Genomic DNA, 70,705 nt, shown 5'->3' on the forward strand with positions numbered 1-70,705 from the left:
GAAAAATATAATCCAGAATCAAGTTTGCATACTAAAATTTCCAAGACACGCATTATATTATTTGCATGGGATGTATATGAATAAAGTCATGCAAGCTAATCAACTCAAATTAAAAAATTACCTTCCTAATTTTGTACAAAATGCTCTAATACCATTTATCTTGTCCAAATGTGTAGTCATATAAAAAATCGTACGTATGTTATTCTCTTAGAGCAATACATTATTCAGACAACACAATAATTAAGTGTCATAGCGCATAGGTAAGAAGCAAAATAGTAGATTCTACCTAAAGAAGTTTAGGTAGATAAGTTTCCCATCTTTTGGATTTGAGGCAACATTGTATTATGGTGTGCTGGTTCTATTCTTTTGGTGTATGGTTCCTACTGGCAATTCAGAGAGTAGTGGATGTGAATGTGGTACATCTATGCAAAACCTAGTTGCTTTTAGAGTCATATTTGTATAAATAACTATTTAAGATTTCTTCACAAAAAAACAATTGGAGAGTCTAGACGCAACGCAATTCAGATCACAAATTGCTCATTTAACTTGTCCAATAGCAATTAGATATGTAGCAGGATTACTTGACCTTAAAAATCCTTCACCAGTTTTACTTTTTGCCTCGAGTCATTGACAACAATTAATTAACCCTCGTGTAACAGTAACAGTTAAAGTACAATTTAAAATTGGTTTATCTCATGCCAAGGAAAAGTAGTTTGAGGAATGGAATTGAAAACACGGTGTGGAGACCAGAGTGTTTTATTGCTCTACAACCTACACAGGACAATGTCTACACTTATTTTATGTGTCAAATTTTTGAGTACTCCTCTAGAAAGAATAAAACGCTTAAACAAACACAAAGTTTCTTGAATAATACCTTATCGCGAGGTCGAGACTTCATCCAGCTGGCAATATATAGGTCTGTTCTTCCTTGAGTCTCTTTCTTCATAAGAATTGGATACTTAAAAAAAGAAACTATATAAGCATGTGAATAAAGTAGAATAGTAGTACAGGATGGCAACTGACTAAATTTAAGGAAAAACTGACAGCCTCTGCAGTAAACAAAGCATTGATGCCATTCTCAAATGCATAACCAAGCATATTATGAGCCTCTTTTTATGTATTTTGTTCTCCAAATGACATCCAAAATAATAAAAAGTCAGTTTTAATTAATAGGAATAGACATATTAACCCTTGCAAATGATAGGAAGAAAAGGTACCCCTCCTATAGTTATTTCACTAATGGTAAGGTCCGAGTCACCGAGTTTTCGAAACTGCATTGAATTCTCTCCAACTTTTGCTCTAATGGGTGTAACTGAAATGCTCCTTTTCTTTGAACTGAATGTAACTGAAATTATATCTGTATAATTGGGATCAGTACTTCACAGAGCTTGGACCTTAGGCTTCATTGTTAATATCACAACTTGATGCTAGAAGTGAATTATGTTGGTTGTTGGTCAAATGTCACCTCTCAAGGTCAAGCCAAACAGTTGAAAAACATTATTTTCATAACCACATCTTAAATAGCTTGAAATCATGGAATTATAGAGTGCCACATTCCCTAGGAAATCAGAGGCGCAATCGAAAGACTTAAAACCTATCACATTCAAAAGCCACAATCCATAACATACCTTTTTACGACAATCAAGTGGAGACAATATCGCGAAGAATCATTTAGTGTTGAAGTGTAAATCTAGGACCAAAAAAAAAAAAAAAAAAAAACTGATAGAAAGACACTGAGAGCCAAATTAATTAGTAAAAGTGAATATTACAACAAAAGATCACATATAATCACAATATATGATCAAACAAAGAAAAGGTGAATAGATGACCCCATATTTCCATTGTACTTTCAGCTATAAAGGTTATGCACACTCCAATATCTAGGTTTTGTCACTCCTTCCACATCCTCCCTATAGGACTCTGTTAGTCACAGCTACAGCTCCTCCTTTGTCACTACCAGAGAGTAAATGTGTTATCTACGCTGTCCTATCATGGCTGTCCCTGACTTTCCTACAACTATTTTGAACAGTAATATGAGTCGGTAAATTATTCACCCATGAATCTATAAGAGAAGGTACAAAATGATAAGATTCATCATCAATTATATGAACTGATAGGACACATGCATGATAACCAAAAAGAACCCTGCATATACAAAATTTCTAATTAAGACATGATTATTTGTTTATAGAGTGACAACTTAAATAATCTTATAAAATATGTCACATGGTTCTAGAGGTGGAACCATAAAAAGTTGGTAAAAAGAAAAGAAGAAAGTGAAGAAAAAAAAAACGCATCAACCCGATATCAACCTCAGTAACTTGATTCGACCTTTAGTAGTTGTTGCTAGCTTAACAACAAACGTACACATGAGTTTTAAACCATCTTCCAAACAAAAAAAAATGACTATATAATTAAACAAAGAAAGTATAATATAATAATGTTTGAGTTAAACTTGACAACAAATAACAATAGAAGCACTTCAACATGACACCAAGTATACGGATACGTTCATCATTTTAACTCAAACAATGATACAATCAACAATATTACGGTTTAACCTAAGCATTCGTCAGAGCATATCGTATACTTTATTAAGTGTTAAAAACCAACTTAAATACAGCAAGAAAACCAAGTGTTATTACCTTCTCTTTCTCTTTTTTCGGAGATTAACGCACTTTGTCGAAAGAATGTTTGTTCCTGAGCAGACTGCATACAAAAACACAAACAATCACAATTCACAACCAACAAAACACCAACCCCATTATTTAAATAAAACAGTTGGGGAGCTAATTTGGAAGGGTGCATTATGATAATTTGCTTAGTTAGATTCCTGCAAATGTCTCCGATTGGCTTGAGTTAAAGTGTTCAAATTCCGATATATGACTAATGTGCAATTAAGTGATGGCACAATTCCATAGTGATGGCACAATTCTGTAGTGATGCAAGTTCAAACCTGTCAACAAATGCAATCATGACAACGAAAAAAAATCTGTCAAAAAAGAGAAAACCCACAACCAAAAATGCAAAGTTGGGAAAAAACATAAAAAATATAAAACTTGGTTTTACCTCACGATTCATGGAAGCAGTGTGTTCAGTCCCTGCAAGTTATACGTGAATATTTAAGCCCGCCATTATCAAGTTAATTCTCAGTAGATTAATATTCATGGGATGGGAAAGGAAGAAAAATTATGGGTTTTGGAAAGAAGTACGGTGGGTTAGTTATTACTTATTAGTTAGTGTTTTGTTTACCGTGGATTCTTTGTAGGTTTTGTTTCCATTTTTCGTCCCCTGATTTCTCGTGTGCCCAAACTTCCTTTTTTGTTGTTGCTGACGAAAGCATGCAATGACACACTAAATTGCAAGGAACCCCCCAACACCTCCTTCCTACATGAGAAGTGATAAAACATAATTAAAAACCATTCAAATATGAGAATTAAAATCCGCAGGAAGGCAACCACTGATTGAAAACATTTATTTATAAGGATAAGTTGTTACCTAAGTTGCGAATGTCGAGTCAGTTGACTTCTTTGATAGATAGCTCTCATGTCTTTGATGGATGCAAATGGAATTTGCCCTCTCCACGGTAGGGTAGCTGGTTGGTTGATTGGCTAAGTAGCCGTTGATTGATGGACGCAGTAGACCGCCTAGACCGCCCACAACATATTCTCAAGGGGCTGGTGGACCTTTACGTACTCAAAATACAAGTCCACGCCGAAATGAACCCAAAGGCTACAAGAGTCATCCTTATAGTTCTGTAGTTCGTAATGAACCCGGAGGCTCCAGGAGTCATCCTTATACAGCTTCAGAGTTTGTAATCAACACGAGGCTCTAGGAGTGATCCTTACAGTTCTGTAGTTTGTACTATTGGCCACATCCTAGAAAGTGGTGGTTTCACTGCAGGTAAAGGAGGTCCGCTACTCTATGCTACTACTGTTGAAACGGGTAATGCAGGAGGATCTACCACGTTATCTCAAATTGGAACACATAATGCTCCACACAAAGGAGGGGTTAATCAAGAAGGATATACCAATTCATCACGTTCTGGTGGAACAGGCAATGCTTCAATCCAATATATGAGCTCAAATACTAAGATTCTGTTAAACGAAGATAAAGGACAAACCTTAGCACCCCGGTTCGGTGGTCTTAGAGATGGTCATGGAATTCCACCACTCAATGCTACTACTCTTGCAACTGACTACCAAATTGAGCTGCTAATAATGTTTGCCCTTGTGCAGATGCAAGTATCCTGCGTATTAAAGCTATTTTACCCATAAGAGAGTGAGAAAAATCTTTAGTTTCTTTAAAACAAAAAATCTATAATTTGTTAACCGGATAGATGAACGCAAAAGAAAATAGGCAAACTATCCGAATAATATTTGCATTGCATTAGAAAGCAAAGTAAAAACAATTACCAGCCATTCTCGGTGTCCTTGAAGATCTTCAATGTTTAGAAATTTTACAGCGACAGCCTAAGCCTAAGCCTTAAATCCTTGTCGTAAGTTCTCAAATAAGTTAGTAATATATACTAAAAGTAACTTCGCTTGCACAGGTTAAGAGGTTAAAATATCATCTCCGCCTTCATGGGAGAATAATACGAATCATCAGTTTGTGGGATTCATAAGCTGGATTAGAATCATTAAGAAATGAAATATGTAATAAGCAAGTATCGCCAAGACATCTCTTACCTCCTCAAACACCAGACGTGGAGAAAGACATCCCGATGCAAGCCGAAGAGAGAATTTTGTTGAATAATCAAGTCCTAACATTCCATTTCTTGTCTCTTTGTAAACCCTAATCAAATCCTACATGAAGAGTTTAATAGAATCTAATAATCATGTAATCTTTTTCATAAACATTTACCAAATTTTAAGACGATATAGATTATGGCGCCAAGACACATACTGGATATAAAAACGCTGGTGCTGAAATTTCTATGAACAAAAAAAAGATAGAAAATGAATATTGGATGTATAAGGGCACTCACAGTTAGAGGAACTTAAGTTACTCAACTCTTTGGTGCACTAATACATGCAGTGCAAGTAAAGGGGTGGGATCTACTGTTCATGCATGTATGCTTTCTGCAGGACATTACCACAAGTCCACAACATGTATACTTCTCCTAATAACACTACACTCATCACTAAAAACTATGTTTCATCACAAAAAGTATACAATAAATTATTTCATTTTTCCTACTTGCCAAAAATTAACGGTAGATTTCCATAATTTCTTAAAGGGAAAGGAAGACAACCTTTACAGACATTGAAGAGACATTGAAGGGAATACTGTAGAATTTCTCTTGTTCTTTTTTTCTTTTATTCATACTTAGTTTGGTCTTACTGAAAATAAATCCAACGGAGAGACTTGGTCGCCAGATAAGTTGAAAGGTATATCTCATTTTCTTAAAATGTAATGCAACGTTTACACTTTGTACATATATTTTCAATTTTTCAACAATGCATCTTTCATTTCAAAACAATATGCAATTCCATGCCAAGAAAGTTATAAGGAGCAATTTGTTACCTTACTCCAAAAGTACTCATTGACTCGCTCAATGCTGCACTTTCACCTCCAAGACAAAGACATACCTTTGCTCACCTACATCTCATATAAAAATAGCGAGAGAAACACGTTTCAAGAGGATTCTCTTTCAACCTCAACTCTGATGGATATAATACCAGGCCAGTTTTCTACATATTACAGTCAATTTATTTTGAGATTATTGGATATAGAAGAAAGTAAAATGTTGAGATTAGCTTCATGTGCTGTTAGTTGTGTAATTTCCTTCTAAACATACCTTAGTAACATCAGTTTGGGCAGTGCTGAGGAAGAAAAGTCACAACAAAGTCAAGGCTAGAAATTTCTGATGATGGTGATACTTCTCTTGGTAGGCTCAAGAAAGACTTAGTGAAATAGTGACCGTAGTCAAGATAATTGTTTCTTCTAATCAATTATCATAGTGGAGGAGAGTGGAAAGTGTATCATATGAATGGAGAGCATATATTTGATGTTCAGAGTTGTCTTCCTGAGGGTACATAGATCGAAAAAGATTCTAAAATTTTATAGAGAAGTACGGGTTAGTTTCGGAGAAAGGGGTTCTGATTCCTATAACGCCTTCCAGGCCATGGAGAACATAACTAATGAGTTAACCGTGTCAAATTGGTTTGTAATCGAGTCTGCTGTGATCCAGGCTGAATCTCTTCCCATGAGATCGCTTTTTTTTTCTTCAGAATTATCCGGGTGGCTAGTTCTAACGAAGACCTAACAATGATGAAGACCCTTTGATTGCTTGTCATCTAGTTTCTCAAGTTCTTCTTGGATGAAAGATTTTGGATTAGACAGAGAAGACAAAGGTGGAAAGCCGCCGAAAGTGCTCAATCTCTCTACCTACAAATTTTCAATGCATCCGAAAGAAGTGTTAGGGTTCCTGAACCAGTAGCACCATAGCCGTTGTCCTTACGCCATCCGTAACAGCCAACAATGGGGATATAGATGAAATACGAATGCTGAGATCAGCTTGAAATGTGTTGTTTGTTGTGTAATTTGTCAGGTAGTACCAGTGTAGAAGAAAAAGCAAAGAATAACAAACCAAAAAGTCAAGACCTGGAAATTTCTTATCAGTGATACTTATCTTGGTAGGGTCTGGGCGAAAATGGAAGTATGCTTGGTATTTTCATGAAGGATGGACATCTTCAAACTAAAGTACTGGACCTTCGAAGCTTACTTTTCCCGTAATGGTCTTGTTAGCAGGAATAATGTTTGGGGGATTTTTCCGAATTGGTGGTGGAATGTTAATAACTCCATTTTGTCTTCAGATAGGGTTACCACATGAGGTATATACCTAGTTCTACGCAAGTTTACCCACTAAACTGAAATCCGAGATAAAAGAGAGAGAAGTTGGGAGGCCGTAGCGTACGAAGGATTTTTCTGTATCAAAGTTTTTTTTTTTTTTTTGGTTTAAATCGCATAGCTTTTTTAGGTTTAGGTTTGATCCCTTTTCGGAGTTTCTGACTTTCGGGTTTCAATTTCTGCAGTAGTGTGGGGTTTAATGGTTTTTTTTTGGTTAGGGAGATAAATATTATTAATAGAAAAACGAGATTTAAACAAATACAAGGAGGTTGTATAAGGTTTATTTAATTTATTGTTTTTTTTTTTTTACTTTGAAGAATCCATAGAAAATTAAAAATAGATTAGGGAGATTTAAACAAATCTGAGGAGGTGTGACTAATTATTATTTTATCCAATTTTTTAGGAGCCAATCATATTCTTCTAGGTGCAAAATATAGCGATATGGTGAGGAGAGAAAATGTGCGCGAGCTTTTATATATATATATATATAGATGTTAGTGAATGCAGAGCGAGTGATTCAAATAACATAATTCTAATTCAGCACCAATGCCTCAACTTGCTATGCATGTATACGTGCGGCAAAATCAGGCACGTCTATAAAACACCAAAATCTGATTTAACGTTCATTTGTGGTTCATTGGAAATGAGAGGTGTCTCGCGCAATGGTGGACCAAGTTATGCGTATCCTAGGCTCCCAGCAAGTCCCAATTACCTTTTTTGAAAGCAATTACAGGTCATGATTGCTTTAACTTAGTGAGTTGTGATCGTTCTTTGAAATTGCATATATTTGCATTTAGACACATGGAGCCCTCTCAGTTAGTAACATGATTCGCGTGGACCAAAACTATACCTATACAATAGGTCACTAGTAGACATTTTGATGTAGGAGTAAGACTGTAGGAGTGTGATTGATCATAGGCTGAATATGCAAAGTGGACGGAAATGTCGAAGTCGTCTTAATTTTTTGTGCATCTTGAATCTTGATCTTGATGGCAAAGAACTGTGGAGAGGGTGGATATCTCCTTCGCATTACTGCCTCATTTATGCATTAAACTCATTAACTCAAGGTATCAAGAACCTCGTGGTGGTTATAAGTTGGTATATTATTAGTTGTGAATTAGTTGGGATTCAAAAACTTTTTCCTGATGTTATGGAGGAACTAATCACATGCAAGATCCGGCAGCTAGCTGCCTTTAATTTGTCTATCTACCAAAGTATAGCATTACTACTTACTAAATGGAAACAAGTTGCACATTTCCTTGATGTGGTTATGGCGAAACACATGAACTGAATGTGTCAATTAACTTGACTTGGAAAAATAATAAAACCCAATGTAATTCAGAAAATAATATATGGGTCTGTCCCCCACGGGCCTGGGTGGTGGCCTCCAGGTCGGGTCTAGTTCCAACCACCTAAGCACACACATACTTCCTCGGCGTCGTCGTGATCCCAAAAAAGAAAATAATACAAATTTCCAAACGGTCCATACAATTAAGGTTTATAAAACTAATTATAAATGTTGGATTTTATTCCTAGAGGTTAGATTCAACATTACGCCAATAATAATGAGGAGTAGTGGTGATTGAGAGGGAAATGTGTCTGGATATTGGTTGGGGTTGTTCTTTTCTCTGGGAAAATGCCTACATATCCGTCTAAGAGGAGAATATTGAATTAAGCCCAAATGTAGTTTTTAAAGGTGACTTATATTAGTTATATAGAATGAAGTCAATGATGTGGAGGTATGGTGGAGGATGGTGGTAGTTTGTGATAGGCGACAAGTTAGGTGGCTTGTGATGAAAGCAAATGTGATGTAGTGTGTGCATATGGAGCAAATGTTGATATTGTACTGATGCCACATGTTGCCTGAAAGAGTATGGTTAATGTAGCAATGATGATAATGACTTAAGTGTTGTAGTGAATAAAGATACATTGTCAATAGTAGCAACGATGAGTTTGGTAGGCGGTGACATCATGAGATAAGGTCATATAACGAGTGTCTAGAGTTGAGTCGATCTCTAGAACTATATGAGTTTGCAGCACCGAGTCGACTTCAAGTGTGATAAATATCTATAATCGAGTCGAGTTGTTGGATGTTGTAAAGTCGATGTCTAGACTGTAGAGTTCATTGCATACGAGCTGTGTAGGGTGTCCTGTGCATATTGCTTAAGTATTATGTAGGATGTCCCTTACCCGAATTACACGCCGACTTCTCAATAAATTCAACTATGTATTCTATCCTCTAACTAACCACTACTAACTCGTATTAAAACGTGTGACCGCCATGCATGTCTTTCAATATCAACAACCAATACATGGTGGATGTCATTACACTTTTAAGTCAAGCTTAAAAATCCTCTTTATGATTACCTACTTTTAACGAATGTGTACAAGACGTACTACAGCATACAGTACGTATATAACCTAACACTTGTGGTGGATATTAAGATGCAATTTGGTTAAAACTTTTTGTTGATGTTAATGTTAGAACTAAACTAATAATAATCCACAATAGGCCAACAGCCCAGCTAACAGTTGTCTCATCTTTCTAAATAAAGTTAAGATAAACCACAATTTGATTTGGTGGGAAGTAACGGCTATTTAATTTTTGAATTTTTTTTGCGTACATAGTTTGTTGATTAATTCACTTATTCACACACCTTAATCATTGGAATTAATAAGACCACTTCTTTCTTTACACGTGTGGTTTTATAGGACAAGTCTCAAAACTACATCACCCCCCATCACTTGAACACTTCCTCTTTTAATTTTCTTTCCTCTCCACTGATCAAAACCAGCTGCCCAGTTCAACTTGCTTCTTTGGGCAACGCCCCCTTCTCTATCTTTAAGGTACTTTCTTGATTTGTTACTATTAGCAATGATTTTTTATGCATTTACTGGTTGAAATTACTGAAAAGTTTCGATTTTTTTGGTTTGGTTATAAAGCAATGGGTTTAATATAGATTGTTGAGCAAAACAGTGAATTGGTTCTAAAGTTGTTCCGATTTCAATTCTTTTATTTGTCGAGTTAATATAATGATACCATTGAATTGGAAGATTTTATGGATTTAAACATAAAATGGAAGTATACAATATTTCAGGAGGCCGGTTTTGATTATTTGGTATTGTGTAATTAGCTTGCGAAGAATTTGTTCATTTATGTTTCTGGTTCTATGTGTTATGAATGTGGGAAAAGTATTGATTGGTTTCTATAAGAATTGAAAAGGCTTAATAGGTTTTGTGGTATGATCGTTAGCTGTTATAGTTCTTGTTTGTTACTCCAAACTCCAGAGGTATGCATGGATGCTAAATTTGGTCATATTTCTCTTAGCGTGAAAGTTGCATTAAGTATTTGTTGAATATGCGTTTATTCTGATAAAGATTTTCGTAGTGAGACCACCTACCAAGAAATATCAATCAAAGCCTCAAAAGATCTTATTTGCATATCTAGTTTTTGCTAGATTTGTTTTAATACCAAGCACAGCCATAATGCTGTTAATAATCGGATAGAGGCCTCGTACTCAATGCCTGGAAGGAGCTTGTAGCATGGCCTGGGTCTATAAGAAACCAGATGGAGTCTATTTATCAACCTATTTTAAGTTGATATCTATCACTATCTTCTGTTCTCGTTATTCTTATCAATCCCATAAAGTCTGTTCTTGGCCATTTTCTTTAGTTGTCGTTGTTATTAATATTTTTTTTTGGTATCTCTATGATAACTTCGTTAGTGTTATCCTTCACATTACCTCTCTCGAATTACATATCAATGTCATTTCAGGCCACCTTCCAAATGGATTCAAGTAATGGACCAGGAGTTCCCCCAGAAACATTAAATGACATCATATCATTTTTCAGTTCAGCTCCGCCATTGAGGGATGATCTTAATATTAGCAGGAAATTGCATGAGTTCATTGAAAGGAATTTTTCATCAGCAGGCATGTCTCCCCTTCTCTCTTATTTTTCCTTTTGCATACTTATCAAGTCCATTTGTTTCTAGCAGCATTGTAGATGCATGTGTGCAGTCTTTGATTTGGTGATCCTTTTGACTTTATGTACAGGTAATGGATATCCGAGAAGGATTGTTTGTGTGACTTCTGGAGGTACCACTGTTCCTTTGGAACAACGTTGTGTTTGTTACATTGATAACTTTAGTTCAGGACATCGAGGTGCAACATCTACCGAGTAATGTCATTTTCCTCTGATTCAATAAATGTTAAATTTGGGACAGTTCTTGTTTTGCGATATCAATTATTACAAGGACTCACAGGTGATGTTGCAGGTATTTTGTGAAGGCTGGTTATGCAGTTATCTTTCTACATCGACGGTGGATATTCTTTCTTACAAGCTTTTGAGTGGGTTAAAAAAATTCTGTGTTATTGTTTTCTTGAATCTAATCATACTTCATGATTTCTTTACACAGTGGAACCTGCCAGCCATACTGTAGATTGCTCCCAAATGATTCATTCCTCGAGTGTCTTGTGCTTACAAGGGATTCTAATGTTCAAGGTTTGCTGTTATCACTATAAACTTCTACTTCTCTGAAAGACGCATGTTTTCTGTAAAGGACTTGGTTGCCATTTACCATATTTGCTATTACAAGGCAATGCAAGCCTGTAACCTTTTATAAAGCTTGATATATGTTGCTTAGATACATATACTAGTCTTTAAATTGGTTTTTCTGCAATTCCCTAAAAATTTTCTTATCATATTTATACCTCAAAATCTCTTAATGATGCAATTTGTCCAACCTCGCTTGTCACTTTCTTTTCTTTCATTTCATTTTTTTTCACGATCTCTGTCATTAAATATAAAACGGCATCCATCTCTAGCCTGAGGTTGTTAAGCTTGTCGGAGTTGCTGATCGGTATATGCCCGCCAAGTTTCCTTAACTTCATTTCCAATGGGTACATATAGCAAGTGAATTTTGCTCATTGACATAGAATGTTTGGATAGGAGAGGGATTACTGTGCATCGATCTTTTAGGGGCTAGAGTGGCCTTCTCTTAAAAGTTGTTATGATGGCATGATTTTCATAGATGTTTGTGGGGAGACATCTCAAAATAGATGTCGCACTTAAAAAAAGGATGTCTACTTTACGTTGGACTCAGGTCTTCTATTATTCTTATTGGGAGAACTATTGGGTTAAGGAACGTTATTTGATAGATCCGATCCAACCCTACACCATTACACACGAGAAAAATGCATTTAGTAAGAATAGAGAGAGTGTTACCATCACATGGCTGATGCTGTGCCATGAGTAGATGGGACCTCCACTTCGCCTAAGGCATAAGTGCTCGGGTCTTGTGCTGTGTTGCAGAGATTCATGTGGAATTAGCATACAACGTGGTAAAGTAGAGTTGTTTAGCTACAGGCATTTAGGAGCTTGCTGAGTTGTAGATTGTGATGAGGTTGGTGCATCAGCTAACATTAAATTTCGTAATGGAGCAAATTATTGTTCACTATTTTATGCTACCCGATACGATTTAACTTGCTAATTTGCTATAATTCCTCAGTGCTCTTATCCGTCAGCAAATCCCCCCCCCCCCCACATATATCGTATCAGCCTGCAATATAGTGGATTATGTGTTTCTATATAAAAGCATCCCCCTAAATTATTTTGTGAATCTTTTGGCCTTCAATGGGTTTCTACTCGACTGGACTGAGTTTGTTGAAAATGGCTTTCTATGAATCGTGAGAAGAAGAATTTATGTTTAAATTTCTTTTGAATTGTTCATCTTTTCAAGGTGACCTTGGGGAAGATAGTCGCCTAATCACTTGTGCGATGTTTTAAGTTTTTCCTAATCTTCCTGATGTTAGTAGTTATCTTCAAATAAGTCATTATTAAAAAAAAAAGCAACAAAAAGGGGATGACTTGCCTTAGATGACTTGTACTGGGCCTCATTACTTGGTATCATGTTTCAGTATGCCAAACTCATTGTGAAGCAGTGAAAAATGCTATCAGAGGTTACTGTGATGTATGGATTATTTAAGTTCATAATTATGTTTGTAATGCAATATTTCTGTTCTTACAATGTTCCAGATCGGCAGATCCTATTATATTGTTGTGTCATACGTTGAGAAAAAATTTCTTTTCTTTATATGTAGGCAGTAGAAGGGGGCTTCTTGCTGAAACTTCCATTCACCACAATCTTTGAATACCTTCAGGTTAGCTTTGCTTTCCAGATGTCCACTTGATATGTGTAGCTAACAGGGTAGCAAAATGTACGACTATCAATTTATAGTGTGGCTATGGTGAATACAGCTTAATTTGTTAGAATAGATATGTTAAAGTCCTTGCTGTGATCCGCTCCATAGACAAACCTCATCTTGGGTCGTTCCGAGCAAATAACTAAACTTTTTAAAGAGATTTCACAGCCCAATGAAGAAAACTTACCGTCTTATAATATATTAACTAGCAGTTTAAGGGTTGCCTGATTTCTGCGTTACTTGGAATTTCTCTTCCTTGGGAGTAAGTTTCTCTTCCAACAATAATATATTTTATTAGCAGTCCAATGGTTTGACCTGTTTGACATTTTAGTTTTTCCTTTGTGCCCTCTTATTGTATGCCTTCGTTTTTCAATAACAACTTTTACCCATTTTATTCACAAAAGTTGTAACCCGTTGGACTGATTCATTTGGGATAAATGTGTATGCTTCACTGCAGATACACGTTAAAAACCTTGTTGTTCTTTGAATAAAGTTTAGGGAAATCTAGTTATTTTCTAAGAAATACTTGATTTACGTTCCCTTTCGTCTTCTCATGATTGTTTAAATGTTCTTATACCTATGTAACTGTTGGCTGTTTCTTTGGTCCTCCCATTGGCTCAACTTTTTATTGTCAATTTCAGTTTCGTTGTGTTTGTTTTTCGGCAGGTATATTTGAGATATGATATTTATTAATTAAGATGAAAGTTGTAGGATACATTACCTATGATGTTTGTACGTAATTAAAGGTGTAATCTTCATGAAGTTTTAAAACGTATGATCCTTTGACAATGAACAGATTTTACAGTTAGTTGCAAAATCAATGAAAAATCTTGGTTCACTCGGGATGTTTTATCTTGCCACAGCAGTATCTGACTTCTATGTTCCTTGGGAAAGCATGGTAAGAATGTCTCTATTCTGTCCATGATTGTCTATATGCTGTTGGATTACTCTTTCAATATGTCAACCTTTCTCTGGCGCATTTGCATGCACAGCTAACAACATATAAGTATAACATCACTTGCATCTTGAAAAGATGTTATACTTAACCTATGTAGTAAATTAATATCTATGCGATTTAAAATTTCTTATGAAACTTTCTGGATGACCAACATGGACTCACTAACCACATGCTCACCCCATGGTACACTAGAAGCATGCGTTCTCTGATACAAAACCTATCATAATCCGATTTCTTACTGAAGAGCATGCTCTTTCATGAGTGTTGTTTTATTTTCAATGCATTCACATCTATAGCTTTGTAGTTCCTATATAGAAACTAGGTTGGTTTACTAATTTCGTTGTTATGCAGGCTGAACACAAGATTCAATCTGCATCTGGCCCTATGGATATGAGACTCAGTCAGGTGCCAAAAATGCTCTCAGTTCTGAGGAACGAATGGTCTCCAATGGCTTTCTGCATATCTTTCAAGGTGAGACACTTTTATACATGTTTCAGTTTTTTAGGGAAAATTGCTATACTTGCGTATGAACACCGGTCCACATGTTTGCTGTTGTCAATAAATATCATTGCATATCCATTTGAGTCTATTTATGCTGTCTAACTTTCACAGTTGGAGACGGATTCAAACATTTTACTGAAGAAAGCTGATATGGCTTTAAGAAAGTACAAGATGAATGTGGTGGTTGCTAATGAGCCGTTGACACGCAAGGAGGAAGTTACTGTCATAACGAGTAATGAAAGGATTACTGTCCGCAAAGATAAGAATCCGGCTGATGATGATGTAGAGAAACCATTGATTGATCTCCTTGTAGAACGACACTCTGGCTATATCAAGGAGTCTGACACGGGGGTTACAAGTGAATCAACCTAAAAGATAATTATAATAACAAAAGTTGAGTTTTAGATCTTTAAAATTCCATTGCAGTTAAAAATAATAATGTATACCTTTGCCCCAATTGTAAGAAATGAAGGTGATGTCCAAAAAGAAAAAAGATAAACAAACAAACAAAGAAACAAGGGAGGAAAGATTCAAAATGAATAATGTACACTTCTTAAGTTTGTAACTTTATCTATAGGAATGGGAAGAATCAGTTTCTCTTATTTTCTTCTTCAGAACGGATGTGTTGGTTTCTTATGCTTGTATTTTATTAGTAGATTGTCTGATATATTTGCTCTCTAAATGATAGAAATATCAGAATTGTTTCCATATTTTTGCCAATAAGCTTGAGTCATTCTTTATGGAGGCAGATGAAGTTACACTTTGCTCGGCCTCCAAAAGCTATTTGAAGAAATGAACTCTTATAAGTGCGATCTCTCCCTCCACTCCTCCCTCTCCCTCTCCAGTCTCCAGTCTCCTTCTCCGCTCACTCCCCCACTGCATAGCAGTATACTAGTAGACAGAGTACTTCAAAGTTTAAACTGGTTAGTGAGCATGAGGTTACACATTAACACCCCCAATCGACATCAATGATAGTAGCAGTAAGTCATCAATTATTATCAAATAGAAGAAATGTTGACAAAACAACAAAAGCAGAAGCAAAGGTTGGGTGGTGGAAATTATCCCCTCCACCTATATCTGTCCTTTGGTCCAAAGGGTGCTGGCGGGAGATGCTTTATGCCTATGGCATGTGTGCATGCATTTAAATATTTAATATAGCAGGCCTTCTCTTAAACGGATTATCCGTTAATGGACATGATGTCTTAGACAGCTTATTTAGTGTCTTGAAGAGCTTATATAGTGTCTTGAACAGATTTTTCATTTACACTTAATACATGGTCGTGGGCAAGACACCAAATAAATTGTTCAAAACATTAAATAAGATGCGTCAAGACACTATATAACATGTCCGATGATCCGTGTAAGAGAATTCATGTTTAATATAGATATTAACATTCAAGTATTCAACTTGGTTAATCGTTTTCTTTGGGATAAAACCCTACAGGGGTGATCACTGGGGACCCTTTAATTCTTGACGAGGGGGACAGGCAACTGGGATTATTATTGGTTATGTAGATGATCAGTAGATGGCTGGTATTGACCAAGTTTCTCATTAAAGTATGACAACAGCCTGTGTAGACTGTAGAGTTTACTTTGGCTGACTTAAAGAATTTGTTCACACACAGCAGTAGCTCTCCCATCTCAATATGCGATCATCAACTTCACCCTCTATTCTCATTTCTCAGTGGGCACAATTCACAAGTAAAGAGTTGTATTACGAATAAAAGAATGTGTTACAGAGAGATAATAAGATTACATTGCATCTAACTTAACAGAATCTAAAATAGGATCGAAAGGGGCACTCCACTCTTGGAAAAAAACCTGGTTGAATGTCACTCCAAACAGCTTGTCTATTATCAAGAATTGAAGCATGCCTTGCTGCAGCGTCAGCTCCAAAGTTAGTTTCGCGAAAGGTATGGGTTATTCAGTTTTGCCAGGCTAATTTGTAGTGGAAAATTTTCAATTTGCCAGTGTTTATTTGCAAAAATTTCTAGTGGGAAAATATAGAATTTGCCAATTTTACCGGTGTTTGTTTACATGATTTTTTTCCGTGGCAAATGATATTTGAACTTTTTGGAAATATTTTTTTTGGGTTTTCAAATTCAATGATATATAAAAAAAATGCAAAAAATAAAATAAAAATACACAATTAAATTTTTTAAAGACAATACAATTATACAACTCAACATTAATAGTACCCAAAGTATATTTTCTCAAACAACCATAAAATAAAGTCGAAATACAATGGACCATAATAACCATTGTTAGCCAAATACATAAAATGTCATTGGGCGTTGGAAAAATTCTATTTATATACTTTCCCATCTCTCGATTTCGTGCTATTTCTCGATCCCAAGCCTCATTGCTAGTTATGATCATCTATTCTTAAGAACTCTATTCAAACCCCTACTACATAGTTACACCAGCACAGCACAACACAACACAGCATCAACATCACTTGCCAGCAGCAGCGCAGCACGTACATCAGCACAACAGTAGCACTTGCCAGCAACAGCACAGCAGCGCAACACATCAGCACTTGCCAGCAGCGGCAGCGCAACACATCAGCACTTGCCAGCAGCGGCAGCACAGCACATCGGCACAGCAGCAGCACTTGCCAGCAGCAACAGCACATCACACTGCACCACCACCTAAACCCAACTTTTAAGAATTAAACACAAACTGTTCGTTACTTCTAACAACAATATCAATACTTTTAAGAACGAAAATGTTAAAGTTTGAATACTCTATCTAGTTATTATCAACGAAATAGTCTCATATTCATTTGTCCATCAACAAAATGGTTCTTGGTTCTTTGTAACTTACAACGGCAATAGTATAGCCCTATTTGTAACTCAATAAATATAAGGATGGCGGCAAGCAGAACTTGAAGAGTTGTTACAAGACCCCTGGAAGACAAAATTGATAAGAAAACAAAGATCTCTCTGACAGCAGCACGCAGCACCCAACAGCAGCAACACTGAGCACCAGCAGCACACAACAGCAGCACCACCCAACACCTTGCAACAGCAGTAGCACCCATCACCAACAGCAGCAGCAGCACCCCAGCACGCAGCACCCAGCACACATCAACCAGCAGCAGCAGCACCCAGCAACACCCAGCACGCAGCAGCACCCCCAGCACCTTGCAGCAGCACCAGCGACACCCATCACCTTGCATCAGCACCCCAGCACGCAGCAACACCCAGCACCTTGCAGCTAATGCTCGTGAGCGAACAGCTAGGATTGTGTGAAAACGGAACGGAATACGAATAAGACATCGACATCAATGCTGCTCCAGTAAAATCATCAGAACTCCAAATGCCAGATTATTATTCAAGGCACCAAAGACTGGGTACTCCTACTAGGCCTCAAAGCAACAAGAACATCAGCAGCTCTCGGCATGCGGTTAGGCGAGGCATGGGATAGTGATACATCAGGCAAACCCAAAGACAAATTGAGGGTCTCAGTCTCAGTCTCTAGTTTTGGTTTCTTCTCATTCTCCTTCTCCGACTTCCCCTCTCGATTGATATCTCGTTTCGAACCACCTCCACTAACCCCATTCAATTGCAAGAAATATCTTTCAACCCATCTCTCATCTTCATTTCCAGAATCCAAAACAACTTCTTTCCTCCAGTTCACACTTGTTAAATTAAATGGGTGTCTAAAAATAAAATAAATATAGTGCCGCACCACATCTCATTATTGAACGCGCCAATATTGGCGAGAGTCTAATAAATTTAGAAACGAAAAACCAATATAATTAGGATCCTATAGCCGAGTTTTGTTATGTGCAAGTACGCCAGAGGACAGGAAAAGAGTATATCACACGGTTTGAGTAAGTAGAAAGTTTGTTACCTACATAACTCTATAGCACATTTGAAACCAACTTACCTGTCGATCATAACACACCAAGTAACAACATCTCTATGCAGCATTTTATCAAACACCAACCTAGCCTCAAAAACACTCCCACACGCAATATACACACCCATCAGCCCTGTCTATACATAAGGGTCTGAATCAAATCCCATCTTCTCAGTAACCCCTTGTCTTCTTCTCTTCTTTCCCTCACGACGACTCCATTTGAGAGAGGAAGAAACCGAGAGAAGAGAGAGATGCGACCGAGAGAGAGAGAAGTGTTGGAGAGAGGAAGAGAGGTGCGAGTGAATGAGAGAGGGAGAAGAAAGAGAGAGTCTAAGGGTGGCAAATTTTCTGATCTGTAGTGAGAAAATAAGGCTGGCAAAAGAGTTTAGGGGGGGAGGTGGATTCTATTTTCCCACTTCTAGTGGGAAAATTTTGTTTGGCGGCAAATAGTGAACAGTGTTTACCAGTGTCCTTAAATGCATCCAAACACTGGCAAATGGCGCATCTAGTGGGAAAATAAAATTTGTCACCCCCATTTGCCACTAAACAAACGCAGCCTAAGTTCAAAATGTATCTCTAGCGGGATTTTAACGGTATAAGTAAAATGTACCGCCCTACTCATGATCCTTGTAGTTCTCTCTGCTGAAAAGGCGGTGATGGCGCATTAAATAGAAATAAAAGTATTTTATACATCTTTTGCAAGCACGAAGTTTGTACTCTTTCAACTTTATTACCAGAGAGCTTCTAAAAAGAATTGACATCTCCTAATTCTTGTTACTTTTAAAACCTAATGCGTTAAAAAATACAATAGCTAAGCTCTTACATAATAGGTTTTGATTAATTGCTCATATTTAATTTCAAAAAGAGATTCTTTAATACACCTAGCTTTGCCTAATTTTTTTTTTCTGGGTAAGGAACAATACAAAGCTTGTAGGGTAGATAAAGCATAAATAACTAACAAGTAAACTAAATGTACAAAGTTACATACCTCTAAATGGCGGCGTACTCCCAATAGATAGGGCCCGAAAGATCGTGGGGCAAAATTTCACAGCCAAGAAAGGTCGCATAGTAATAGCATTTCCCTCCAAAATCAGTGTTTTGATCAATCCGAAATTTCAAGCAATAAATCATCCCTTCAGTATCATATCGTTTACTAGAATTGCCACTAGGACACCACACAAGGCAAAATTTTCTATCCCCTAAATGGAAAGGAAAAACGGGACGTTCCCCGCTAAAAGGGAAGCGCCTAGTAAACTTAGGGAAGCCACCGTGCACAGGGTCCAATTTATCTTTAGGGTTGTTCCAGTCATAAACAAATAAATTAAGACCCAAAAACATATACAATAGGTTGTCTACCGCCACCATGTAGGGGTAAACCGGAAACTCAACAGACTGATCTTGTGTGGGAACATGTGTGAGAAGTTCCCACTTCAATTGTTTAACATCAAAACAAGCCAATTCGCCACTACAGAGATAAGCAAGAAACTTTTTCTGATCTGGAAGAACAACAGACGAGTAAACTATTGTGTAAGGTTGAGTACCTCCTCCAATAAGAAAAATGGAGGGGAGAGGAGGTAGAGGAGACCAAAGTTTAAGCTTTTGGATTAAACACCTCCCCCACGGAACTAGTTCTCAAGTGTATGATCGTGAACATCCCAAAACGTAGATGTTTCCACCACAAGTAATCACTTCGGTTTAAGCCCTACGCAAGCATTGGTGGGAGACTCTTCCATTTGTTTTTCCCATTTAGCTTGCAAACGAGGACATCTCGGAGACCCAATCCAGGTCCCGTTTGGAAGGGGTTTTTAGAAAATCCTCCAAACACATATATTTTAGATCCTAGAACGCAACTAGCCGCAAGGTAATTATACTGGGAGTTTGGATTAAAGGAAGCAATTGGAGATATTTGAAGACTACTATCTTGGGTGCTAAAATTTGGTGTTATAGAGTAGAAGTTTTGAAATTGAGGGTAAAGGGCCGACAAATAAATACTACTAATTGTCTCTTGGGAATGTTTCTTTAATTTTTTTCTCCATTTGGCTGATTTTACAGACCCCTCCCCCTTCTCCCTTTTCATCGCTGATTCTTCCATAGACATCATCTCCAATAATAAATGAATATGTCCTCTCAAACACTTCCCTAAGGATAACAAAAAAAAAGAGATCAAAACTATAGATACATGATAAACAGGATGGTATATATGTACCTTTTTGTAGACGAAACTTACATATACATGCAGAACACACATATAAAACTATAAAAAAAAAAATATTTTAAGCGTATCATACGATATACGATACGATTCGATACTGGTATGACACAATATACGATTTGATAAGTATGAATAAATATTAAAGAACACACCGAATGTTATTTTCAAGCTCTATTAAAAGTTCACATCAAAACAGGAAATGCTCCCCTAATCAAAACGGAAATCCTAGCACTTCTGAATTAAGTCATCTATATAACAGGAATTCATCACAATTCTAAATTAAAACATGAATTCATCACAATTCTAAAGTAAGTCAACTTCTATATTATGGCAACTATTATTGAAGGCACAATTAAAACGATTTGTTAAGAAATTCCTATATGTTCTTAGCAAGTTTTCAAAAGAGAGAGTTACCTGATGACGCTGGAGATTTCGACGGCTGTTTGGTTGGTCTTGCGATTTGTGGAGAGAGGTTTTCAAAAGAGAGAGTTACCTGATGACGCTGGAGATTTCGACGGCTGTTTGGTTGGTCTTGCGATTTGTGGAGAGAGAGAGATTTGAGGATGGTCCAAAGTCGGCCCTGGGCCAATGTTGTCTAAGGCTTGCATAGGGCCCAATATAAACCAAAACAAAAGGCCCCAATGGCTCCACATCTCGTAGGCAACCATGTTCATAAGCCAAGACTTGCTTGTGATTTCGATGTTTATTCTAGGAAGGGACAATTCTCCAAAATTCTTGCCCTGTACATAGAAAGTTAATCTATAGAATGTAGAACTGTTCTTGAAGTTGATCCCCAGTGCTTTGAGTTTCTTGACTGTGTTGGAGATTATACCAATACCAATCGGTTCCCCCACTACACAGATAACTCGTATATGGAAACAATTCAACTCCGGACAAAATCTAAATATCAACTACAACTTATACTAACATGCTCAACTCGCTAAACAACTATTAACACTAGATAATAATGTAAAGCAGTAAAAGCAAACCACAACATAAAGATTTACCGTGGTTCGGCCAATGATGCCTACTTCCACAAGAGCCAGTTCTTTATAAAGTGGGAAGGAAGATTACAATCTCTTCTTTCAGTCTCTCACCTTACTAGATCACTCTTATCACTTTACAGGGTTGTATATCTGTAAATGTTATCTCTCAATCTTGATAGCTTTCAAGATTGGGTTTCTCTCTATTTTGTTTTAGTCTGGATTCCAATCCTTCTGACTTGGTTAGTTTTTTTTCCAAAACTTTGATTTTGGTTTTTATCTCCAAAAACCAAATTTCAATTCTTGTAATAAAACCCACGAAAATTAGACTGGCTGGCGCTTTTTGAGCGGGTCGCTTCAAAACATCGAGGCCGAAATACGGGCCAGCCTCGACATTTTCGATGTCGAATTAAGCCCGTTTCTCTCGGCTCTGTTTCTCCCCATGTGGGGATAACTCAACAATCTCCCCTCCCGAACAAAGGAGGGGGATACCTCCATGCAATTTCCAAATCAACAGGAGGAGTCTCGCTACCATTCCGTAGACAACAAATATCAAACTTACCTTTCGGTAAGACTTTGGTCATCATATCCGACCCGTTCTTGTCGGTATGGATCTTTTCGATACACAAATGCTTGTCTTCGAGTACTTCTCTAATCCAATGATAACGCACGTGTATGTGCTTGGATCTAGAATGAAAACTTCGGATTCTTGCTCAAGTGGATGGCGCCTCGATCACATAGAACTACAAACTGTTTTACGCTTTAGCCCTAGTTCGTCGAAGAACCTCTTCATCCATAAGAACTCTTTGCAACACTTTCGGTGGCTGCAATATACTTTCAAACTACGTAATAGAGAGGGCAACACACTTTTGCAACTTAGATTGCCAAGAAACCGCCCCCCCGCAAAAGTAACCAAATAACCGGAGGTGGACTTCATCGAGTCAACATCACCTGCCATGTCTGCATCAGTGCAGCCTTCAAGTAAGGGCTTACTTCCACCAAAACACAAACACGATTTGGAGGTGGACTTCATCGAGTCAACATCACCTGCCATGTCTGCATCAGTGTAGCCTTCAAGTAAGGGCTTACTTCCACCAAAACACAAACACGATTTGGAAGTGCCCTTGAGATATCTCAATATCCACTTAACACCTTCCCAATGTTCTTTACCCGGATTTGACAGAAATCTGCTTACAACCCCAATGGCGAAAGCAATATCCGGTCTAGTACACACCATGGCATACATCGGGATCGCATAATCGCGAATGCATAAGGAATCTTTTCCATCTAACTCTCGCTCATGCTCACCCTTAGGACACATCTCTTTGGTCATGCGAATCGGCCACCAAGCGGATTAACCGACCGGTTTCTTGATCCATGTTGAATCTCTTCAACACCTTTCTCAATGTAGCTTTCTTGAGAAAGCCACAACTTCCCACTCTTTTCTCATCACGAGTGATCCGCGATCCCAAGTATCTGCTTTGCTTGACCCAAAATCTTCATCTTAAAGGACTTACTCAAGTCTTTCTTCAAATTGGATATCTTGTTGATGTTTGGGCCAACTATCAACATATCATCCACATACGCAATAGCAAATGAAATGAAATCCCCATCCGAAATCTCTCGAACAAACGCGACAATGATCGGAAGCGGACTTCTTGTATCCTTGCTTCGCCATAAAGGAGTCAAACTTTATGTACCATTGTCTCGGTGCTTGCTTCAACCCATACAAGCTCTTTTCATCGGCTTTGCATACTAGGTGCTCCTTTGCCTTTGACCTCAAACCCTCTCGGGTTGGTCCATGTAGACATCTTCTTCAAGGTCTCCATGAAGAAAAGTCGCCTTAACATCTAGCTACTCAACCTCTATGTTCATACTTGCGCCATACCCAATACCACCCTGGATAGAAGTCATCTTCACTACAGAGAGAAAAATCTCATCAAAGTCAATCCCTTTCCTTTGACCAATCCCTTCACAACAAGGCGAGCTTTGTGCCTTGGGTGAGGATTGTTCTCCCCATGCTTGACTTTGTATATCCACTTATTCTTGAGAACTTTTCTCCCTGTGGGTTTCTAAACTAACTCATAAGTGTGATTCTTATGCAAAGAATCCATCTCGTCATGCATGACCTTCAACCACTTTTCTTTGTCTGTACCTTCAAGTGATTCTTGATAGTACATGTTCTCCACCATCCGATAGTAGCACGCGTGACGTATGTGGTGGATACCGGTTGAAGCTAGTCTCCCTCTGTCGGACCTCCTTGCCCCATCTGGCCGGTGCCTCGTGAGGTTGCACTTCGCTGCTTGCTCACGGTGGTGGTTCATGCATCTCATCCGCATCTTCTATACCAATAGGTTCTATCCCATCATGAGCAATAGGATTCTCATCATGAGCTTCAAACTCATGGTTCTCTGCATTCTCAATGCCTTCTCGCGACGCTCCACAAAGAGGAACTTCCGTTTCAATCAACAAGATCATTGGTGAAAGCCTCAGAAACTTCTCACCCTCCTCAAAGTCCGCTATGGTTTGGTCTTCTAAGAACACCACATCTCGACTTCGGATTACCTTCTTGTTAATCGGATCATAGAGTTTGTAACCAAACTTTTCATCTCCATAACCCAGAAAAATGCACCGCTTGGCTTTGTCATCAAGCTTGGATCTCTCATCCTTCTAATATGCACAAATGCCCCGCACCCCAAATACCCTAAAGTATCCATAATCAACATCTCGCCGACCATACTCTCTGATAATCACTATTCGGAGGCTTTTGCGGCGACGGGTTGATCACATGCACGGGCCAGACGACGCGTTGCTTCTACCCAAAGAGCTTCTAGGTAGCTTAGAGTGAGATAGCATGCATCTCATCCTCTCTACAATAGTATGGTTCACTCTCTGCGCTATTCCATTCTGTTGCGCGTGTCTTGGGGGCGGTGCGCTCATGACCAATCCCATGACTCGGCAATACTCTTCAAATGGCCCAATGTACTCACCCCCATTATCCGGCGAATACACTTCAACAACTTCCTGTACTCTCTTTCCACCATCTTTGTGGAATTTCTCAAACACGCCAAGTACTTCATCCTTGGTCTTCGGACTATAGGCCCATATCTTTCTTGACGATCATCAATGAATGTCAAGAAGTATGAAACTCCCCGTGGGACTTTACTCTCATAGGACCACATAAGTCCGTATTGCACTAGTTCAAGGACAGTGTCCTTTCTGTGAGACGGGAATCTTTGGAAAGACACCCTGTGTTGCTTTCCTACCAAACAGTGAGTACATTTATTTAAATGTGTACCTTTAATGTCTGGCACGACCTTTTGCTTAGCAAGAACTTCCATCCCTTTTATGCCCGTGTGACCGCCTCTCTTGTGCCCGCAGGTCAGATGAAGCTTCTTCTTCGCGCGTTAAACGCTTCGCTTTACACAAACTAGCCTGTTTTTGTAAAGAGAGCAAGTTTTCTTTCCTCCGTTGCTACAATGGAACCTCTCTTTCGGTTTCCATACCCCCTTACCAAAACGAGTTTATAAAGCCATCGTCATCTAATTTCCCAGCCGAAATTAGGCTTAACCGTATGTCAGGGACATGTCTTACATCCTTGAGTGTCAAGGTGTAACCGACATTGGTTTCTACATGAACATCTCCAATGCCTATAATCTTCGAGACTCCACTGTTACCCATCCTTACTTCACCATATTCACCACGGTACCGTAGTAGTGAAGAATCCCCGTCTTGATTGTGACGTGATAGGATGCTCCCCCAGATCTATCACCCACTCTGTATCTTGACATGAGGTACTAAGACAGCACACACCACAATCTGACACAATTCCCACTAGGTCGTCGATCGACTATTGCGGTAGTATCTCTGCCTGTGTTTCCGTTCCTCTGCACCATGTCTTCATGTACCGCGGTTCTTCTCATCCCTCTTCGTGTTCTCGCGACTCATATCCTGAAGTGGCCTTTGGTGACACAATAGTAACATTGCCTCTCTGCCCTTAGGAGTTCTAGCTTCACCCCTAGATTTACTTGGCCATCACCTCTAGAACGAGATGGTTTTCTGTTTCGACCTCTCCCCGTTTCTCGTGAAAAGGATCTCTCGAGTGAGAAGAGTCTGCTTCTTGCACTCCTTCTAGTCTCCTCATTCAACAAAGACGTGGTAGCCATCTCCATGGTAACAATTCCATCCTTGGGCGCTCCCGCGTAGAAAACGCTAATGTCTCCCAACTTTCGGGTAGAGAGCCTAATAGAAACAAAGCCTCAACTTCGTCTCCCAAATTGATCTTCATCAAATGCATCCGATTGATGATATTCTCAGACTTCATTAAGATGCTTTCGGACATTGAAGAACCTTCTTGGTACTTCGTGTGCGCAAACTTCTTAACGACTAGCACTTTGTTTCCACCCGACTTCCTCTCATAAAGGTCTTCGAAGTTTCTTCCACGGCATCGGCGTCAGTAGTCTCTTGGGACACATGGTGAAAGACACCGCCGTCAAATCCACTGGCCGAATGTATCCAATCGCTTTACGTCAAGCTTAATTTTTCCACTCGGCCTCGTGGGTCTTTTACGGTTTTACTCCCTCATTCTCAATGGGAAGTGCCAAGTCCTTGCAGTATAGCAAGTCTTCCATCTTGGCTTTTCAGATGGTGTAGTTCTTCCTATTCAGACTCATCATGCGAGTGTTCACTGAATGGTCCATCTCTACAAGTTATTTAACCTCAAATCTTCTCTCAGGAATTTCGTCAAACACCTTTTGACCAAGATTCGGATAACACCCTAGGCTATTCCAACCAAGGCTCTGATACCACTTGTTGGGGATTATACCAATACCAATCGGTTCCCCCACTACACAGATAACTCGTATATGGAAACAATTCAACTCCAGACAAAATCTAAATATCAACTACAACTTATACTAACATGCCCAACTCGCTAAACAACTATTAACACTAGATAATAATGTAAAGCAGTAAAAGCAAACCACAACATAAAGATTTACCGTGGTTCGGCCAATAATGCCTACTTCCACAAGAGCCAGTTCTTTATAAAGTGGGAAGGAAGATTACAATCTCTCCTTTCAGTCTCTCACCTTACTAGATCACTCTTATCTCTTTACAGGGTTGTATCTCTGTAAAGGTTATCTCTCAATCTTGATAGCTTTCAAGATTGGGTTTCTCTCTCTTTTGTTTTAGTCTGGATTCCAATCCTTCTGACTTGGTTAGTTTTTTTTTCCAAAACCTTGATTTTGAATTTTATCTCCAAAAACCAAATTTCGCGGTTACTGTAGCGAAACCTACGAAAATTAGACACGGCGCCGGGCGCTTCTTTCTGCTGGTCGCACTAAACACTAGAGGTGCCGAGCGCTGGTCGCCATTCATATGACCGCGGGCGCGCTCTGACATTTTCGATGTTGAATTCGCTCCGTTTCTCTCCAGCTCTGTTTCTCTCCTCATGTGAGGGATAACTCCAACAGACTGAACCTAGATTCTTCTCCGTTAAACGTAAATGTTCATAATGGACACCTAACAAGCATGTCCGGTAGAGATCAAGGAGATGAAGTAGGGTTCCCGATTATTTCCTGCTGTTGCTTCGGGTACTCTGGGTTTCGATAAAATTAATAATAATCCTTTGCCCTTCATCATCCGTGAATCTCATTCTCATCAACACTTTTAGAAATACAAAAGGGAATTGGTTCTCAAGCAAGAATAAGTCTCTTATAGTGAAACTCGCAATGAGCATAGTCCATGTGAAGTCGGACTGAGTGAAGAGATTAATGAATTTTTCCATAATGAAGCAACCATCCAAAAACATTATTGCAGAGAAATAGTTATCATTAAACTTATCAACAAAATCTTCACCAATTACCCATTGAGTGGGATATTTGGCCTTTACAAAGCCAATGAACTTTTATTGATTATACATGAAGATGTTTAATTAAATACACATATCTTATTATTATGCATATGGGTGAACTAATATCATATGATGAAACCATAAGTTCCATAGGTAATAGAATTAGAACAATCAAGCATATGAAGAGTCAGATGCGAGAGATTTGATTGTATCTATTTATCTAGAATACTCACAGTTAGGGGTGAAGTCGGACGCTTCACTTATAAGACTGTAATATACATAAGTGCTATATGATAAGATGATGATATCTCAATCATTTGAGTATGACTCTAAGTTTGTATATTGGTGTAGTCACATGACTGACACTGAGGGGATCAAAGTGAGAACACACTATAAATTCGCTGTTAAGGTTAGTGTGCAAATCTCACTCGACCAATTAATCCCTAGACTTGAGGAATTGTGAAAATTCATTGTGTCTCAAATTTATTACTTTGAGATGTTAAAAAGTAATGTCTATTCATAGACTAGACTTGACATTTTGGGTAATGAATGTAGGACGTCTTGAATCATGAATTCTAATAAAGGATCCACCACTCTACGGAGTTATGTATTAGGAAATTATGACATAACTAATTGAGCTCAAACATGGCCGGTATAAGAAATAGTTTCTTAATGCTCAATTGATGTTAAATGCCAAATTGGGTCAATTAGACATGGGTGTGACAGTGAAGAACAAATTTCCAATGGTTTAATTGTGAATACAAGTAAGGTGGAGGGACTTTGATATAATTAATGGTAGGAAAAGACTTTCTTGAAAGTTGCAAAGGCCTTATTGTAAATATAGATTTGTTAATGTGCACTTTCCATATTAAAGAGATATATATTAAAAGTGTTTTAATATATAAAATATAAGTATTTGTATGACAAGGATTTGTCCTCTTAAGATAAGACTTGGAATCCTAAGTGAATCCCACTACACACACACTTACGTATTCTCAAAGTTTCTCTATATAAGAAAATGACTTTTTAGAGAAAGGGACCATTAGTCTTTCCAGGAAAAGTACATCTAAAAGTAGGAGAAAAACAAAAGTGTTTTGTGGTGTGTTGTGTGGTGAATACTACTAGGAGGTTGAAGACTAAGTGATTTGGATTCAGCTTTGGAAAGTTTCTATTTACTGTCAATCTCCAATTCCGGCGGCTTTGAAGGTATTTTTCTTTTAATTTCTTTTTTGATCAATAATAGATTAGCATGTTAAAGATATAGGATTAAAGTAATCCCAACAATTGGTATCAGAGCGGGTCATGCTATTATCTATTTTTTATTTGCTTTAAAAAAGAATAATCAAATCTGAAAATTTTATATGAGATATATAGTAATTTCATATCTGCATGTTCTAAGTAATAAAGGTTCAATTTTTTTAGTACATACTATAAAAAAGAATGATAAAGATGTATATGGGTTATTGACGTGATCTATTATTTTGTTAATATGATCACATGTTTTATTTTAAGGTTAGCATATATTGATCGTTTTTTTAGGGATATTTAGACTTTGGTACCACTTTTTAGTATGATATTAGTAAATAGTACCACTTTTCAAAAAAAATTAGGAAATAGTACCACTTCTGTCAGTTGACTGTCAATTGACCGAAGTCAAACTGTTTCAATCTGTTTGTATTTTCATAATGCCCACAATACCCTTAATGTGGTTATCACGTGAGTAGGCAAAATACTGTTGAAAAAGACAAAAACACGTGTCAAAATCACAATTTAATCCAACGGTTCAAAGAATAGAGTCGTTGGGGGGTTTTATGACCCATATAACATCGAGTTCTCTTGCAAGTCATATTCACCCTTCTTCCCTTTTCCTGCAAGTCATCTTCTTCCCATTCTGCAAATCATCTTTAAACAGTATTTTGCCAAATAAACTTATAAACGAAGCCATGGGTGGAGCTCCTGTAACAAGTTTTGTTGCACTTGAGGTATTTGCTAAACTAACTAAACTGTAATGGAAGAATAGTGGTACTAAAGCCTAATTTTCAGTAATACATTGGTACTAAAGCCTAATTCATTCTGACGGTTTCTAATTCATTTTTGGATTCATTTTTTTCACAGATAGGGATGTAAATGGGGTGGGTCGGGGGCGGGTTTGACATCCCCATCCCCATCCCCGACTTCCATTTTATTCCCCATACCCGCCCCAATCCCCACTTGAGAGTAGTCGGGGATTCCCCATCCCCGCCCCGTATGGGTACCGGGTCCCCATACCCGCCCCATTCCCCATTAACCTACTTTGACAAAAATAAATAAAAAATAAATAAAACATGACTTGTACTCATCATACTCACCTAACTAAGTAATTTTACTCAAAAATTTTAGATCATTTAATAAAAACTAATAAGCTTTCACAATAGTATAAGTAGTAAATTGAATTTGCAAATACAAAAACTATATTCTAGCTCAATAATATCTAAGTCTAAGTATCTAACCAATAATATATTTTTTATAGCATGAAGTGGTTTCGGTCTAGTGGTTTGAGGGTTACTTTTCCATAAGAGGGGTTTTGTGTTCAACTTGTATACAAGTGGGGAAAAAAAAATCATACATACATAATCGGGTCGGGGACCCCCTTCCCCGTACCCGCCCCATCCCCGCTTAAGACCAGTCGGGGATTCCCCGTACCCGCCCCCATACCCATTTAGTGCCCCCCATACCCGCCCCATTAGGGTCGGATCCCCATGGAGCCCTGTACCCATGGGTAATATTTACATCCCTATTCACAGATATGTCAACTAGGTGAGGAAGAAGGCCACACAGCTCTAGCTTGTGCCTACCTTTATAAGAGATGCAACAGCAGCTCCCCTTATTCCCCCAATAGGTGCAGAGGCATTATGAAATTAAACAAGGGTTCTGATGATTCTTGCAAAATAGTTCAAATGTGGCTTTCATGTGACTGGGTAGGGTGCTTCCATAAGGAGATGATTTACAGTGCTCCCAACCAGCCAATGGTGCCTACTGAGAAGAATACTACTCTTGTACTAGATTGTGAAGTGTATGGTAATCAGCTGTGTGTTGTTGATTATCCTAAGTGATGGAGTGTGGTAATCAACTGTGTGTTGTTGATTATCCTAAGTGATGGTGTGTGATCATGTAATGGTTTTTTTCTAATAATATAAAAGTGAAGTTCAAATTCCTATAAAAGTGAAGTTCCTATAAACCCTAACAAGATATATCTGCAACAAATTCAAATGAGATAAAACAGCAAACTAAACCATAAACAAATCTGCAACATGAACACATGAACAACAAATCTGCAACACTAACCATCTTAAACAAACCATCTTACTGTAACATGAACACTAATCATAATACTTCAAACCAAACCATAATACTGCAACACTAACCATAATACTTCAAAGACACATAAACAAACCTAATCATAGAAGTAGCAAACCTAAACCTAGACACATAAACAAACATGAACCTAGCTAGATAACAAAGTAGCAAAACACATAACCAAACCTAATCATTGAACCAAAAGACAGAAACAAGGGACCCTAGAAACAAGCTAAACATAGAAGTCCCTACAATTTAAGCTGAAGCAGCCCTTAAACCTTGCACCACGACTCTAATTGCAGCCTTTTTGTTCTTCTCCAGCAAAGTAGCCTTGCTCTTCTTATTCTTCTCCAAAGTAATCTTGCTTTTCTCCAATGTAGCTTTGCTCTTCTCTAAAGCCTTACTCCCTTCCACAACACTTAAATATTGGCGGACCTCATCTTGTGTGCAGCCTGGATGTTCATCTATGAAGTCCTTGCAAATCTTTCTTCCTTGAGCCCCAAAGTTGTTATACCCACTTTTATATAAATGAGGATAAGGTATAGGTGACTCTACTGCAACTTCTTTTCCCTTCCCCATGGATGTTTGCTTTCTCCTAGCCATTTCAGTCTTCAGTATTGATGTTCTATACTTGAGTCTTGTGTGTGGAGGACTGAGTGTTTAGGGTTGTGGTTTTATAGGCTAAATCATTTAATGAGTTGGTTGAAGAAGGTTTAACTAGGGTAACTTAAATACTGGGTCTTAAAGACTAGGGTACCCTAAAGACTACAACTAGGTGGACTTAAATACTACAACTACCAAGACATAAGGGGATATACTGCTAGAATCCAAGGTGTACTTTTCAAACAAATAAGGACTTCAAAGTACAAGGACTGGATATTCAAACAAGTGCATATGTAAACAAAACAAGAGTACCCACATAAGGACACATGTCTTAAACAAAACAATAAGGACACATGTAAGACAAAACAATAGCAAAACAAATATATAAAATTAGTACATAAACACATAAGGACACATGTCTTAAATACTGGATTCCATTAAAATAGATGGGGACACACAAACACAAGTACTGGGTTCTATAACACATAAGGGACATAAACACATAACACATAACACAAGTATTAGATTACAATAACACATAAGGGACACATAACACAACCATTTGTTTCTGACATCACATCCCATTTGTTTGTGACATCATAAGCATAACCATGATCCAAAACAAGCAAAACATGCAAAAAAGCACCAAAATATGCAAGCAATAACTTACCAACTACTGTGTCTGGCTAAGTGGCTCTTCTGTTGATGCTGATGTACTTGCATTTCTTGGAGGAGTTGAAGGTGTTTCTCCTCCTCCTCTAACTCCTATCTCTCCCCTGGTCCTTGCTCCTCTCCCTCCCCTGGTCCTTGCTCCTCCTCTCCCTCTCTTTTGCACTGGGGCTGCTACTTGCTCTTAAACTAGTTCTTGTTGCTGTTATGCTGCTTTTCCTCCTCTGGCCTTACCTCTTGATCCTCTTCTCCCTCTTTGCACTGGGGCTGCTGCTTGCTCTTGAACTTGTTCTTGTTGCTGTTGTGATGCTCTTCCTCTGGGACTTGGAGGTTGTGGTTGTACTGGGGCTTCTTGTTGTTGCACTGGTACTTGATGTCCAGATGTTGCTTCATCTTGCACTGAAATAGTTCAATTAATATAACATATACATCCACAAAACATATACATCCACAAAATATTGAATTAAACTTACCCTTACTTTTCTTTGAGTTCTTTCCATATTGGTCATTCTGTCTTAGTGCACATGTGATTGCATTGTGACCAAGTTCTCCACATTTTTTGCATTTCCTTTTTGTTTTGGTTGGTTCATCTTCTCCCCTGATTCTCTGTTTTCTTGGCCTTCATGCCTTTCTAGTTTGTTCAGGAGGCAGGACCAACTCTTCAGGATCCTCCTGTTAAGAGAAATAGTACCAACATCAATATTAAGTTATCAAGTGTACTTATAATAAAGGGTAAAGAGTACATAAATTAGGGAATCTAGTTGACTTACTATTTCTGGCCATTCCTCAATGTTATCAAGTGGGTAAAGGTAATTTGAATAAGTTTGTCTAAAAGCCTCAACACTGAAGTATGGACTACAATATCTGCCAACATAGTAAATAGTAAATTAATGTAAACATTGTAAATAGGAAATTATTTAATTAAAAGAGAAAAACAAGTATCTTACCTAGGCTTCTTATCCCCCCTCCTTTGTCTGATGACAGCAATTCCATGTACACAAGGTACTCCAGACAGTTGCCACTCAATACATGTGCATTCAAGCTTCACTAAGTCAACTGAGTACCTTGACCCTTTCTTGGTATTCACTACTAAGTATTCAGTATCACTTACAACCCTTACCTCACACCAATTGTACCTCATCTCCCTTTTCTTTATCATGAACAACATATTTGGAACAACATCACTCCCAAGTAACTCCATAGAAAGCTCTCTTCTGGTATACATCAAATTCAATAAATCTAGGATGTATTGGTCAATAAAACGAACACAGGGTTTATCTCTTATGTGAAGTATCCATGAATTGAAAGGCTCACACTTTGTTGCCCAATCAAAGTGTGCATAAGCCCAACAACTCCTTGGCTCCCTGTCCAACCAATCCAAAGCTTTGCTATCAGTTTTGTTAATAACACCCAATATCCTTGTAAATTCTTGTACCTTGTATGCCTCTGCTGCTCCCCAAGCCAGATTCTCCAACAACTCACCACGGAAAGTTTTTTTAAAGTTTTGGTACATGTGTCTGAAGCAGTATCTACAACAACATATGCACCAATCAGTCAAACTTCACATCATATGTATTAAGACATCAGTCACATCATAAAATTATGTATCAAACTCCACATATGTATCAAACTTCACATCAGTCAAACTATGTCAATATTATAAAACTTCACATCATAAAACATGTATTAAGACTTCACATCATATGTATTAAGAGCATGTACCTGTGATTTGAGTCTGGAAAGTACTCAGCTACACTAGCTAATAATCCCTTTTGTTTGTCACTCATGAATGTCAGCTTGTCCTTATGTATGTCTAAATGTGACTTCATCTCACATAAAAATTGCCTCCATGTATCCTTGTTCTCTGCTTTGCATATGTAGATACCAAGAGGGAAAATTCCATTCATGGCATCAAGTCCTATAGCTATCAAACAACACCCTCCATACTTGCCTTTGAGAAAACAACCATCAAGACCAACTATTGGCCTACACCCATTCCTCCACCCATCTAGTGATGCCTTGAATGCAACCAGAACAACAATCAAATTATGACTGTCTTGGTTCACAAAGTATTTGGAAATACTACCTGGGTTTCTTCTCATAATCTGCCTACACATTTCTGGGACTAGTTTGTAACCATTCTCATAATTTCCATGGATTGCTTCAAGCATTTGCATTCTAGCTTTCCAAGCAGTTCAGTAGGATATGTTAATTCCAAACTGTGAAAACATCTCCTTCATTATATCCTTTGGCCTGTAATCAGGATGGTCTCTCATTCTTTCTAAAAGTGCTTTAACAACCCATGGTGCTCTAGCATGTGTGTTCAGGTTCTTCTCATCTGCTTGACATGTATGTTCATCATTGTAACTCCTGAGGATGAATGTGTACGTGATTATCTTTTTTAGTAACACTAGCTATTATAGCCCAATCACAGTCAGGAACTTTACACTGCAACTCAAGTCTAAGTCTGTCATTTCTCACTTGCTTGGTACTGAACTTATGCTTGATTGCCATTGTTTTGAAGAAGTCCCTACAAACATCAACAGTAGCCCATGACATCCTAGGCTTCAACTCACATATCCCAAACTCTTCCACCACTAGGTCTGCAACCTTTGCTATCTCCTCTACCTCATAAATGTTTCTATTTAACTTCACAACATTGCCCAACTCAGTACCTTGTATTTCTTCTTCCAAATTTTTAACTTCTTCATCCACCACAATTGGATCAATGTCTTTATCTAACTCATTATCTGAGCAATCACTATCTGTAGGAATGTAATCATAATCTGCATCATCACTTTCACAACAATTATAGCATGTATCCTTCTTATTGCTAAACACAGGTTCAAACCTATCACCATACTTATACTGATCATCTTCAGTGTCACTTCCCCTATCACCACCAACATCCAGGTTCTTTAGTATATCATTTCCCCCATCACCAACATTTAAATCCCCAATTACATCACTATTATCAAGGGTATTATCAACCATCTGATCATCTACATAAGCCTCCAATTCTTCAATATAGGCATGAATATTCTGAGTATAGAAGTCATGATCTATGGGATCTAACTGAGACTCTATCACATTACTATCTGGCATCACAACATCTTCTTTACTATTGCCTTCATGAACAACATCTTCTAAGATAGGGTCCTCTGAGATATTTACTTCATCATGAGCATCTTCTTCACTCTTGTCATATATACGCTACAACAGAAGGCCTCATCTGCAACGCCATATACTGTTGCTAAAAGTCTTGAAAAGCGTTGTAATAGACCAATTGCAACGCCAAACAGGGTGTTGCAAAGGCGCTGCTAAAAAGTGGGTCACAAATACTCCAATGCAACGCCAAAAGTGGCGTTGCAAAAGATCCTCATTTGTTACCACGCCATTTGGCATTGCTAATACACTATTGTCGTTGCTACTTCCCTCTTCGAAAATAAATTAATTGTAAAATTATTTCAAACTATTTGCAACGCATGGCGTTGCAAGAGAGAGCTTGTACCGATGACAATGGCGTCGCAATAGTTACCCCTTTAGCTGCACTACTGAGCGTCGCAAAAGACAAACATTTTGCTACATTGTTGGCGTTGCAGAAAGTACGAATATTTAGTTGCACATCAGATGCGTAAAAGGTGTCTTTAATGTACAACTTCCTACTATGCAATCAAAGTTTTTAGCCACACCATAATTGTTGCTAATGATATAGGATTAAAACACCTGCTTCATTGGCGACGCATTTAGCATGGCAAATGGTGTAATTCATGTATATGTACAATCCTTGCCAAATACAATTTATATAGAAAACAATAACCACGTAACAATTCAACATAAATCAAAACAAAATGCATTTCATTAACTAAAATCATTCATTACAAAATATTTTAAAGAATCCACTTAATTATTTTTTGCGAAAACATCGTCTCACATATCTTAACGACGATTAATTAAATTTAGACAAATTACACAAAACTAAAATTGCTCTATAATATGATGATCCGAGCAGCATCCACCCGAAGTTTCTTCATCAATCTACTACTTTCTTTCGACCAATCTGGTAAAATGAATGAAAAAGAGTCACATAAGGATATTTAATTAAAACATTATTAATAAACCTAATACACACTCAAGTGAACAATGCATGTGAAACTCTCTTTACCAACTCAAACACATGCTCCTATAATAGACAAGCTATATCTAAACTGGACCACCCAATTCTTGCTTGTTACAAGTCTCATTTACTATTCATATCAATTCATCTCGTCATTATGCCTCATCAAATTCAGCTGTTACAAGCAGGAGAAGTTAATAAAATCATAGGGAGAGGTACAAACAATAAGTTTCATATTGATTATCAATACAAAAATATAGAAATACAATAGAAGTGAAGGAAATCAACCTGTTACATGTTACAGTTGACTCTAGGATAGTTCTAGTTATAGCTTACACCCAATACCATACTAAAAATTTCATCTTCAGTCTTAGCACATCACTTTCTACTTCAGACTCATATTTAAGTTGTCGCTTCTGGTCCTATAAGTTTAAACTAGGCATAAGTATATGAAATTAAAGTACAATGGTAAAAGCAAGTAAGATTTATTTAGGAACACTAATTTATTCCATCAAGTAACACTAGCATGGTTCAAGGGAGGGTGAAAGCCCATCCATTGAATGCAGTGTAAGGTTAGATATTAATAATTAGTTCTTGAAAATCTTAACGATAAATAGAATGAATTCTAAAAATTCTCTTTTCCTCATTTCCTAACCAATTGACAAATTTTACATACATTTGTGTAAAAGTTGTATCAGGGTTCCTAAGGCAATAACTTTATAAACTCGTGCATCAAAGTTATAATTCATGGGAAAGATGAAACATTATAATTTAGACCAACTTCGTGTTTAGTCCTGAGCAAGGATATAGACTTCTAGTCTTCTAATGTTACTCATTATGGCAAGGACATTTTCATTGCAGAATATTATTTGTCAAACATATATATTTCTAATTATGAAGCCATAGAGAGAGAGTATACATAGTTAAACTTCTAAAAGAAGTATAAAAGGTTACCAGATACCGGAGGTGCTCTTTAACCAAACCATTTGATGTGTAACTTTCTATTTCAAGTTGGGAGTATTCCATCCGGTTCACCAGTGTTGTAAGCTTAGATATCGTATGAAGTCTGACACTGCAAAACAGATGCACAAAAAATTAACATAAGATAGGGGACAAGATCAATAGTTGTGCGATACTAGAATGGATATAAACAGGGTAAATGTACTCAATAAATGACAAGTGAAAATTGTTAGAGCGATTGCTGCATTTAGCTTCCCTTTCTAATGAGTGTGAAATACTTGCCTATACAACACAATAGCTTTGTCTGTACCATCACATCTGTATTTAAACTCGGTAATATTCATCTGCGGACCTACCTGGTAATGGGAAGAGAGTTCAGAGCCAGTAAAGACAAGTTGTTACTAACCGGAAAAGATCAAATATAAAATACCAGTTCACAAAACCGTTTAAAGCTCCCTGGCTCCTCTGTCATGCAAGTAGATAGGACAGCCTCTCTCTGCCTACCAATGTCAGCAACTTTAGCTACCAATTTCAGTGTAGAGAAGTTCATCTTTGCCCCACTAGCTATTGCAACAACAGTTTCATTCTTGAGGCCATAGTATTTGCAATACACTTCTGCTCCAGCTATAACAAGCACCCCTGTTGGTTCCAATATGCTTCTCTTCTCCTCGAACATGTCCTGCAATGTGACATACATTTAACCTTCATTTTAGTTAGCCGTGCTCAGGCTAAAATAGTACTATTGGTCTATCTAGCAAAGACATGGCACTTCTAGGACTTTTGGCCTGAAAGACAGACAATATATGCATCAAACACAACCCATAACAAAAAGTAGTGCACCCATTATTCACCCATTATTCCATTTAGTTAAGCTCCAAAACAGAAAACCTCAAAAAATCAACCTTCCATAGAGTATATACTAGGTGTCTAGGATGTTATACATACACTATTATGATCTAATAAAGATAAACATATATTGTGATGCATATACGATATTTTCGATGGTAATGATTGAATAATGGTAGTAGGAACCTAAGGTAATGTTCAGTCACTTATCTAAATATAAACCTAATAATGCATCAATTTGGTATAGTAAATTATTATTACACTAAAAAACAGAATACCCAAAACTTACATCGTAAACAAACACAAATTTATCAATAAGAAAATTTATTATTGCATGGTACAATCCTGGTAAGCACCATACTCACATTAATACAGATCACTTGGAGAAAGGAAAGGGTAGTATCACTCTTTCATTACCCTGACATATCCAATCAAGTTACTGTCCTAGTTTAGAAGCAACTGTTTACTTCAAAAGAAACAATATGCTGGCAGACAATGATAGTATTATTCCTCATATATATTACAAGATTATGAATTGACCATTGTAGGAAACGTTTTTGGATTGTCAGTTTCTATTATTAGTTATACTTACTAGCTATCACCCAAACACAGGCATACCCATAAAGTTACTATCATTTTGAGGCAATGAACAAGGGAAAATTGGAAATAGGGAATCCTAAAGATTAAAAAAGGTTGTAAGTTTTGTCCAATATCAAGCATCAGTTTAGTAGGACACCTCACAAGATAAATTCCAAATGAAAAAAAGAAAAGAAAAAAAATCCAGCGATGTCTATTTATTCCCTTCGATCAACGTATTTTAAGAGCACCAACACTAGTACTATATCCTTACATACATAAATTCATCTTAAGGAACATGAATTAACCATATAGTCACAAGCTAAAATGTGAGTAGACACACAAACACATAGAATCCCAAAGATGAAAAAGAATAGCAGACATTTGAATAGACTTGACCAAGTGAGACAGTAGCTTTAAGGCCTCCAAACAATTCTTTATTCTGCCAAGGAAATCATAAGCGAATTAACAAACTATCGACTAACACTTGCAAGACTAGAATCATAAACTCGGCATTCCATCATGATACAATATTTCTATGACAAAGGGGATGAGAGAAAACCGCCACTCAGCAGTCAGTAAACGTAATGGAATTGATTGAACTTTTCACACCCCCTTACATATATATCAAGCACATCCCATTACACAAGTTCCAGATAAGAAAATAAAATATTCAATTTTTCAATATGCAATAGAATTCAAAATGTACAGTAATTACAAACGAAACAAATAAACAAGAAGAATACTTGAATCACTTGTCGAAGTCAATGCAACCAAAATCCAACAACAGAAGACCTAAACAAACTGAAGAAAACTAACCAACGTGAGGGGGAGATTAACCAAAAGTTGAAGCTTTGACTAATCCAACACCTAAACCAAACTTTATTCCATTTCCTGAAACCAAATTACTTCGGTAAGCAATTGAAACAAATTAAGGAAAAACAACCTAAAATCTAAAGGAATACAAAAGGGGGAAAAAATAATACCCAACCTTAAAAATTGAAGATTAATTTTTTTCTTTTTTCGAGTAGTAATTCCAGTTTTATACAACCAAGAAAATTAGCTTGTAGAGTAAACCTAAAGAGAACCAAAAAAAAAAAACTAATTAAGCCCTAATAAGAGAACCAACCTTGAAAATCAAAGCTCGGTCGGATGTGGATGAGTAAGCAAAAGTTAAACCTTATTGCGATGGTTGTTGTGAGAGAGTGGTTAGAAAAGTTGCTGGGTGGCTGAAGGGAAAGTCAGAGAAAGAGAAAGTCATTATTTTAGGGCTTTCACATTTTAGTTTTTGGTTCGAGGCCCGCCAATCAGTTCCAATTCCAAACTTTTATGACCCGCTTAAAAATGCCCATTAGCAATACCACTGGCATCGCAACAAAGATTATACTAAATTAGATAAATCATTCATAAAACATTTGTTACAACGCAAGGGACGTTGCAAAAGATCAAATTAACTTTACCAGCGCCGAGAACATTGTAAATGCTTAAGGCCCTCTAGAAAAATTGCATATTCTTTTTTTTATTAAATATATTTAAATCCATTTGCCACGCAAGAGGCGTTGCAATAGATAAATCCCTGGCTTCATGCACAATAGTACGCCAAACTTTTTGCAGCCCCATACAGCGTTGCAACTAGTGACTTTTAGCAACAATTTTTTGGCGTTGCAAAAGGGTGCGCTGCAAAAAACCCCTTTTGTTGTAGTAATCAGAAATCTCAAGGACCATTGGCTTTCCATTAGGTCCTAACACTGGTTTAGTAATTAGTATGTTAAGCCTTGCAGACTTTCTTACAGGTTTAGGTTTAGGTTTTATTTTCCGAAAGCCAACCGGGTTTAGTCTTTTCAAAGGGAGTTGATTTAGGGTTTTGAGAGGGAACTGAAGTAGTGGGAATTGATTTGGGGTTTATGGTTTCTGTTTTGGGTGTTGGAGGTTGAGACACATATAAATGGTATTTCTTGTCTTCCTCAGGCTGAAGCTCATCCCATATATGCGTCATATGTATATCATGTGTTATCTTACACATAAATCCATCAATTATACAATCAATCTGGTATATATATAACTCCTTCACCAACCAATTCTTCCACATCCGTCTTCAAATATTCCAAACAAAATTCATGCCTATCCATTTCGATTACCACTTTCTCACCACCATTGTAATCACTGCCCCTAATTTCACCAGCTTTGAGTTTTCCCCAACCACCATCATAATGAATGACAAATTCTTTCAAGCCTAACACCAATTTAGGATCACCCATAGTTCACTGCAAAACAAAGGGTTATACACATACAATCACAAACAGAACCCCCAAATTCCAAATGCTGGTAATTATCAATTAGGTTATAGTCATACTTTTTAATGTAAATTTAGTTTTTAGTACAAATTTATGACGTATGCAACAAGGGTGCAACAACATGCATGCAACAAACTCTACACGAAGTTGTGGAAGCATTGATTAACAAACAAAGGAAAGTAATGTGTCCTTTTACTTTATATATGTGTTGGAGTTTTAGTAAATGAAATAAAATCTAACATACGTGATTCAAATAAAAACGTGATTTTTCATCTTACATTATGCAATTTAATATAAAAACATGATTTTTATTACCAAAACAACTAAAAAGCTAAGCATTAAAACTAACCTAACCTTTAACAACGGCAAATAATGGATATCCAATGATCAAGACCCACGATCAGTTCAAATATCACCACGATCAGTTCTGTTCAACGGTTTGTGAAGCCCACGATAACCATCCTCAATATTGACGACGAAATTGAAGAGGGATAATGATGGGAGACTAAGTGTTAGAGAGTGAGTGAATGAGAAATGTTAGAGACTAAGTGTTAGAGAGTGAGTGAATGAGTGAGAGAGAGACGACGAAGATGTTTACGGATAGAGTGGTACCAAAGCCTAACTAACACATTTTATGTCCAGTGGGAGTTTCCCTCCTTAATTCATCGGGATCAACGAAAAACCAAACTAACGGCCAAGATTACAATACATCGCGCAACCACTAAGATTGTAACACGTGGTGTCTGGGACACCTTCAAAAGTGGTACCAAAACCTAATTACATCAAACACGTGAGAGGCACGAGAAGGGTAATGTCACCATATTGAAAATACTGCCAGTTTAACTGTGGTCAACTCGGTCAACTGACGGTCAAGAAAAAAAGTGGTACTATTTCCTAATTTTTTTGAAAAGTGGTACTATTTCCTAATATCATACTAAAAAGTGGTACCAAAGTCTAAATATCTCTTTTTTTATATATGGCAATGATATGTTGATTTCGGTTACATGTGTAAATTGAAGATTTTTACAGTATCTGTTTTATCCTATAAAGTATTGTTCACATAAGATGCTTTGCATAAAGTTCTTTGATGTAAGACAATAGGTGCTTATAAGACCACATGTACTAATTCATATATTTTATAAGCATAACCATGTGAAGAATGAGATTTTTTTTTTTTCGAAACCTGCTGTAGCAAAAAAAATAAAATAAAATGGGAACAACTTTAACTTTGTTAGTTGCTACTAACAATATAAAGAAGGACGTACCTTTAACACTTTGTACTTCTGTTAAGATTTCTTTGCATGACATGTGCTCCTCTTTGTTTTTTACGGACCACATGCTAAGTAAAGAACGAGTTTTTTTTTGAAAAGAATATAGCTGCTGGACATTTTTGTCTTCTGACACATGAGATGCTTATAAAGATTTTGAGGCTTGGAAAGTAGACATGGTTATAACTGATTAAGTGGTACGTGAAAGAAACATGTGCACTTCTAAATTTGGAAGTTTGCTACTAAAGCTTACTCGATAAGTACAGTACTTATTCATGGCATGAGATGCATAGTATGTTAAAAAGAAAAGTAGAAAGAAGTCATTGTCTTAACGTTGAATATTTATTGTTAATACCCTCGGTTTATATAAAGCAAGTGGTAAAGACATTTAATTTACGAATTGAATCCCTTGCTACACCGTTATCAATTCAATAGGAATTATATTTTTAGATGTGATTAATATGATCTCTACGGATAAATTAATTGCATGCTAAAATATTTTTGTCTATTGTCTATTCATAAGAAGAAAAATTCATATATGGCTAGTGAGAGTGTTTTCCCTTACGGATTCATTATCTCACGGTTACATTAATGAATTATGATGATGGTACACTTGGCTGAAATATAGTTGACAACCCTACGGTTTGTGTAATTATGTTTTAGTAGCAAAAGGAATAATAATAGAAATCATATTACATGCATGTATGTAAAATTGATGGGTCTAGTAGAACTCGCCTGATTAAGTTGAATAATTTTGATGCCCTACGGATAAGAGATTATTCATAAGTATTAGGTTTCCATTGCTTATATTTGTCTTATTAATACAATATGGAGGGTGTTGTATTTTTATTATATAAGCAGGTAATTGGTTTATTAAATTCCCAAAACCAATATTAAATGCATTATAATAATTTTTTATGTATATGTAAATGTTCCAGATATGTCACAATCTATTCTCAATCCCTTAGCATCTATCTTGACTGCTGAAAGTTGGGCTAAAACAGAGGGGTAATTGTTACCATTGTGAAAAGCCTAGTCATTGGAAGCGGAATTGTAGGGAGTATCTGTTTTTGAAACAAATAGATAAAGTATGTATGCAATCCTTTATTCTTGAAACCAATTTGCTAGTTTTTCCTTCTGACACCTGGTGTGTGGACTTAGGGGCCACTCACCACGTTTGTAATATATTACATGGGTTTCAGGAAACAAAAAGGTTGAATGAAGGAGAGGTGTACTTGACACTAGGTACAAAGGCAAAGGTTGCCGCAGTATCGGTAGGAGTTTATTGTTTAGCATTAGGTGAGAAAATGTTGGTTTTAGAAGACTGTTACTATGTTCCAGAGATAAGGAGAAATTTAGTTTATGTATCTGCACTTAATAAGTCAGGATATTCCACATCGTTTGATTCAAAGGTTGTAATCAGACTAAATGGAAAGTTTATTGCCTCTGGTACTTTAGAAAATGGTCTCTATATACTTTCTCCTATGCTAGAAATAAATGATATTGTTGTTGGTAATTCATCAAAGGTCTTGCCTCAAAAGAGGAAGTTCTAGAGAAAAAGGGATATTTTTTTTTCTCTTTTACGCTTTGAGCGCACCTGCGCCTCAGATGGGCGCGACATGCGCTGTGACCTCCAGTGTTTTGAGCGCACCTGCGCCTCCGATGGGCGCGACCCGCGCTCCACCGATTTCAACACGAAATTCACTATTTCAGAATTTTTTCTAAAATTGTATAAATATAGGTTTTTTCTGTAGAAACCTAACTTTTCCAAAACCAAGAAAGAGAGAGATTATAAGAGAGCAATTCTTTGTGAGTTGAGTGAATTAAGAGACTTGTAATCTGTTACTCCGGACATCAAGTGAAGCTTGGAACTCGCAGTGTGGACGTAGGCAAATTGCCGAACCACGATATATCTCGTCTTGTGGTTTGTTCTTCTTTTACATTAATTGTTTTACTTTATATGTTTGTTATTTGATATTGAGAAGTGTTGGGATATTGCTTGGAGGGTGTTGAAGTCTTGTCTATTGAGAAGGATCGATCCTTGTGATGGATTGATCTGTTTGTTGTGGGTAACGTTGTTTTCGCACTCATATATTCACAATAATTGGTATCAGAGTGCAGGTTTACGACCTAGGATTTTGAGTTTTGGTGAAGAACCATAGTGCTCGAAATTTGTGTAGACAAGGTGTTCGATAAAATTCCTGAGTGAAATTTTTTTTGGGTTATTGTGTGTAACTTGAAAGATGGCTCCCAAGATGTCAAATGCTAAGTTTGAAGTAGAGAAATTTAATGGGAAGAATAACTTTGGGATTTGGAGAATCCAAGTAAGGGATATCCTCATCCAACAAGGCTTGCATAAGGTTTTAAAGGGAATTAAAGCAAAGGCGGCGAGTATGAGTGATGATGATTGGGAAGAGTTCGATCTACAGGCTTGTTCATCAATCCGATTGTGTCTTGCTAGTGAGGTCATGTATAATGTGATGGGAGAAGATACCGTTGCTGGTATTTGGCTCAAGCTAGAAGCTATGTATATGACCAAGAGCATGACCAACAAAATGTACCTTAAGAAGCGTCTTTATCGGTACATGATGGTGGATGGTTCAACGATGCAAGAGCACGTTAGTGAGTTCCGTCGACGTCTAGCGGATTATTTGAATATAGGTATGCAGATGGATGATGAGGATCAAGCGGCATGTTTAATATTCTCTTTTCCTGAAAGCTATGAGCATCTAATGGCCACATTTATGAACAAAGAAGATGTTGATCTTGACGAAGTTCAAAGTGTGTTACTTTCTTATGACTTGATGAAAAAGACAAGAGTTGAGAATAGCATTGATGCAGGTCAGGGGCTAGTGGCAAGAGGAAGGTCGTATGAAAAGGCTTCTATAAGCAATGAGATGAAGTCTAGGTCCAAGTCAAAGAAGCCATTGAAACATGTGCAGTGCTACAATTGCCATGAAAAAGGACATTACGCAAGTAATTGTCCTCACCCGAAGAAAGAGAACAAGAGAGATGGTAATAAGAAAGGTAAGGCAAAAATTGAGGCAAGTTATGCTTGTGCTCACGGCGGGGACGAGTTGAGTCTCGTGTGTCCACACAAGACTATATGGCGAAAAGGTGGATTCTTGATTCGGATGTTCCTACCATATGTGCCCCATAGAAAGTGGTTTACTTCTTATGAGAGCATTGATGGTGGTTCCATTTTGATGGGTAATGACGTTGCTTGTAAGGCGGTAGGAATTGGAACTATTACGGGTCAAGATGCATGATGGTGTAGTGAGGACTTTAACCGATGTGAGACATGTTCCCGAAAAAGAGAAAACCTTATTTCTCTTGGTACCTTGGATTCCAAAGGCCACAGGTTTGTGGGTGGGTGGAGTCCTAAAGATTGTCAGTGGCTCTTTAGTTGTAATGAAGGGTCAAAGACATGGAACCTGGTATACTTTGACAGGTAGTACGGTGATAGGTGATGTAGCAGTGGTTGCATGTAGTGATGATTCTGAAAGCACCAAGATGTGGCATATCGCGACTAGGGGCATATGAAAGTGAAAAGGGTTTGTCCGAGTTGTATGTTGGCGGGGTTCTTGAAGGACTTGAAGAAGCCATGTATGGGGTTCCGTGAGCATTAAGGTCTATGGGAAGCAGTCTGCAGAGTCAAGTTCAAGTCAAGCAAGCACACGACAAAAGCATCCTTGACTATGTGCATACGATGTTTGGGGACCCTCCGAGTGGCTTCAAAAGGAGGTAACCGTTATTATGTCTCATTCATTGATGATCATACCCGCTATGTGTGGGTGTATATGATGAAAACGAAAGATGAAGTGTTTGAGACATTTAAGAAGTGGAAGGCAAGAGTTGAGAATCGCGACGGATAGGAAGGTTAAGACACTACTGCCCCGACAATGGTACCGAAGTATACCTATGAGCCTTTCCTAGAGTTTTTCTGCGCGCAATGAGAGAATTGCCGGACAATCGATACGATCGAGGGGCACACGCCTCGCCAGAATGGAATGGCAGAGAGGATGAATAGAACCTTGCTTGAAAGAAGCGAGATGTTTGTTGTCTAATGCCGGTCCAGGCAAAAGTATTGGGCGATCTGATGGTCCATGGCGTGTTACACAGTATAATAGGTCACCGGGCCCAGTATAGATTGCAAGACACCTTATGAGGTGTGGTCGGGTAACCCACCGATTATAGTATTTTTGAAAGTGTTTGGATCGACCGCTTACTACCATGTGAGGAAAGCAAGCTAGATCCTGTGAGCTAAGATGTCCATATTCTTAGTTTCGCAAAAATGGGGTAAAGGGATACGATTGTGGTGCCTAGAAGACCACAAGTTCCCCGGTCGATAGAGATGTTACCTTTGATGAGACTTCCGTGTTATCTTTTCGTAAAGCCTAAGAAGTAGGCAAGGTGAGTGGTGAAGTCTATAGAAGTTCAAGCCACCGAGCTTGAGTTATCCGATCTGCGTGATGATGGGGTTGGTTCATGATGAGGTACCAAATCATGGAACCACACAACGAATCAGAAGAAGAGCAAGAGCATCCGCAAATTGTATTGGGTGACCCTAGGCCAAAGAGACAAGTTAAATAAGTGCACAAGTATGGGCACGGTAGCCGTGAAACACTATGGTCGTGGATTTAGTGGCATATGACCGAATATCGAAGATGATGAGCCAGATAGTTTCAAGGAAGCTATTAGAGATGCTCATTATAGAGATTGGTTGGTTCTTATGCAACAAGAGATGGAGTCTCTTGATAAAAAAATCACACATGGGACCTAGTTTTATTGCCAAAGGGCAAAAGGACTATCGGCGATAAATGGGTGTTCGAAAGAAAGAGGTCCTTCCTAAGTCCGACAGTATTGGGTACAAGGCAAGAGTAGTAGCAAAGGGATTCTCACAGAAGGAAGGAGTTGACTCTGATGAGGTATTTTCCCGGTGGTTAAACATACTTCCATTAAATTGTGTTATTGAGTTTAGTTGCTCACTTCGACTTGGAGTTAGAGCAACTTGATGTGAAAACCGCTTTCTTGCATGGGGACTTGGAGGAAGAGATCTATATGAGACAACCCGGGGGTTTGTCGTTCTTTGAAAAAGAAGATCATGTATACAAATTGAATCGGTCAATCGTATGCGGGTTAAAGCAATGCGCCGAGCAATGGTACAAAGCGCTTTGACACGCTCATGATGCAACATGAGTACATCCGTGAAAGTGGCTAGTGGTCTACTTTAGAAGGCTTCGTGGTAATAACTTCATCTATCTCCCCGCTTTTATGGGATGACATGCTTATTGCTTCCAAAAGCATGGTGGAGATAGACAAGTTGAAATCTCAACTTAGCTTTGAGTTTGAGATGAAAGACTTAGGTGGAGCCAAGAAGATATTGGGCATGGAGATTGACAGAGATAGGAAGAAGCGATGGATAGTTGTATCTCAGAAGAAATACCTTCAGAAAGTAATTTCTCGATTTGGTATGGAGAATGCAAAGTCGGTTTCTACACCTTTAGCTGGGCATTTTAGGCTTTCAGCTAAGTTCTCTCCTAGTTCGGTGGAGGAACAAAAGCATATGGCAAATGTTCCTTATACAAGTGTCGTGGGCAGTTTGATGTATGTTATGGTGTGCACACGCCCAGACATTTCACAGGCAGTTAGTGTTGTAAGCAGGTATATGGCAAATCCTGGGAAGCAACATTGGGAGGCAGTGAAATGGGTGCTAAGGTACTTGGGTGCTAAGGTACTTGAAGGGTACCTTGGATGTGGGATTAGCTTACGGTGGAGGCACTTGTTATGTCAGTGGGTTTGTGGATTCTGATTATGCAGGTGATCTAGATGGACGACGATCGACTACTGGTTATGTGTTTATGATGCATGGTGCAATCGGTTAGTTGGAGGTCTATGCTACGAAGCTACAGTTGCTCTATCTACTACCGGGCAGTATATATGGTAGTGGCAGAGGCAAAGGAAAGAGGCACTATGGCTTCGAGGTCTTCTAGATGATATGGGTATTGAAAGGAAACGGTGTTGCTTTGTATTGTGATAGTCAGAGTGCTATTCATTTTGCGAAGAACCAGGTTCATCATGCTCGGACCAAGCATATTGATGTCCGTTATCACTTTATACGGGATGTCGTTGAGGATGGTGATGTCGTACTTGAGAAAGTGGACACCCATGACAATCCTGCTGATATGCTGACGAAAGTTGTCACCGGAGTTAAGTTCCAACACTGTTTGGACTTGCTCCAAATCCTACATGTTTGAAAGAGCCCTTTGTGGGCATGGCCCTTCAGGGCAGTTGACTGCGAGTCTTCCTTGCTGGATGTGTTCCTACTGGATGTGTTCTTGTTGGATGTGTTCGGCTTGATTTTATGTGTTAAAACCTCACCGAGGTGGAGAATGCAGAGAAAAAGGGATTTTTTTTTTCTCTTTTACGCTTTGAGCGCGAGCTGCGCTGTGACCTCCAGTGTTTTGGCCTTTTTGCATCCTTGATGGGCTGACCGCTTATGACCTCCAAGTGTTTTGAGTGCACTGCGCCTCCGATGGGCGCGACCAACAGCCCCATCGATTTCGGCAAAATTCAATCGTTTTTGAATTTTTTCTGAAATAGTATAAATATAGGTTTTTTCTGTAGAAACCTAACTTTTCCAAAACCAAGAAATAGAGAGATTATAAGAGAGCAATTCTTTGTGAGTTGAGTGTTCATTCTTTGTGAGTGAATTGAGAGACTTGTAATCTGTTACTCCGGACATCAAGTGAAGGTTGGAACTCGCAGTGTGCACGTAGGCAAATTGCCGAACCACGATATATCTCGTCTTGTGGTTTGTTCTTCTTTTACATTAATTGTTTTACTTTATATGCTTGTTATTTGATATTGAGAAGTGTTGGGATATTGCTTGGAGGGTGTTGAAGTCTTGTCTATTAAGAAGGATCGATCCTTGTGATGGATTGATCCGTTTGTTGTGGGTAACGTTGTTTCCGCACTCATATATTCACAACAGAAGTCAACTTCTTTTAATCCAACATACTTATGGCATTTAAGACTTGGTCATATCAATCTAAACAGGATTGACAGGTTGGTGAACGATGGAGTTTTAAGTTCACTCTCTTTAAAACCTTTCCCAACTTGTGAGTCTTGCTTAGAAGGAAAGATAACTAAGAGATCCTTTAAAGCTAAAGGGTCAAGAGCCACAGAGTTATTGGAGTTAGTACATACCGATGTATGTAGACCCATTAATGTGAAAGCAAGAGGTAACTTTGAATATTTTATCACTTTTACTGATGATTATTCAAGGTATGGTTATGTGTATCTGATGCACAAAAAGTCTGAATCTTTTGAAAAGTTCAAAGAATTCAAAGCAGAAGCTGAAAAGCAAACTGGTAAACCAATTAAAACACTTCGATCAGATCGAGGTGGTGAATACCTCTCAGATGAGTTCAAAGAGTACTTAATGCAAAATGGGATTTTGTCTCAATTAAGTGCACCAAGAACTCCACAACATAATGGGGTTTCTGAAAGAAGAAATAGAACCTTATTGGATATGGTTCGGTCCATGATGAGTTATTCAACTCTACCTATATCTTTTTGGGGATACGCCTTAGAAACAACGATATATATTTTGAATTTGGTTCCTTCTAAGTTAGTTCCTAAAACTCCTAGGGAGTTATTGTCTGGGCGAAAGCCTAGTTTACACCACATACATGTATGAGGTTGTCCTGCGCATGTACTCAAAGGAAAGACTAACAAGTTAGAATCAAGAACTGAAGTATGTATGTTTATAGGGTATCCAAAAGGTACTCGAGGTGGTTTATTTTATAAACCAAGAGAACAAACAGTGTTTGTGAGTACAAATGTTAAGTATCTCGAGGAAGATTATATTGTGAAACGAAAACCTCGTAGTGAAATGGTCATTGAAGAAATGACAGCAGATACTCCTGGTAATGTTCAATCTAAATTAACTCCTTGTTTAGATGATAGCCTTCCAAATGAAGTTCCAAGTTTACCTAACCTACTCCAGTACTTCATCGTAGTGGGAGGGAAATTAGACCTCCAGAAAAGTTAACCCTATTAGGGGAAACTTTCTCTGTTATATCAGATAATCAGGATGTGGATCCTATGAACTACGAAGAAGCAATTTCTGACAATGATTCGAGAAAATGGCTTGAACCAATGAGATCGAAAATGGAGTCCATGTATTCCAACAATGTCTGGGAACTTGTAGATCTTCTGCCAAATATTAAGCCCATAAAGAATAAATGGTTATTCAAAAGGAAAAGAGGAGCCGATAGAAAGGTAGGGACTTTTAAAGCGAGACTAGTGGCGAAAGGATTTACTCAAAAAGAGGGTATCGATTATGAGGAAACTTTTTCGCCAGTGGCTATGCTTAAGTCCATTAGAGTCCTTCTTTCGATTGCTGCTCATTATGACTATGAGATTTGGTAGATGGATGTAAAGACCGCCTTTTTGAATGGTACAATCAAGGAGGACATTTATATGGTCCAACCTGAAGGCTTTACAGTTCCTAGACAAGAGCATAAAGTATGCAAGCTAAAAAAGTCCATTTATGGACTTAAACAAGCTTCAAGGAGTTGGAATGTATGCTTTGATCAAGCAATCAAATCGTTTGATTTTGATCAATGTGAGGAAGAACCTTGTGTTTACAAGAAGGTTGAGGGTAAAACTGTTATGTTTTTGGTCCTATATGTAGATGATATACTACTCATTGGGAATGATGTAGGAAAATTGTCTACGGTGAAAATCTGGTTATCTAATCACTTTGAAATGAAATATTTAGGTGATGCAAGCTACATCCTAGGGATCAAGCTTTTGCGAGATCGCAAGAATAAGATGTTGGGATTGTCCCAGTCGGCTTATGTTGATAAGTTATTGGTGAAGTTTGCTATGCAAGATTCCAAGAAAGGCTTAATGCCTTTTAGACATGGAATTTCTCTTTCCAAGGATCAGTGTCTTAAAACACCTGAGGAAAAGAAGAAAATGCATGCATGTCCTTATGCTTCGGCAGTAGGAAGTTTGATGTACGCCATGTTGTGTACTAGACCAGACATTTGCTTTGCAGTTGGGATGGTCAGTAGATACCAGAGTGATCCAGGTCCAGACCACTAGACTGCGGTCAAGCATATCCTAAAATATCTTAGGACGACCAAAGACTATATGTTGGTATATGGTAATGCAGACCTTGTGCCTATTAGCTATACCGACTCGGACTTTCAGTCAAATAAGGACTCAAGAAAGTCTACATCTGGATATGTGTTTACACTTGGTGGACGAGAGTTAGTTAGAGAAATGTAAAACAACAATGTATTGCAGATTCGACTACAGAGGCAGAGTATGTTGCTGCTAGTGAAGCAAAACAAAAGCAGCGACCGGGTTTAAAAAGTTTTTGATGGAATTAGAAATAGTGCCTCAAGCACAGATTCCTATAACATTGTTTTGTGACAATAGTGGTGCAGTAGCTCAGTCCAAAGAGCCTAGGTATCATAAGAGGTCAAAGCATGTGGAACGTAAGTATCATTTGATATGTGACATTGTGCAGCGTGGTGATATTGCAGTTACAAAGATTCCTACAGCTGAGAATCTTGCAGACCCTTTTACTAAAGCTTTGCCTATCAATCCTTTTGAGAGTCACATGGATAATATGAGTCTTAGAGTAGTTGCTAAATGGCTTTGAAAGCCAGTGGGAGATTGTTGGGATATTTGGCCTTTACAAAGCCAATGAACTTTTATTGATTATACATGAAGATGTTTAATTAAATACACATATCTTATTATTATGCATATGGGTGAACTAATATCATATGATGAAACCATAAGTTCCATAGGTAATAGAATTAGAACAATCAAGCATATAAAGAGTCATGTGCGAGAGATTTGATTGTATCTATTTACCTAGAATACTCACAGTTAGGGGTGAAGTCGGACGCTTCACTAATAAGACTATAATATACATAACTGCTATATGATAGGATGATGATATCTCAATAATTTGAGTATGACTCTAAGTTTGTATATTGGTGTAGTCACATGACTGACACTGAGGGGATCAAAGTGAGAACACACTATAAATTCGCTGTTAAGGTTAGTGTGCAAATCTCACTCTACCAATTAATCCCTAGACTTGAGGAATTGTGAAAATTCATTGTGTCTCAAATTTATTACTTTGAGATGTTAAAAAGTAATGTCTATTCATATACTAGACTTGACATTTTGGGTAATAAATGTAAGACGTCGTGAATCATGAATTCTAATAAAGGATCCACCACTCTACGGAGTTATGTATTAGGAAATTATGACATAACTAATTGAGCTCAAACTCGGCCGGTATAAGAAATAGCTTCTTAATGCTCAATTGATGTTAAATGTAAAATTGGGTCAATTAGACATGGGTGTGATAGTGAAGAACAAATTCCCAATGGTCTAATTGTGAATACAAGTAAGGTGGAGGGACTTAGATATAATTAATGGTAGGAAATGACTTTCTTGAAAGTTCCAAAGGTCTTATTGTAAATATGAATTTGTTAATGGGCGCTTTCCATATTAAAGAGATATATATTAAAAGCGTTTTAATATATAAAATACAAGTACTTGTATGACAAGGATTTGTCCTCTTAAGATAAGACTTGGAATCCTAAGTGGATCCCACTACACACACTTACGTATTCTCAAAGTTTCTCTATATAAGAGAATGACTTTTTAGAGAAAGGGACTATTAGTCTTTCCAGGAAAAGTACATCTAAAAGTAGGAGAAAAACAAAAGTGTTTTGTGGTGTGTTGTGTGGTGAATACTACTAGAAGGCTGAAAACTAAGTGATTTGGATTCAACTTTGGAAAGTTTCTATTTACTGTCAATCTCCAATTTCGGCGGGTTTGAAGGTATTTTTCTTTTAATTTCTTTTTTGATCAATAATAGATTAGCATGTTAAAAATGTAGGATTAAAGTAATCCCAACATTCAATGTCCCTGCCACATTGTATGACAAATTGTCGCTTAAATTAGTACTTGAGTTTGTCCATCATCCTGAACTCAGGCTTACCATGATGATACAGACCAATCGACACTATTGCAGCCTTGCAGGGTCAAAGCATTCTTTGTTAGCTTCGTCCTCTCAAACTTCTCCTGAATGATTCCAACCGAGTGGTGTCTTCATTAATGTTTGTAGAACTTATTATAGAGTTAAGAAAATTACGAACATGAAAAGCATCACTACCTAGTCTCAATCCTCCCTCTTTGTCATGGCTCATTTGTTCGCCTGATGTTTTTTTCCTTTCATGTGTCCTTTCCCTCTTTTGAACAAGCTCGCCCTCAAAGGCCGCATGGTTATATTTCACTTGGCTACCACGTCATACTGAGTAATCTAGTTCTAACCAGAAACCACAACTCAAAAGAACAGATCAAGAAAACAACAATTCCTCTATTCTTGTGGTTTGCAAGGACAGTTGTTGGAGTTATCCCTCACATGAGGAGGAGTTGAAGTTCAGCCTGCATGAAGAAGGCTGAGCGCACCCTGCGCTTAGTTTGATCTTGCACGCAGTAGCGACCGACAGCGCCATGCCTTGCTTTCGACCTCCGGGAGCTTCGTGCCATCGCGCTTTAGTTTGTTACGAGGCTTCCCACGCTCATGCCTTGGTCGACCTCCAGGCACTTCAGCGCACCCCGCGCTCAACTTGTTCTTGCTTGAGGCGTACCCAGCGCTCAAGCCTATTTTCAGAAGGATTCTATTTTTTGTGGACCGCGAGTTTGCAATAAGAGTTAGAGTTTTTGGCAAGACCTAACACCTAGAAGAGACACGCAAATACACAAGAAAAAAGAGAGAAACCCAATCTTGAAAGCAATCAAGATTGAGAGACAACCTTTACAGAGAGACAACCCTGTAAAGAGAGAGGAGTGATCTAGTAAGGTGAGAGACTGAAAGGAGAGATTGTAATCTTCCTTCCCACTTTATAAAAAGACTAGCTCTTGTGGAAGTAAGCATCATTGGCCGAACTACGGTAAATCTTTGTGTTGTAGTTTGTTTTTACTGATTTACATTATTATCTGTTGTTAATAGTTGTTTAGCGAGTTAGGCATGTTAGTATAGGTTGTAGTTGATATTTAGAATTTGTCTGGAGTTGAATTGTGTTCATATAAGTGGAGTGGAAGAATCGATTGGTATTGATATAAACCCCAACAGTCACATGAAAGCATACACCTGTTCAATTTATTAATTTTTTCTTCTTTCATCTTAAACCACATAGTTTTCTTTTTCTTATATCTATAAAATCCAACACTTCTTTGAGCTGCCCAAACAAAAAATGTGGTGGAGCATTTCAGTTCCAATCAAAATCGAATTTTAATTAAAATAAGTGAAGGGCATAATGTGAATTTATAGAATAGGCAGGTGCATACTTGATATAGGATTAGTGAACAAGGGACGTAGCAGAGGTTTAATAAATTACAACTTTATTGGAGACCTTAAACGAGTACAAAGTACAAACCCTTGCATCTGTGTACACTCGGGCAGGTCTACACGACTACACACATACCCCTTGTTTGGGGCACAACGCCTGTCTCGTGAACAAATACACAAGCCTTCAAGAGCGCAGCCATCCTTAACAATGTTTGCATTACCCTGTATCCCAAGAATTTGGTCAGTCCATTCACTAGAAAACACATCCATTTTTATATTTGACTCCTAAAAGTTGACTGAAACAAAGGAATGACACCTGTTTAACAATTTTACGCAACTACCAAGCACCAACTATTTGCGCGGGATTGAACGGTTTCTCCCTCCAAATCTCTGGAAACATTATCCAACGAAAAATTAGACTACCCTAGTAGATCAAACGGCATTCCAGAGACCCTCGAGAACTCCCTCCAATTACTCAACTTCACTCAAATGTCCACTCGACCATTAGGGTTTCTTTCAAACTCTTACTCATAACTTCATCTCACAACATCTATGGCTATTACAACTCAAAATGGGTAATTTTTTGTCGTTTCTGTTTCCTCTTCAAAACCTATTTGCACAATACTAACTTATTTTTTACTGCATTTCGTATTGTAAAGGTATTGCCTTATCAAGCTGGATCGAATTCTTCCCTCGGAACTAAATAGGTAATTTTATCTTTTCTTATTTGTATAGCTCCCTTTGAGAATGTCTTCTCGAATCTTGTGTTCCTCGACCTAGTTACTGAAACTCCCATCAGTAGCACAGAGAGTCACTTTTCTGTACCTTAATTTCTCGTGTTTGTTTGTTTGTTTGTTTTTTTTTTCACTCTAATAATATTAGTTCCCCATGAAAAATCTATGTAAGTGTTTCATTTGAACATCAACTGTGTACACTTTGAATTTGCTTGATTAAATGCATATTAGAATGTCTTTGAAAAATCCCTCGATCACATTTGCCCACACCGAATGGAACCTTACCTAAGTCTATTAGTACCCTTGTGGTTGTACTATTCATCTTTTCACATGTCATCGGGCTTTTTGTTTTATGTCTATCATTTCGTATTTCAGGTCTAGTTAACAATGCCGCCTAAAAATAAGGGTAAAGTAGTTCAAACTGCAACGCAACAGCCAACAAGAGCCGAGCAGAGTGATTTTTATAGTGGTCGTCGGACTACAAGGGCACTAAGTCGTGCTAATGCATGCAGCAACAATGTAAAGCGGATGCCGAAATCAAAATCTCTGAACAAGAGAAATGGGACAGTGGAGAAAAATCTTGATTGTGCCAACAAGGAAAAGGATGAGGAGGAAGAAAGTAGTACTGATATGAATGATGATGTGCCTCTAATAAGTGTTTTGCACAAAGCAAAGAAGAAGATAAAAAAAAGATTGCAACGAAAAGGTGACAAAGGATAGTACTGTTATGGACAGAAAAACTGGTTCTATGAAAGATGATGAGGACTCATCTTCTTCTACTTCTTCTTCTTCTCAAAGGGATAAGTTGAAATCTGGAAAAGAGTATGACGGTTTAGAGGAAGAAGATGTTGTGGAGGAACTAGATGATGAGCCAAACGAGGGGGGATGGGAAGAAGAATTTGAGCAAGGTTGTGATGAGGTAGCTGAGGAAGAGGGTGGTAATGAAGAGGAAGATGTGGAAGTGAATGCTAACGAAGAGGAGGAAGTTGAAGCGGATGAGGAAGATGAGACCCAAATATTGAAGAAGCTAAGGGTAAAGGATAAAATGGTGGTGAAGAAAGTGACGGTGAGTGGAGGAAGGGTGGTATGTTCTATGGTGGCCCCCCACATATGGGTGTTTGTGCGGGTTTGGAAGGATATAGATACCACGTGGCTCGTAAAATTTGGCGAGGCAAGGTAACATTTGCTTTAACTAACTAATATGTTTGGTCTTTTCATTTGTAACGTAACATTACATCAGTTGAGTTTGTGTTTAATTTTCATTTGTTGCTAAACATTGTGTTTTTCAATGTAGGAACGCCCAATTTTGAGAGTGGTGCATCACATTCAAAAATTGGATCAATGGAAATTGGTTCCTGAGTGTGACTTGTTTAAGTCCATGTAGAAGAAACTGGGTTGATGAATGTGGTGCGTCATTCCTACCGTACCATAAATCCTGTATTGATATCTGCTTTTGTTGAGCGATGGCAACCGGGCACCTCCTCTTTCCACCTTCCCTTTTGGGGAGATGACTATAACACTTGATGATGTGAAGCAAATCGTTGGACTTCCAATCATTGGGAAAGCGTGTTGGGGCTGCACTAAGATTACCAAGAATAACAAGAATTAGGACAGGTGTGGAGAAGCCTACGACAATTCAAACACTGCTGCATATAGAGAAGAAAACCAAATCAATACAAATCTTGCTTCTTCATATTCATCTTCCTCCACATGTTCTCCTATATTTAACAAACTAGGTATTGCCCGTGCCTAGGGCTGTTCACAAATAACCGAAAACCGAGAAACCGAATCGAACCGCACCGAACTGGCCAATTTTTTCGGTTTTCAATTCACCCGGTTTGGTTTTCAATTCTCAAAACATAAAACCGACCACTTTGATTCGGTTTTCAGTTTCATACATCGGTTAACCGTTATAAACCGAACCAAACCGGACTTGTTCATATTTTGCATTACTCAATTTTAAATATTTGACTGTCCATAAATATTTGACCAAGTCCCTTAGTCAGCAACTTGAAAACACAACTTACAGCAACTAAATTACTTATATATATATATATATGGACATCACATCTTCTGTTAGGCATATGCGCTGAATATGGGACTATAGCAAAACTGGTAAGAGGTCATTCCACCTTCAAGAAACTCTCAGCTCTCACACACCCTTTCTTCCACCTTACTACCTCTTGCATCTCTCATCTATATTAGCTCAAAAGCTTTCAGATATATTCATCATACAATAAGCATAAAATGAAGAAAAATGAACAAGTTCTAGAAGTCATAGAAACATTTAAAACAAGCTTCTCAAATTCTAACAACCATCTCACAACCCCGCTTCACAAAATGATGATTCCAACTCATAAACCAAATTAAAATTTTGTTAGAAATCCAAAATGAAGGAGAAAACATTCTCAATAATTACTAGTTTAATTGAAACATAGATTAGAGCATGGATCGATCAATTAATCTTAAAGTCATTTCATGTTCTTAAAATTAAATCAAATGGAGCAATACCCAAACTCATAAACTTGATAAACTTGATAAACTCATAACATTATCAACCAAAGTGATAAGAATAGATAATGCGCTTGAAATTAGATATTGGAAAAAATAAGCAATAGAAGCTATAATAGAAATGGGGGTGGGGGTGTTGAGAAATTGGTAGAGTTGCAATTTGGTGAAGAAGAGACAGTAGTGATGGTAAGTGAGCAACTACTAGTTTTAGTCCAGTATTGCTTAAAAGACCAAAAGTAATACTAAAAGGAAGGTATAAATACATTAGCTGGGACATGGGCTTTCATGGTTGCACTTGAGGGCTTTATTATATGGGCCTGTTGGTGAGACTAATAAATTATTTCAAGCTGTTGGCAAAAATGCCAGGAACCGAAATTTAAAACCGAACTGAACCGAAATTTTGGTTTCGTTTTCAATCGGTTTTAGACAGTTGATGGTTCGGTTTCGGTTGCTATTTTACAAAACCGACTACTTTGATTTGGGCCCAGTTTTTACATTAAACCAGACCAAACCGAACCGTGGACAGCCCTACCTGTGCCTATGGCACAGTTTGTTATGAAGTGCTTATTATGTTATTTGTGGTATTAATCTTGGTGCACCCATAGTTCGTGATTTTGAATGGAATCACGGAATTCCAACAGTTATTTCGGTTTTCCAAATAACCGAAACGGAATCATACTACCAATAGTATTTTGAATAAATATATGGAATACCGACAAAATTACGGATAATCAACGAACTAACGAAACTGCACCCCAAAATTGGAACGCAAAAAAATTAAATAGTATTTGAATTTTTTGTAGCAGCCATTAATGGCTTTTTCCAAGCTTCTTCATCAATTCGTAACTCAATAACTTTAAAGAAGATGTAAGAAAATAGGATTTGCATAAGAAAATAAATAAATGAGTAGATGAGAATTGGTAGGAGAGCTGCAAAGATTGGGAGAGATGAATGAAGATGTGTTGACGAAGATGAGTGGAGCTGAAAACAGCCAGATGAATAACCAGTTATTTTCAAATGTGTTTACTCAAAATAAAAGACTACATGCCATAATAATATTGCATACATATAAAATAAAATAAAAACATTCTCGAATTGACCATGGATAAAAATAATTATGAAGATCCATCGTGTCTTAACTTTCTTTGGTAGCTGAGATAACAAAGCCTATTCGCCAAGCAAACGCTTCAACGTAACAAAAACAGACTACGACATCAAACACATGAGTTTACATCTTAAGTCAGTTATCACGCAAAGCCTTTGTTAGATATATCTACTAAAACTTTGACTCATAACCCTAAAAATTTAACACCAAAATTATACCATCTTTAGGTGAGATACTATCTTAGCATCAAACAACAAATTTCCAATAATTTGGTGTTTTTTCATCTTCACTACACCATAATAGGATATTTGCAACACGCACCTTTTTTGATTTGCAACGCTTATTTAGCGTTAGTAAGTTTCCAACGCTTATTTAGCGTTGGCAATGTTAATTTCCGGAATTAATTGCTAACGCTTAAAAAGCGTCGGAGAAGTGTTACAAACTTAAAAATTTCGCGAACAGAGATAAACGAAAAAAATCGAAATATAAAACATAACTTTTTTTTTTCTCTCCTCTCACTCTCTCTCACCGCCGCATTATTTTCGCACTCCTCAAAATCTAATTTTCAGATTCAGAGACAAATTGAACAGGCTTGTATGTTGAATCAGGATTTGATGAAAGGAAAAGATGCGGTGATGCCTCTGTTTGATTTCCAAGAAAAGAGGTGTGTTGGTTCAAAGACATTAAAGAGTACTACAGGGGTGGTAAGATTCAAAAAATTTTGCAAGCAACTATTTTGTTGTTAGCATGTGGTTCTGCTAAATTTGTACATCCTCTGTAGGTAGTTGTCGATGGCACTTATGCTTTACACTCAAAGCTGCGTTCTTTGCTAGATATAAGGGTTGGGGGTGTTCATTTTAGTTTGCTTTCCAAAGTGCGGTATGACATTGGGGATTCGTGTTCTTTGGATTCCCTCATTGACAGCATTTTCCCATTGTTTAGAAAGCACATTGAACCAGACCTCCATCATGCTCAGGTCGGCTTTTTATCTCCTCGCTTCTTCTTTTCTTCATAAGACTGATTGAGAATCTTCGGCTCTTTGCTATGACCGTAAGTTATTGCTTAAAACAGAAGAAAGAAGTCGTTTAGATTCATAGATTGGGAAATTTTTATTATAAACTATATATATATATATATATATATATTTTCTTAATACATGGGCTTATTGTTAGTACTTAAATTCTAATTTGTTGAAGGTATTGTGTGTGTGGGGATTGAGTATAGTTTAAGTGTGTTTAAAAAAGAAGATGGATGATATGGACTTATTATGGAGGTGGTTTGATTTTGTGGTGATGTGGACAGGAAGGTGGAGGTGGAAGGAAGTTTGGTTTTGCTGAGAAGGAGGTGAAGAAGTAGGAGGAGTTATGAGTATGGATAGCAGTAGGAGCATGAACCGAAGCAGAAGTAGAAGCAGAAGCAGGAGCAGGACTCCTCCTCCTCCTAGATCCAGGAGAACTCGTACTACTAACAAGCGATCTTCCTCTTCTTATCGCGATGCTCCTCCTTATCGAAGGGATAGTCGTAGGAGTTACAGGTATAATTTACATTTTTTTTGGCTTGATTTTGGAGAAGTGCTTTTTGTGTGTAATGATTTATAGAAGCTGCAGTGATTTCCTCATAAGACAGTATTGGGTGATTTAAGTAACTCCCAGTTACAATAAAAAGGTTTTACTCATATTAGGCGTAGAAAAGAAAGTGGTATGAAGTGAGCATCAGTACTTCAGTCAACACATAAGGCAAAATTTGCTTGCACGATAGAAACATTTCCAGCTAAATGATTTAGTTAGTGCAATCCAAAAATTTTGTATGCTTGGCAGTTACTGATAGAATTTTTGTTCCTTGCTTCTCTTCAAAGGAATCACTCTTATTTGTATGCTTGGCAGTTACGTTCTTAGCCTGAAGCATGGGAAACCTGATCACGAAGCAACAGAAGTAAGCATATTATCTGAAATTCCTAGGACTTACATTACTGACTTTCTTTTCAAGATGGATCACTTACTAAACGACTGTATTTTGGGTGGAACCTGAAGTCATATTCTCTAGATGTTTCTCCTGAATCTATCATATTGTTATCAAGCATTAGATTGTTGAAGGTGGTCAAGATTTTTGAATAGCATCATTTTGCTGTGGTGGCTCACTGATTGAATGATTTAGAAACATACTAGTAAATGAAAGTAGCATAGGTGAACTTTAACTTGAAGGTACTCGCATATCTTGTCACCCATTGATCCCACCGGAGAAAAAGGTCTCATATAGTGATTATATTTGTTGAATACTACTTTCAACTCTTATTATGTTTAGTAACTGTAATTTTTATGCAAATACTCCAGTGTTTGTCTTTTGAGCTGGTGATTAAACTTGATAGCTTTCCTATTTAATAAGCAGTTCAGTTTCCAAAACACTTGTTTAGGTTTGGGCTACTGGGACACTTGCCTTGGAAATATCATTACCTTTCACCGGGGGTTACTGTAAATCTGATTTTGTGCACACTCTTTAACATTGCTGAAATTTGGAAATGTAGGGTGGTGGTAGATCTTCTCTTGAGGAAACCATTGGTAGAGTTGCAGCTGGTGCTGTTGCAAAGATTATTCTTAGAGCATATGCTGGAACAGAGGTAGGTTTCTTGCTTCTGCTTCTTTCATAATCATGTAAATTACAGTGTTTGACAGAGTCAACAAAAATATGGATCCTTTGAACTTTCGCAACCTCAAACTATCTGAAGTGGTATCTCCTAATGGACGAAATAGTTATGAATCATGGTGATAACAGATAGCACTGGCTCAACAGCCTTGAAATGATTGTCTTTTGACTCTTCTCTGTTTTTTGTTAGGATTACCGTCAACGTGTATGCTCTGCTCTGGAAAAGTATCATGGGACACCTATTAGAGCTTAAAAGCGGTAACCCGATCTCCTATATAAACACAAGTAAACCCTAAAACCATCCCAATTTGCATAATAAAATCAGCAACCCTAAAAAAAAAAAAAGGGCTCTTATGCAGACCTATCTAGTAAGCATCTCTTTTTCTATTTTGCAGGGAAACATGAAGGTTGTCGCTGCATATTTACTCGCCTTGTTGGGTGGCAAATCTCAACCTTCCGCTACTGACCTCAAATCCATTCTCGGCTCTGGTTCGTTTTGTTTTTTTAATCGATACAATACAATACTTTAGTTGTTGTAGAATGCCGATGAGAGATCATAGTGTGCTCATGCTTTAACCGCCACTATGTTCCGTTGCAGGCATATAAACAAATCCTTAAACTTTTTCTGCGTAGCGGGATAGATCTTAATTTCTCTGTCTTGCTGTGAAATGGTTTTTGAAATCAACCCTTTTTCAATTTATTAATTTCTTTCTTTTTAATCAAATATACGACTTTGTAGTATTTTGATATGGTGACTAGTTTTAGGTCAGTATGGGTTAACAGTATTTGTTTATTTTAAAACATTTTTTGGTGACGGAGGGATTGGGATTGTTTTATAGTGGAAATGCCATGAAGCGCCAACCAACATCCATTAGAAAAACTCTAGTTTGTTTGTGTTTTTCTTTCTTTCGCAAAAGTGATTCTGCTGAAACTCTTTGTATCCCTCATTTTTATATTTATTATATTAAATGATGATTCAAGGTCTTTGTTTTATTGCCAATTTTTTTATTAAAATGAATAGATGCAAATTCAATGTTAACTGTGGTAATCGTCAACTGTAAAATTTGATGTGTATACATGGCGATGAGCTTCTTTAGCAGGAATGCAGATCTATGAAAAGTTTTATGAACATAAAACTAAGTAAACATTTCTTTTTACAACAACAAAAGTAGAAAAAAGTGTCATCTGGGTCTTTTTTTCTCCTGTTTTTGGGTTTTGTGACCATGTGTCCAAGATTCCGAACTAGTCTAACATGAATGCGATTTATGCTATTTCAGTTGGGGCTGAAGCTGATGATGATAAGATCGAATTGCTCTTGTCCCAAGTCAAGGGTAAAGACATAACAGAGCTTATTGCTTCTGGAAGGGAGAAGCTGGCTTCTGTTCCATCCGGTGGTGGAGGTGCCGCTGTGGCAGTTGCAGCATCTGCTGGTGGTGGTGGTGCACCAGCACCTGCACCTGCACCTGTAGAAGCAAAGAAAGAGGAAACTCAACTGCTAGTATTCTCTATTCTCTGTACAAACTCAACTGCTGAACAAGCTTTACGTATAGCAGTTGCAACTGCAGAAGCTGATGAAATTAATAAATTGCTTTTATTAGACGCGGCGTTGGTTATTGTTTTTGGTCTGTGTTCAGTAAAAAACTTGGGTGTGATTATAGTGAGTGAGAGAGAATGAGAGAGGAGTTTTCGGGGTTGGGTTTATTGCGGAGAGGAACATCTTCTTTTCTTTGTTGTTATTAAAACTGTTTTATTTGTTTTTCGATCAACTTGAAAACTGTGGAGTGATGAAATTATTATGAAAAGACTCGACAGGTTGCATTGTACCGGTCCAGTTCTTTCGAGTCTCCCAGAGTCCCAGTTCACGAACCAATATACGTAAGCCACGTTGCCTAGATAACTTGTTGGTTGACGATACACACGACTGGTTACTCATTTATTACTTGGTACTCGGGCACCTTCCGTTCTGTAATGAGCAGACCCTAAAAAAAATTTATTACAGCCACTGAGTTTTTAACTATGAAGGAGATTCCGAGAACTGCTTTGGTTTGGGCTTTGACTCATGTTGTTCAACCTGGGGATTGTATTACACTACTTGTGGTGGTTCCAGCTATCAGTTCAGGTAATTTTTTTTTGATGCAATAGTTTTGATTATTTTGTGACTTGGGTGTTTTTGGCGATGGACATGAAGTTTTCGATTAGTTTCTAGGTTCTGTCTAAGTCCTTGATAGTGGCTGTTACAAGGGGAAGGTGCTTGTTTAGCAACTACATAGCTAGACCAGATTAGTTTCTGTTTTGGTCATTTTGTTGAAGCATAGTGTATCCAATCAGTTTTAGTTCTGTTAATATTTCAACTTGGAAACTGCTGGAGCCTGGTTCTTGGTGCGTTAGAATCCCAGACATGGTCTAAGTTATCCTATTACCAGTGTTTGGTTTGCCAGAAGTTGCAGGAAAAGGAAACCTTTTTGTGTTTCTGTAATTTGTTCCAAGAATTTATTTAATGCAAGTCCACTTTGTTTGCTCTTGTAGAAGAAAACAATTTTCTAGTAAAATCTTTCTAGTAATATAGTGGATTATTGTCCTCGCCGATGCTGACTACACTATGCATTTGTAATCATATGCAGGTACAGTGCTACGGGATGGAAAGGAAATACTTATCTAGGTAAAGTCGACAAAGATGACATCCTAAATATTTTAATTGATTGGGAAAATATTTCTATCTGTACATAGGGTTCCCCCAATATTAGTTTGTGGTTTTAGCGTTTCAAACTTGTTATATATTATTAAAACGAGAATATTAGCAACGATCTGTGTGCTTTAGAATCGATCGTTTACAATAAATCCATGCAATACCACGTTGTTTGTCTATACTACGTGCTTGTTATGCTCACTGGTTTACAATAAGTAACAAACATGAGTATTGAAGATGAAGAATTTGAAGAAGCTTCTAATACAGATGAAGGAGCAGCATCAGCTCTTATTGGTAGTGATAAGACTAGTGCTGATTACTATTTCGATTCCTACTCACACTTTGGTAAACCTTTTTTTTTGTACTCTTTATTGTTTTTTAGATTGTTTTATCAAGTGGGCTTGAGAAATTTGATGCCTTTTGATAAAATATGAAGAGTTTTTATTGGTTTAAATGGTAAAGTATGTTTTTTTTAGTGCAAGTAAAGTGAAGTTATCGGTTTTGGTGTTTGGGGATGTTTTGTTTTATTGTTTTTGAACAATTGTTAAATTTCTTACATTATGTAGTGAATATTTCAGAATGAGTGAAAAATTGCATGGGATACTCTAGTTGTTAGTATAAAGTATCTTAGCAGTGTCATCTTGAAATACGTGTTATTCGGGTAGGATAGGCCGTAGTATACTATTCCTTCGCTAGGAATAATTGTTTTCGGCTTTATGGTTAATTCAAATTTGGATGGATAGTTAGCTTTATCATACAAAATGTTCATTTAGGATTATTGTGGTAGCAGTACAACCGTTTGAATCCTTCTTTTGTTCTACTCTCGAGTTCGCGATACTCTGAGAATATGTTAGTCTAGAAGTGTAGTTGTAAATGTATAGGGTATGATGATATATGTGTCGTGTTGTCGGTCATAAAAGTCTTAGTTATACCACCAAATTGGTTTAGCTGGTCTCGCTACAAAATATGAGAAATTATTATTTTTTATTAGCAACCCATCAAAGAACGGTTTATAACCGTTACAAACGAATTTTAAATTATTTTTTAAAATTAACTAACAACGCGTTAACGGTTACAAACCGTTGGTAAAAATTTTAACAAATACCAACGCTTAAAAAGCGTTTGTGAAATAAAAAACCGTTGCAAAGGTTTTAAATATGTGTACGAAATAGTTATAATAAGCGTTGGAAATTTCTGTTTGCAACGCTTTTAAGCGTTAAAATATTTCCAACACTTTACCACGCCATATTTTCAACGCTTAAAAAGCATTGCGAAAATTATTAGCAACGCTTTTTTGCCATTGCAAATAGCCTGTTATGGTGTAGTGCTTCAGAAGACACATGTTGATGAAAACACCAAAAAAATACCAAACCAAACACCAAATCGGCCAAAACTTGGTTCTAGCTTTGGTGCTGTATCAAATCTCTCTCACAGTTCTTTGAACACCGTACCGCATGGGCTTGGGCTAGAGTGTGGGCTTCAATCACGCGGTTTTGCGAAAACCGCACGAGAGATTTGGAAAGAGAAAAAAGAAGAAAGTTGATGTGCGACACATCGCGCGGTTTCTAGAAAACCGCATGGGCTTGGGATTTTAAGATGGGCTTCAGCGGCGCGGTTTTGAGAAAGCCGCGTGGGCTATATGACGCGGTTTATCCAAAATTGCGTCATTTGATGTCGAATATTTGATGTTTCTCCTGAAGTTGGTTAGTGTTTTTTTGGTTTGGTGTTTGGTTTGTGTTTCGACCCCCACCTACGTGGCAAACGTCCATTAGTAGGAGTCTCTATTTTATTCATTTAATCAACAGGGCTAAAGCCCAATTCGCAATATCATGGATCAATGTACAGGCCCATTAACTTATGTGTTTAAGGCTGAACCTTAGTCACATGACTTGCCACTAATATACGTTGATTTATGTCCATATTCATTTCTTATCAAATAGATAGTTATCAGTTGACAGTTATACTCTATCACAATTACTCAAGATACAAGATTACTTGAGCTACAAGGACTCTCTACTCTACCTCTATAAATATCAAACTATTTTTCATAAGGAACTACGTGGAAACTTGATCCCTAGAGAATAGATCTTGGAATGCGTGGCAGCCATTTATTTGGTTCGGTTTCATCTCCCCCAACATCAAATTCCTCTGTTTCTTAGTGTGTTCTTTACCATTGCTCTCGTTGTGTTGAAGTAGTTTACTGCCGAAAAAATAATGATTTAAAATTTTTAAAGTTTTAATTAGAAAGATTGCAAAATGCCTTAAAAAAAAAATAACGGATCTGTCAAAAAATTTCTTTCGGAAAGTTTCTCGTAGAAAGATCGGCAGAATGCCTTAGAAAAAATAATGATAATGACGAAAATTTTCGCTCGGAAAATTTTTCGGAGAAAGATCGGCAAAAAAATAATGACATTGATTTAAAAATTTTAAACTCGAGAAAATTTTTTCAGAGAAAGATCGGCATAGTGCCTTAGAAAAATAATGAAGTTGAAAATTTTAATTTTCGGAAAATTTTTTCAGAGAAAAAGATCGGCACAGTGCCTTAGAAAAAATAATGACGCTGACGAAAATTTTTGCTCGGAAAATTTTAATTAGAAAGATCGGCACAGTGCCTTAGAAAAATTAATGAAGGTGACGAAAATTTTTCGTAGAAAGATCGGCACAATGCCTTAGAAAAAATAATGAATGCGGAAGATAGTTAACCGAAAGTGCTAAGGGAAGCGAATGCAGATTTCGAAGAAGAAAACGGAGATTTACTCGAGCGACCGTAAGATAATTGACAGAGACAATTGATTAGGAAATTGTGTGAATGTAATGCCATAGAGCTAAAACTTCTTTTGATGAAAAATAAATAAAAATAAAGTATGTGTTTGCTATTGAATGTTGTTGTTGTGACAGATAACATACCTGTGGAAAACCCCGACAATGTTGTTGATTTATGTAGTTGAAATGAAATAGAACGAAACGCCCCTATGTAGAAAAAATCGCCCCAATCGTCTTAACTTTGCAAAATTAGGCTAAGCGAGCATAAAAGCGTTCAAACTTAGGTGACGGCTTAAACATGGTAACCTCGTCGATTTTTTGTCGAACGATAGTAATGGACTAAGTGAGCGCGTAAAGCGTTCAAACTTAGGACCGACAAAGTTAAATGCGATAACTTCATCGATTTTTGTCGTAGCGATATTAACGAACTAAAGCGGCGTAAAAACGTTCAAACTTAGACTAGCCGGTTAAACGTAGTAACTTCGTCATATTTTTTGTCGTGAGCGATAGTAAATGAGTAAGCGGTAAAAGTGTTCAAACTTAGACCGACAAAGCTAAATGTGGTAACTTCATCGATTTTGTCGTGAGCGATAGTAATGGCTAAGCGGTAAAAAGCGTTCAAACTTAGACCGACAAAGCTAAATGTGGTAACTTCGGATTTTTCGTCGAATGACGGAATGAACTAACCGAAATGTAAAAATGTTCAAACTTAAACCGAAGGTAAACGTGGTAACTTCGTCGATTTTTTCAGTAATGATAGTAACGAACTAAGCGGCGTAAAACGTTCAAACTTATCTTGGAAAAAGATGACCGCAAAAGTGATGTGTCTTGACTTTTCGCTTCTAACGGGCGATAGAGATAAGCTAATGAATCTGCATGGCGTAAGTCATTTCGGGTCTTTGAGTGATAGAGATGCTATCAAATTGTCGAGTAAGACTATGTATCAAACTAAGATAAGCGCCATACACACATCTCTTTGCTTCAAAAGACCCACCAAATTGATTGGCAACAAGGCGAAATCGTGTATAACCGAGCTTTTCGGCGCCCCCCGATGTCAAAGTTGTTCTCAAGGCACAAATGGCATCCTCATACTTTTCGGCCGTTATTTGAAGCGAAGCCAAGTTACCGCAATTTCCCAATCTTTTCTCCGTCGGGTTTAACAAAAACACATCCAATTCCCGACCCAGATTTACTATGGGAGCCATCCGAGTAAACAATACATAGGTCAATGGGTTTAGGAATTGCGTTTTCAAGTTTGTCTTTGTCGCCCCTAGTTATTGGCGGCAGAATGTCTTCCATAGATTCTTCCTGGCGCAAAAAATCGTCAATAGGAGAATTATCAATCGGAAAATCAGCTACCAAAGAAGCCAGAGCATGTCCTTTTTCAGTAGTACGACTTCCAAAGACAATGCTATATGTATTAAGATAACTTTTCCATTCGGCTAATCTACTTGATTCTGATAAAAAAAAAAACGGGTCTACCATCATCAATGAAAAGAACAGCACTAACAGCTTGAGTTGTAGCTGCCAGGTATATGCCACTAGATTGACCCGTTGAAGGACTTGTCAATATAGGAGGACTGACCAAGTATTTCTTCAGTTGTTGCAATACCATCTCACAATCAATGTTCCAAGTTGCCGCCCTCTTTAAAGTCTCTACGAGTCATGAGGTATCCCGTAAATTTTCGGAAAAAGAGGCAAAAGAACATTTGGCGGATTGAGTCTCATGTCATACTTGTTAAGCCTATCAAAAACAAGTTGAAGATCGGAAAGATGATCACGGTATCCTTCGATTTAACGACTATATCATCGATATAAACCTTCATTATTTTTCCCAACGGTCGGAAAAATTATCTTGAAGAGTGAAATCCATTTCACCGGAAGATTTAAACAGACATGGCCCCGGTCGAGCCTATGTGGAAGATGACACCGCCATTACCTCTTACAAGAGTTAGAGATTTTAGGTGGTACACACTTTCGGGTCCGACTGGAGATTGTCTTTTTCTTTGCGTGTAACCAACCTATCTAGGTCGGTAGTTTGTCTGGGATTGTGGTCTTCCCTCTAGTTGCTTTTGTGACACCTTCATCCCTGCCTGGTCGGACCTGTCTGGGATGACAGTTTTTCTCAAATCTGCGAGGTCGGCCTTCCCTGTCAGGTCGGTCTAGTCTAGGATGAAGGTTTTCATTATACTTTCTTCCGTGGCGCTTTTTTCCTGCGGGCCGACGACTGTCTAGGATGGCGATTTTCCGCAAATCTGTGAGGTCGGCCTTCCCTGTCAGGTCGATCCAGTATGGGATGAAGTGTTTCCTTATACTTTCTTTCGCGGACGATTTTTCCCCATGCGGGCCGGACTGTCTAGGATGGCGATTTTCCACAAATCTGCGAGGTCGGCCTTCCTGTCGAGTCGGTCCAACTGGGATGAAGTTTTTCCTTATACTTTCTTCCGCGCCTTTATTTCGAGGTGTTTGTACCGCCCGTTTGGTAATGCGGCGGGCGGTGTTGTTGCTTCCTGAACCTAGTAACAAAAGTACGTAACTTTTGTCACGTTGTTACTTGATGTTCAAAAGTGAGTCGACATCCTTTGGAGTCTTGCAATTGTGGCGGAAACGATTAACAAATTGATTTTCTAGTTCATTGTATTGGTGAATTGATCTTGAAGGCAACTCACTAAACCAAAATAAAGGCTTCTCCTTTAGAGTCGATGGAAAGAGCTTACATATGAAGCGATCATCTCCACCCCATAACACCAACTTATTTTTGAGCGATAGAACATGCAAGCCGGGATCTCCTTCCACTCATCATAAAGTTCAAAATCGGGTTGTTTGAAGTCGGGATGGTGGTAAGCTTCTTGAATGTCGACCGAAAACTTATCAAGTCACGCCATCATTATTTGTCAAGTTTTTCATTCTTACATCCCTTGACTCTCTATCGTTAAGTTCTTTTGCAATCAACTCTTTCACCGTTGTTGTTACGTTAGAGTTAAAGTATTGGCTCGAACAAACCGGGCGCCGATGCGTGCCCATGTGGAGAAGGATACCTTCCATTATCTCTTATTGGAGTTAGAGATCTTTGGCGGTATGCACGATCGACTCCGACCGGTGATTGTCTTTGTCTATCCTCAGAACCGTACTGTCTAGGCGGTAGTCACCCTTGGCCGGTGGTCGAATAATTATACCACTTCTCCATGTTTTGTTGCTTTTGTGCGGGATGCCCGCCTTCCCGGTCATGTTGGGCATATCTCGGATGGCGGTCTTCCCCGAAATTGCTTCTCGAGAGGTAAATCTTCCTTTGAGATCGGACATGTCTAGGGTAGTAGTTATCCCCGCCAATCCGATTCTCCCCATAAGTACGGGTAATAGGGTCATTACTCCTAGAGCGTGCTTTGGTTGATTATTTGAGAAATAGCACGCTCTCGAGGACGACGAAGTGGATCGTCAAGACGGTCCCATACACCGGAATGGCTCGTCCCCTTCGCCGGTCGCCTTGATGTTGTTGAATTTGCAACATCGCCCACCGACCTTTGCCTCTTTGCTAGCTTCCTTCTCAAGTTCCTATTTAAATTTTTGACTCGTCGTAACTCCCTCGCCAACCGTGAGGGGTGAATTGGCATTACTATCACCTTTTCCGCTAGTTGGCGTGAGAGTAATGTCCATGTCCATATCCATGTCAACCCAAGGATCGACATGGACAGACGGAGGACCGCATGGAGGATTACCGACTTGTCGATTTTCTTGTTGCAAGGTCATTAAGGGTGGCGCACTTGTATCGC

The 70,705-nt window shown here is 37.9% G+C and overlaps 5 protein-coding genes and 2 long non-coding RNA genes across 14 annotated transcripts; 3 read left to right on the forward strand and 4 right to left on the reverse strand.

Moving 5' to 3' along the window:
* Positions 1–305: 305 nt before the first annotated feature.
* On the reverse strand, positions 306–3,792 carry LOC147484449 (uncharacterized). The gene is made up of 5 exons (XR_015204234.1): positions 3,499–3,792; positions 3,253–3,387; positions 3,070–3,101; positions 2,646–2,709; positions 306–958 (listed from the first exon to the last, which is right to left on the reverse strand). It is a non-coding gene; the product is annotated as an uncharacterized LOC147484449 (long non-coding RNA).
* A 5,588-nt stretch (positions 3,793–9,380) lies between these two features.
* Positions 9,381–15,116, forward strand: LOC147484450 (phosphopantothenate--cysteine ligase 1-like). Its single transcript, XM_086580353.1, has 10 exons — positions 9,381–9,699; positions 10,628–10,784; positions 10,908–11,031; positions 11,129–11,173; positions 11,270–11,355; positions 12,771–12,823; positions 12,954–13,013; positions 13,852–13,953; positions 14,365–14,484; positions 14,626–15,116. Exons 2-10 carry the CDS (start codon positions 10,640–10,642, stop codon positions 14,884–14,886), a joined length of 996 nt encoding a protein of 331 aa, XP_086436479.1. The 5' UTR covers positions 9,381–9,699; positions 10,628–10,639; the 3' UTR covers positions 14,887–15,116.
* Positions 15,117–16,801: 1,685 nt separating this feature from the next.
* LOC147484451 (uncharacterized) lies at positions 16,802–21,183 on the reverse strand. Of its 3 annotated transcripts, none has more exons than XR_015204460.1 (3): positions 21,008–21,183; positions 19,370–20,520; positions 16,802–17,153 (listed from the first exon to the last, which is right to left on the reverse strand). It is a non-coding gene; the product is annotated as an uncharacterized LOC147484451 (long non-coding RNA). The 3 variants fall into 3 exon arrangements; XR_015204459.1 differs by having other exon boundaries at positions 16,802–17,165; positions 21,008–21,180; XR_015204461.1 differs by having other exon boundaries at positions 16,802–17,175; positions 21,008–21,147.
* Positions 21,184–32,227: 11,044 nt separating this feature from the next.
* Positions 32,228–34,215, reverse strand: LOC147484452 (uncharacterized). The gene is made up of 5 exons (XM_086579752.1): positions 33,761–34,215; positions 32,986–33,567; positions 32,809–32,902; positions 32,666–32,710; positions 32,228–32,437 (listed from the first exon to the last, which is right to left on the reverse strand). Exons 1-5 carry the CDS (start codon positions 34,213–34,215, stop codon positions 32,228–32,230), a joined length of 1,386 nt encoding a protein of 461 aa, XP_086435878.1.
* Positions 34,216–35,875: 1,660 nt separating this feature from the next.
* Positions 35,876–39,839, reverse strand: LOC147484453 (threonine dehydratase biosynthetic, chloroplastic-like). Of its 3 annotated transcripts, XM_086580971.1 has the most exons (7): positions 39,667–39,806; positions 39,357–39,431; positions 38,920–38,979; positions 37,546–37,794; positions 37,398–37,471; positions 37,110–37,227; positions 35,876–36,098 (listed from the first exon to the last, which is right to left on the reverse strand). In XM_086580971.1, exons 4-7 carry the CDS (start codon positions 37,789–37,791, stop codon positions 36,072–36,074), a joined length of 465 nt encoding a protein of 154 aa, XP_086437097.1. In that variant the 5' UTR covers positions 37,792–37,794; positions 38,920–38,979; positions 39,357–39,431; positions 39,667–39,806; the 3' UTR covers positions 35,876–36,071. The 3 variants fall into 3 exon arrangements, with proteins under 3 accessions (XP_086437097.1, XP_086437095.1, XP_086437096.1); XM_086580969.1 differs by lacking the exon at positions 38,920–38,979 and having other exon boundaries at positions 39,667–39,839; XM_086580970.1 differs by lacking the exon at positions 38,920–38,979 and having other exon boundaries at positions 39,284–39,431.
* A 15,016-nt stretch (positions 39,840–54,855) lies between these two features.
* On the forward strand, positions 54,856–56,917 carry LOC147484454 (uncharacterized). The gene is made up of 4 exons (XM_086580659.1): positions 54,856–55,071; positions 55,156–55,203; positions 55,606–56,406; positions 56,525–56,917. Exons 3-4 carry the CDS (start codon positions 55,958–55,960, stop codon positions 56,538–56,540), a joined length of 465 nt encoding a protein of 154 aa, XP_086436785.1. The 5' UTR covers positions 54,856–55,071; positions 55,156–55,203; positions 55,606–55,957; the 3' UTR covers positions 56,541–56,917.
* A 2,420-nt stretch (positions 56,918–59,337) lies between these two features.
* LOC147484455 (uncharacterized) lies at positions 59,338–63,309 on the forward strand. 4 transcript variants are annotated; one of them, XM_086579907.1, is made up of 6 exons: positions 59,338–59,550; positions 59,628–59,822; positions 60,149–60,380; positions 60,702–60,778; positions 61,368–61,460; positions 61,677–61,750. In XM_086579907.1, exons 3-6 carry the CDS (start codon positions 60,341–60,343, stop codon positions 61,737–61,739), a joined length of 273 nt encoding a protein of 90 aa, XP_086436033.1. In that variant the 5' UTR covers positions 59,338–59,550; positions 59,628–59,822; positions 60,149–60,340; the 3' UTR covers positions 61,740–61,750. The 4 variants fall into 4 exon arrangements, with proteins under 4 accessions (XP_086436033.1, XP_086436032.1, XP_086436030.1 ...); XM_086579906.1 differs by having other exon boundaries at positions 60,730–60,778; XM_086579904.1 differs by lacking the exons at positions 59,338–59,550; positions 59,628–59,822; positions 60,149–60,380 and adding exons at positions 61,882–61,975; positions 62,764–63,309 and having other exon boundaries at positions 60,729–60,778; positions 61,677–61,771.
* The last annotated feature ends 7,396 nt before the right edge of the window (positions 63,310–70,705 follow it).

This window comes from Coptis chinensis, chromosome 8, assembly GCF_015680905.1.
Source record: "Coptis chinensis isolate HL-2020 chromosome 8, ASM1568090v1, whole genome shotgun sequence".
Taxonomy (NCBI): domain Eukaryota; kingdom Viridiplantae; phylum Streptophyta; class Magnoliopsida; order Ranunculales; family Ranunculaceae; genus Coptis; species Coptis chinensis.

Bases quoted from the DNA above. Each gene is read 5' to 3' on its own strand.
- LOC147484450 (XM_086580353.1), top strand. From the start codon at position 10,640: ATGGATTCAAGTAATGGACCAGGAGTTCCCCCAGAAACATTAAATGAC. The intron at 13,014-13,851 runs GTTAGCTTTGCT...GACAATGAACAG, and splicing joins CAATCTTTGAATACCTTCAG to ATTTTACAGTTAGTTGCAAA. The intron at 14,485-14,625 runs GTGAGACACTTT...TAACTTTCACAG, and splicing joins CTTTCTGCATATCTTTCAAG to TTGGAGACGGATTCAAACAT.
- LOC147484452 (XM_086579752.1), bottom strand. From the start codon at position 34,215: ATGCAAATGCTTGAAGCAATCCATGGAAATTATGAGAATGGTTACAAA. The intron at 32,903-32,985 runs GTAAGATACTTG...CTATGTTGGCAG, and splicing joins AGGGGGGATAAGAAGCCTAG to ATATTGTAGTCCATACTTCA. The intron at 32,438-32,665 runs GCATGAAGGCCA...GAACTATTTCAG, and splicing joins CTCCTGAACAAACTAGAAAG to TGCAAGATGAAGCAACATCT.
- LOC147484453 (XM_086580969.1), bottom strand. From the start codon at position 37,791: ATGTTCGAGGAGAAGAGAAGCATATTGGAACCAACAGGGGTGCTTGTT. The intron at 37,472-37,545 runs GTATTTTATATT...TCCCATTACCAG, and splicing joins TTAAACGGTTTTGTGAACTG to GTAGGTCCGCAGATGAATAT. The intron at 36,099-37,109 runs GTAACCTTTTAT...TCATTTTACCAG, and splicing joins AAGAGCACCTCCGGTATCTG to ATTGGTCGAAAGAAAGTAGT.
- LOC147484454 (XM_086580659.1), top strand. From the start codon at position 55,958: ATGGACAGAAAAACTGGTTCTATGAAAGATGATGAGGACTCATCTTCT.
- LOC147484455 (XM_086579904.1), top strand. From the start codon at position 61,888: ATGAAGGTTGTCGCTGCATATTTACTCGCCTTGTTGGGTGGCAAATCT. The intron at 61,976-62,763 runs GTTCGTTTTGTT...ATGCTATTTCAG, and splicing joins CAAATCCATTCTCGGCTCTG to TTGGGGCTGAAGCTGATGAT.